This window comes from Pinus tabuliformis, chromosome 3_2, assembly GCF_031772625.1.
Source record: "Pinus tabuliformis cultivar Carrire ecotype Pingquan chromosome 3_2, CPIR1, whole genome shotgun sequence".
NCBI lineage: Eukaryota > Viridiplantae > Streptophyta > Pinopsida > Pinales > Pinaceae > Pinus > Pinus tabuliformis.
The window spans coordinates 651,821,821-651,893,909 of NC_142302.1; the positions used below are offsets into that span (position 1 = coordinate 651,821,821).

Genomic DNA, 72,089 nt, shown 5'->3' on the forward strand with positions numbered 1-72,089 from the left:
TCACATATCTTTTCCTCGAGTGTGTGGGCGCCAATCCGTGCAGGGAGTCGAGCAGCGTGGTCCATTCGGAGGTCAGGTTATCCGACACCTTTATACGTTTCCAGCTTGCCCATACCAAGTCATTCCAGCATGAGATATCCCACAGCGTTCGCAGTCCCTCTCTGTCCATCCAGCAGCGCGGCGAGCTAATGGAGACTCTGTCTTCTATTGGTTCCTTATTCATGATTTTGTCCGTCCAGATGTTGATTTTTTTCCTGTTGTCTGGGATCCAGTAAGAGTGAGTGGTAATGAGAGGGACAACTCTGGCATATATTTTGAGAAATGATGAGTTTGGCAGATGGATCACGTTTTCTAAACATCTGGATCTTGGTCCTCTGAAATATTTTTTCCAGAGCGCCTTTTGGGCCCAGCCAGGATTGGGCGCAATGATCCTCCAAATGATTTTTGCAGCCATTGCCACATTCTGTTGACAAAGATTTTTAAAATTTAGACCACCCTCCCACAGTGGCTTGGAGATGGTTTCCCAACTGATAAGGGGGATCCTTTTTCATTCTGTTTTCTTCCCTTCCAAAAGAACCTCCTTATGTACTCCATTTTTTTTAGAATGGACGTCAGAGAAAGAAGCCCAGCGAATTGAAATAGAGGCAAGTTGGTAAGAATTGATTTAATTAAGACCGTTTTTCCAGCAGTATTCAGCCAGGAGTATCCCCAGGCTTGAATCTTAGCCTTGAATTTTTCCAGCTGAGGGAGCCATTGTTTGCTTGCAAGTCTCTTGTGAGATACAGGGAGGCCCAAATATTTAAAAGAAGACCAAGAAGTGGAAGCTGCAAAGCCCAAACATCTAGAAATGGTAGATAGCAGTCTGGGCGTAATATTCCAGTTGAAAATGTGGCATTTGCTCTTATTAACAACGCTGCCTGAGGCCTCACTGAAATCATCCAGAACCACTTTGAATTTTGTGGCAGAGGAGATAGAGGCAGGACCCAAAAGCAAAGTGTCATCCGCAAACAAGGCATGATTAATATTTTTGATCCCTCTTGCAATACACAGTCCATAAATTTCTTGGTCTTGCATCTTTTTGTCTAGCAGGAAGCTAAGAACTGAGGCTTGGATGACAAAGAGCAAAGGGGATAGAGGACACCCCTACCTAAGTCCTCTCGAAGCTTTAAAAAAGTCTGTGGCTCTTCCATTAACAAGAGGAGCAATCCATGGCTCCGAGACGCATGCCCAGATCCATTTAATGAAATTTGCTCCAAAACCAAACTTGCTCATAACATTTAAAAGAAAGCTATGATTTACTCGATCAAAAGCATTTGCTAAATCAAGTTTAATCACCATACCTTGCTCTTTTTAGAGGAGACATGAATGAATTGCCTCTTGTACCAGGATGAAGTTGTCCACGATTTGCCTTCCTTGGGTGAAGCCTCCTTGATTCTCTGGAATTATTTTGGGAAGAATGAACTTCAGTCTATTTGCAATTACTTTGGTGATTAATTTGTACCTTGTGTTGCATAGGGAAATCGATCGGAATCTACTGAATTTATTGGCACCTTTTTCCTTGGGTATGAGGGCTAAAAATGCAGAATTAGTGCTGCCTCCTATTTTCTGTGTATTTTGAGATTTTTGAACCATTTTGAGGAGGTCCTTTTCAACAATCGGCCAGCAAGCTTGAAGGAATCTAGTAGAGAAACCGTCCGGCCCAGGGGCCTTATCCGGGTCCATATCAAAAAGATCCTTTTTCACTTCATCTTTAGTGACTTTGGCCTCAAGAGATTCATTCATTTGTTGAGTAATTACAGAGGGTATATTATCTAACAGATCTGGATAATGGCTTGGATCCTTGTCTTCACTATACAAGTTTTGGAAATGAGCAAAAGTTGCTTTCTTTATGTGATCAAAATCCTTATGGATATCGCTCTCTTCTTTAATCTCTGAGATGGTATTGAAGCATTTCCTTGCCTGGGCTTGTTTGTGGAAAAAAGCAGTGTTCCTATCCCCTGCTTTAAGCCAGAGGTTACGAGATTTTAATCTCCAATACTCTTCTTCAGCTAAGCAGGCTTTATGGTAGCGTTGTTGCAACTGGGCTTCTTGATCTAATAAATCCTTTGTGAGCATAGCGTTCTCCATACCATTTTGATGGGAAACAAGAGTGGCTTTAATGGTTTTCCTTTCTGTAGCCGGATTGGACAGCGTTTTGGCCCATCTTTTTAGAGCTCTTTTCACCCTTCTGAGCTTTTCCTCCCAAATATAGAATGGTGATCCTTTAACTCGCTGATTCCAACATTCCTTGACAGTTTGCATGAAGTCTGGCTCCTTTACCCAGAGAGGGCTGAATCTAAATGGAATAGGGCCCAGATCAAGGTGAGCTAGGAGTTCTAGCTTTATGGGCTTATGATCAGAGATGCTGCTAGCAAGAATATGCATTCTGGGCTCTAAACCTAGCAACAAATAGGAACTTTGAATAATAAATCTATCTAGCCTGGCAACAATGTGTCCAGGTCCCACTCTTTTATTAGACCAAGAGTACTTACCGGAAGAAGGTTTGATGTCCAGCAAGTCCCAGTCTTGCACTATGTCCTCCACCCATTCCCTTGCCGGGTCTCTAACTACGCTGCCTCCCCTTTTTTCTGATGGATGAAGAGTGAGGTTGAGGTCGCCAGCAATTATTATATTTTCCAGGTTTGTCAAATCTGCTTGGTGTCTTATAGAGTCCCAACAGTCTTTTTTTGCCCAACATTGACTGGAGAGTAAACATTGAATAGACAAAACGTTTCCTTAGTGTCCAAGTTCTGCGTTTTCAGCAACAACCAATGAGTATTCCTAGCCTCAAATAGGACTGTAAATTTATTGGCGTTCCAAAGAGTGCCTATCCCTCTTGAGGCACCCCAGGTAGAGATTGCTCTTGCTTCACTTTTATTCCAAATTTTCTTTCTTGCTTGAAGGAAGACTATGTCTTCCAACTTTGTGTCTTGGACGAGAAGTAAGTCTGGGGTTTCTGTCCTGATTAGGCTTCTGATGGCTTCTTCTTTAGCTTTGCTCCCCATACCTCTGCAATTCCAGGAAATGACCTTCATTATTTATGCTTCTGGTGGGCTCCCTTGGAGCCTTGGGGTAGGTTTTTCAGTATCTTAGTCTTTGAGGCGAGCATTTTTTCCAAAGTTGGTTGGCTGCCCTGAAGTTTCTCTTTGTAGGTCTCCTGCTCCCTTTTTTCCCTGTCAGTTTTCCGGCCTCCTGTTGATCTTCTTACCGAGGTATGGGACTCTCCTTCCTCTTTTGATTCTTCCGTTTCCTGCTCTTCTTCCTCATCTTCTATAATCATACCTTTTGGGTCTTCAACACTTGTTCCTTTGTGGGAGGCTGAGGGAGTACCTTTGCTTGTGGGAGCTGTTTTTTGAGCCTCGATCTCCTGAGTAGCTTCGGCCTCCTTTTGAAGCTCGCCCTCTTGTGTGTTCTCTGGTTGCGAACTCAGGGGATCGTACTCTCTGGTTGCGAACTCAGGGGATCATACTTATTTTCTGGAGTGGATTTGATGGGGATCTGCTAGACAGTGGCCTGATGGGTTCCTTTGCCATTAGGGCCTCCCTGCGTATAATTCTTGGGATAAGGTTTAGATCGCTTGACTTGATTCCTTCCATCCTCTTTCCCCTGCATAGCCTCATTGTTGGTCGGGAAGCCTCTGGCGAAATGACCATAAACATGGCATTTCTGGCATTTGAAGGGCAGCTGCTCATAGTCTAGTTTCTGCATATGCGTCCAGCTTCTGACCTTTATTGTGATGGCCTCTGGTAGTCCCACCTCCAGATCTACTTCTACACAGATCCTGGCACAGTCATACTGGTCCTTGTTGTTCGCACGATCTATAAATTTCCCCAGGGCATTTCCAATGTGCCTCAGAGAATCCCAGTTCCAGCAGTGCACTGGGAGATTTGGGAGCCTGACCCACACCGGGACTGCTTTGGGCACATCTACTGCCGGATCGAAGTCCGGGGTCCATTTATTCAAATACAGACCCTGAGGGCCCATGAAGTAGGGGCCATTTTGGAAGATCAGGTCTTTGTCTTCTTTTGATGTGAATTCGAAGAGGAAGTATCCTCTCCCCAGAAAGTAAGAGGTGACACTTTCTTTGATCAGTGGCGCCCAGTTTCTGTTGACCCAGCTTTCAGTGGTTTTTGGGGACGGCCATAGCCCAGTGAACTGACCGATGAGAGCCCGTTCAGCCAATGACAGGGCAACTTGGATCGGGGTTTCTGGAGGGAGGGAGATCACCGGAATATCGTCCAATCTTTTAACAAATTTCGCAGCTTCAGTATTTTTCTTCTTTGGCAGCCCAGCCAAGAGCCTATTGAAAGCCTCAGAAGGCGAGATCGGTGGAGGAGGCGGAAGAGACGCCTGGGGAGTGCCCAACCCCTCCATGGTCGCAATCCCTGGAATTGGGTCAACCGGCAACTCGATCCATGAAAGTCAAGCCACAGCAAGCTCAGGCGGACAGGTTCGCAGGAGCCAGGCCAGCAAAGGGCGGGGGCTCACTGTCTGCAACTTGCGAAAGGTGCGGATCTCGGTTTTTGCAGGGCCGAGGGTTGCAGAGCTCTTCCAACCAACTAATCCTCTTACACAATACTATTGTCCTTTAATACATTGAAATATTTTTTAGTTGCACAATGATTTATTATTTTGTCATGGTTTTGAGATAGTATGATCTTGTTCATGGGTGTGAGATTTGAGATTTTTCCTAGAACTTTGATATGAAAAAAATGGAAATGTTACATTGGGTTCACATGTTCAGGGATTATTGTTCATGATTGTTGTTGTCGTAATATTAGCCAAGGGAAGGTAGTTATGAGTATGGTTGATTCATCACTCTATATATTTATTCTTTAACCTCTTGTGGTTTATTTGTGATCTCAGATATAATATTACTTTGTGCAGTGAATGACTACAATTGTAGTGTCTGGGAGGGTTGAGTGGAGATAATATCTTAGGAAATGCGGAAATGTAGATGCAGCGCAGAGGATGGGTGAGTCATGTTTTTTTCCAACAAAATAGTGTTATTGATATTTGTGTGCTCAATATTTTCTCCTTCTAGCATGGTTCTCAGGTAGTACGACTCAGATGATATACATAAAATGGTATGTTTAAATTTTATTTTTTTTCCACATCACACGCACGCCCTCACATAACATTCCCCATAGAGGAGGATGTTAAGGTCGAGCAAGCAAGCATCTTGAGCTTTCGACCAATCAACCATTAGCACTGGCCTCATGTAAACTCTTATACATGTTTTGTTATGTTTTCTTAGGCTGCTCTTGTGAAAAACTCAACTGTATCAGTTAATTGTTGTATTTGGAACCCAGATGGGGCAGTCCTTGGTAACTTAATCTATACTCATATTCATTAATAAGATGCTTTGATATCATTTGCTTCTTTATACAACAATGTGAGTGATTTGTAATAATGCCACCAATAGAATGGTGTGCTACGCCCTCTATTCAGATACTGACATGCCTGCATTTCTGCATTTGTGTTATAGGAGTTGTGTTTTCACATATATTCTTATACTATGGCAGGTGATTTGAGACAACATCTAGAGGTTTGCTTACATGCTTAAAGCCAATCTGTACATTCTTGTAGGTCTGTAAAATTAAGTTTGTATTGAAAATATAATTTATTACTTATCTGACATGCCTGCATTTGTGTTATAGGAGTTGTTTTTCACATATATTCTTGTCATGTGTCAAGACTCATTCTAATAGTTGTCATTTACTTATCTGACATGCCTGCATTTGTGTTATAGGAGTTGTGTTTTCACATATATTCTTATCATGTGTCAAGACTCATTCTAATAGTTGTCATTTACTTATCTGACATGCCTGCATTTGTGTTATAGGAGTTGTGTTTTCACATATATTCTTATCATGTGTCAAGACTCATTCTAATAGTTGTCATTTACTTATCTGACATGCATGCATTTGTGTTATAGGAGTTGTGTTTTCACATATATTCTTATACTATGGCAGGTGATTTGAGACAACATCTAGAGGTTTGCTTACATTCTTAAAGGCCAATCTGTACATTCTTGTATGTCTGTAAAGCCCAATCTGTACATTCTTGTATGTCTGTAAAGGCCAATCTGTACAGTCTTGTAGGTCTGTAAAATTAAGTTTGTATTGAAAATATAATTTATTAACATTGATATAATTTAAACAGATTGACGCACATGCTAGTGGTGTGAATAATATTGCTTTTTCACACCCTAGATACTATTTCTTCATAATAATTACATGTGGGGATGATTAGACCATCAAGGTAATCTGCTTTATCATGTGTCAAGACTCATTCTAATAGTTTTCATTTACTTATCTGTATATGAAAAAGAAAAATAAATATTGTCTATGCTTGTAGGTGTGGGATGCAGTAACTTGTCAAAATCAGTACACATTTGAAGGTCATGAAGTAGCTGTATATTCTGTTTGTCCTTTCCAGTAAGAAAATATTCAGGTACTTTGTTCCTTGAGTCCTGAAGAATTTATGTGAATTGCAGTTAAGGACTAGTTTTGAAATACATTGCATATTCTATTTTTGTTTGATGTTTGGCTTTCTGTGAAATTTTGACCATATGGCAAATACTTTATTGCACTAAAGATAGATGGATTATGATTCTTTGTTTGTATGCAGTTTATTTTTTCTACAGCTATTGATGGAAAGATCAAATACTGGTTGTATGATCTTGCGGGATCTAGGGTGGATTATAATGCTCCAGGCTTTATAGTGCTGATGGAACAAGGTAAAATGTTAACTTGGAATGGTGTTTAGTTTGTAAAATGTCTTTATGAAGATCTGAGTTTTCCTTTCTCCAATTTTCTATATTTGTTGTGTCAAGTCGATGTCCTTTCTGAAGTATATAATCATTTGTGTTTTTTATTAGGCTCTTCTGTGGAACAAGTAAAGATGGTGATTCATACCTCATTGAGTGGAATGAAAGTGAGGGAACAATCAAGCGTACATATTCTACAATTTGAGACAACCATGAATAAGAAAGTGAGGGAACAATCAAGCGTACATATTCTGCAATTTGAGACAACCAGGAATAGGTTCTCAGCAGCTGGTGATGAATTTCAAATAAAGTTCTGGGACATGGATAACACCAACATCCAGACAACAATTGATGTTGACGGTAGTTTGGTAAGACGTTATTTTTGGAAATGATGATGGTTTGTTTTTAGAGTTTCAAAACATTATTTCAAGTTTTCTTGATCACATCTCAATGTATAATCCTCATGCTATTTCCAAAAAAATCCCAGGCTAGTCCTCGCCTTCGTTTCAGCGAAGATGGTTCCCTGTTGGCAGTCACAATGAATGACAATGGCATAAAGATCTTACCGAATGTAGAGGGATTTCGCTTAATTGGCATGCTGGAGAGTAGATCCTTTGAAGGAACGAAGGTGCCACCAGAGACAATGGCAACAAAGGTAAATTCTTCTTCCATGCAAATTTACTGCGTACATGTTTTTAGAGTTTCAAAGCATTATTTCAAGTTTTCTTGATCACATCTCAATGTATAATCCTCATGCTATTTCCAAAAATATCCTAGGCTAGTCCTCGCCTTCGTTTCAGCGAAGATGGTTCCCTATTGGCAGTCACAATGAATGACAATGGCATAAAGATCTTACCCAACACAGAGGGATTTCGCTTAATTCGCATGCTGGAGAGTAGATCTTTTGAAGGAACGAAGGTGCCACCGGAGACAATGGCAACAAAGGTACATTCTTCTTCCATGCACATTTACTGTGTACATGCACTAGTAATTAATGGTAAAGTTTAAACTCTAACTAGTTCATTTTTACTATGCAGACTTCAATTGTGAATGCCATGCCTCCTGCAGTCACTGCTCCTGGTTCCCTTCCCTTCGCAGTGCTGTAGAACGTTCGGACAGACTTCCACCTGCATTGTCAATGACCAATTTTGTAAGAGCATTCTGAATCTAGCATATTCAGTTTAGTTTGTTACATATATCTTATCATTTTCTAAACTTTCACTCATAATCCAGATATTGTTGCTTTCGAGTTTGCATAGGATTTTGTTCTTTTCCCCATTCACATGCTCTATTAGCCATTATTTATATTGTTGCTTTCGAGTTTCCATATAGCATAGGATTTTGTTCTTTTCCCCATTCACATGCTCTATTAGCCATTATTTTGGCATATCTTTTATAGGAATACGATGATATTATCAATGATGTCTAACAATGCTCTGATATTCGAGACAACATGTGTGCAGAGCAGTATAGAGTCTAGACAGACAGTCCGACCCCAGATGTTAAACGAAGGCTTCTAGATGAGGTCACAGACAAGAGCAAGAACAGGAAATTGGCTGAGATCACTGATTCGGGTCCCCAGATGTTAAACGAAGGCTTCTAGATGAGGTCACAGACAAGAGCAAGAACTGGAAATTGACTGAGATCACTGATTCGGGTCAGTGTAGGTCTCTCAAGTTGCCTGACAGAATGCATTGCGAGCAAGGTAGACAATCATCCGTCTATTACAGAAAACACTAAAGGTTGGCATACTTTACAATTTTATGTGCTACAAATTCTGTCGATATTGATTCAAACAAGTAATGTGCTATTTCTTGCAGGTGGTAAAACTGATATACACCAATTCCAATGTTGTTGTCTTAGAACTGACATCCGATGCTCTCCTTAAGCTATACCGCGGAGTGACCGAAATCCATCCGGAAAGGTGGGGGTTCTTTAGTAGTTGTTGACATGTTGTTTGCTTCCTTTCTATTTTAGCTTGTTTTATTTATTTATTATACTTTTGGATATATAATTTGCAGTTTTATGCAGTAATGATTGACGAGTAACTAAGAGTTAGCATTTTGTTCCACCGTCTGCAACGAGTATTCCAACACAGCGAGTATTCCGACACAGATGTGGCAGCCAGCTAGTGGGATTCTTATGAATAATGACGTTGGTGATACAAATCCAGAAGAAGTCGCTGCTTGTATAGCTTCGACTAAGAATGATTCCTATGTAATGGCCACTTCCATGGCAAGGTCTCCTTATTCAATATGATGACATTTAAGCTAAGAGAGCCTTCTACCTAAAGACCAGTTTCATTCCTATGTAATGTCTGCTTCCAGTGGCAAGGTCTCCTTATTCAATAAGATGACATTTAAGCTAAGAGAGCCTTTTACCTAAAGACGAGTTTCATTCCTATGTAATGTCTGCTTCCAGTGGCAAGGTCTCCTTATTCAATATGATGACAACATTTAAGCTAAGAGAGCCTTTTACCTAAAGACCAATTTCATTTTAATGTTTCTGATGAGTTATATAATTTCAGTTTTGGTACATTGGTCTACTTAGGATTTAGTCTCTAATGTCTCACCTTCAACTTTCAAATTATGTGGGTAATGAGGTTGAGTTACTCTAGAAGGTTCTTGTGTAATGTTCCTTACTGTAAGCTAAGAATTCAAAGGCTCCCAATTAATCTAAATCACTGGTTTCATGGGATGCTAATTGGTGATTGATTTATTGCGAGTCATGACAACTTTCATGCCACCTTCTCCGGCAGCCACTTTTCTGGCTTTCCGCCCTCAGGACAATAACATCATTGCAATTGGCATGGAGGGTTCATCAATTCAATATACAGTTGATGAGGTGTTGCCTGTGAATATATCTTTCAATCCTTGTCATTTTTCTTCATTGTGCCCTTTTACGAAAACAGACCTTTAAGTGGGGGATACAAGAGTACATTTTCATAATGATCAAATTCACTTGTTGGTTCTGCATGGTAGCAGCTTTGCTATATATGATGCTTCCAAGTTGGAGCGCTTGTTTCTATGTAAGTACTTGTAAGCACTGTTGAATTCAAACATAGACAATAACATAATGTACTTGTAAGCACTGTTGAATTCAAACATAGAAAATAACATAATGTCACCTTCTGTATATGATTGGATGACCTTGTTACATGGCTGCATTGCAGTGATCTCCTCATGATTCCCTATCTGCTCCTATTTCAAGTGCCATATATTCATGTGACAACGTCCTATTTTATGCGAGCTTCTGAGCTTCTGTTATAGTGCAGTTGGAGTGTTTGATGTAGAAAGATTGAGGCCTCAATGTCGCATTGCACCTTCTGCATACTTTTCATCGGGAATGAACAGGTAAATGGGCTCTTTCATTCTGTGATGGTTAATACATCAATTTTTTAGATTTGTATTTTAACCAGGCATATTATGATATAATTTTATTGTTTGGTTATTTATTCAGCAGCAATGCCTATTCTCTAGTCGTTGCATCACATCCATCCGAACCGAGTCAATTCCATCTTGGAAGGACAGATGGAATTCATGATTTTGAGCTTTCAGAGTAAGAAGGGAAATGGGGTGTTGGAGAACCCCCAAATAATGGAACTGTCGTTGCATCACATCCATCCGAACCGAGTCAATTCCATCTTGCAAGGACAGATGGAATTCACGATTTTGAGCCTTCAGAGTAAGAAGGGAAATGGGGTGTTGGAGAACCCCCAAATAATGGAACTGTCGGATCAAATCCGACATTAAATAACCAAGGTTGGGAACCACCCTCAACGTAGTTCAATGGAAACATAAGAACAGTTTGAAGTGCACTCTTTATTTACAAGAATACCATGAATAATGGTAGCGTCTTGTCAGTGAAAAGCCTCACTTGTGTTGGCATTCTATCAAGATTGTAAATGTAATTGACATGTAAATGAAAATGAGTAGCTAGGTGCAATCCTGGTCACTAATTTTTCTGGGTCATGTAAAAATTGAAAGTCTGTCATTGGAGCATAGGTCGTGTAAAAATTGAAAGTCTGTCACAGGAGCATAATTTATGAATGTTCATTACGAGGGTTTCTCAGTGTTTATTTTTGAAACCGTTCTTTTTACCACATGAGTTTTTTTCATATGTTCATGTGTATTCAGGCAAACCTGGTTTATGCGGAAGCTTTGTTAGACTCGAGAATATTATATTTATTAACTGAATCAACAGTTTTGTGTTGAATAGTATTGATATTGAAGTAATTCAATTGAGAAAACATTAATTATGCATGAGCTTTTACAATTGACTCAACGATGGCTTTTTTGGCATGTGTTTTAATTTTTGCAATTGAATCAACGAACTTTCTTGTTTGATGACACTTTTGTTTAAACATATTGATACAGAGTCGGAGTTTTTGGCATGTGTTTTAATTTTTGCAATTGACTCAACGAACTTTCTTGTTTGATGACACTATTGATATTTACAGAAAGCAAAAAAATTTCAGCGATAATGTTCATATTGCTGCAGCCTGTGTTTTGTTTTTGATGGCCTGCAGCCTTTGTGTTTTGTTTTTTTATAGCCTTTCTAAGAGGAGAGATGAGATCCGTACCTTGTGAACTTGTAATATTAATAATGCCATTTGTAGTTGCACAATGCAAAAGTTATATTTATACAGATATTTAAAAAAACAAAAAACTCCGCTTAATGCAAATATTTACAAGATCTCTGGGTCATCACAGCGTTTGTTCCCTATCTGGATCTCTGAATAGGGTCATCACAGCGTTTGTTCCCTATCTGGATCTCTGATCTCTGAATAGGGTAATCAACTTTTGGAAGGAAGAAAAAAAAGGGAAAAAAAGGAAAAAAAAAATCAAAAAAGGAAGATGCATCCTAAAAAAGGGGGTCGCTGCTTCATCCCAGGGGTAATCAGGGGTAATCAACTTTGGGAAGGAAGTTAAAAAAAAAAAAAATCGAAGATCGAAGATGCATCCTAAGGAAAAAAGAAAAGAAAAAAAAGCCAACTTTCATCCTTCATCCGCCCTGGTTTTGCCTCAACTCCACGTAATGTAAAGCAAGCCAACTTTCATCCTTCATCCGCCCTGGTTTTGCCTCAACTCCGCGTAATGCAAAGCAATAGGGTCGTGATGCAAAGCAATAGGATCGTGGAAGCTTTTACTGCCTTCTAAGAGGGAGATTGATTTCTCATCCGCCCTGGTTTTGCCTCAACTCCGCGTAATGCAAAGCAATAGGGTCGTGATGCAAAGCAATAGGATCGTGGAAGCTTTTACTGCCTTCTAAGAGCTAGATTGATTTTTTTCCTTTAGTAAAGGTCTTAAGGTAAGGTAAGAGGGAGATTGATTTTTTTCCCTTAAAGGTCTTAAGGTAAGGTACGAGGGAGATTGATTTTTTGCCATGGAGAAAAAGAAAATGTTTAAAATATATATAATATATGAATCTAAAATATTATAATAAATTGCACATTTTTTTACATAATTTAAATCTTAAAAAAATATCATATTTATTTATAAATCAATTTAAAATAAAATAAAGTAATATTAACTTATTTTTATAGTAAAAATGTTGATATTAATTTGAAATAGTATATAAAATATTTGAAAAAAAATCATATTAATATAATTATAATTATAATTAGATTAATAAATATAATCACTATTTGAGTTTATCCAAGTTGAGTGAGCAATTAATAAATATCATTACTATTTGGGTTTATCCAAGTTGAGTGAGCAATGAGTAATGTCCAAAAAAAAAAAAAAAAAAAGGAAAAAAAAAATTATCACATGAATATTATTCTAAATTTTTATTTTTTAAATATATTTTAAATTCTTATTTTTTAAATAATTACTAATTGATCGCATTTTAAAAAATCTAGCAATAAAATTGTAATTGAGACATAATATTAGTTCCTTTATCTTCTTTTATTACTTGGAATCACATGATCTGTGTATTGTAAAATTAAACATTTAATTACCATAAAATTGTAATTGTGACATAATATTAGTTCCTTTATCTTCTTTTATTATTTGGAATCACATGATTTGTGTATTGTAAAATTAAACATTTAATTATCATGTTTTTCTCTGTTGTAATATTTGGTATATAATGAAAAACCTCTTATTAAATTAAACATTTAATTGTCATTAATATTTGGTATATAATGAATAACCTCTTATTAAATTAAATATTTAATTGCCATGTTTTTATCTGTTGTAATATTTGGTATATAATGAAGAACCTCTTATGTGAATTAAAATATGATTTAAGATGAATGATTAAGTGAATATTAGTCATTAAATTGTAGTAATTAATTGTCATGTTTTTATCTGTTGTAATATTTGGTATATAATGAATAACTTCTTATGTGAATTTAAATATGATTTAAGATGAATCATTAAGAGAACATTAGTCATCAAATTGTAGCAATTTTATATTAGATTTTTACAATTGGTTTGGGTTGCATAGTTCATAATAATATTGTATCTTGCAATGGATTAGAATGTTTTTTGAATTGAGCTATCAAGTCAACATTGTACATTATTATTATTATTATTATTATGTGTTGAATAGACTAATACCAAAATTATGATGTTTTGAGTATTATATAATTTTATTGGTTTTTTATTTATCAAAATATTGATTAAATTTATAAATGGGTTTCAAAAAAGTCATTTCAACTTCAATCAAAATGACATTATTGAAAATAATTGTGTCAAGTAGATAAATATCAAAATTATGATGCTTTGAATAGATGAATACCAAAATTATGATACAATGAATACCAAAATTGTGATGTTTTGAGTATTATATGATTTTATTGGTTTTTTATTTATCAAAATATTGATTAAATTTATAAATGGGTTTCAAAAATTTCATTTCAACTTCAATCATAAATGGAAAAACTAAAATTTATCACCTGGAAAATGTTGATATAACCAATGAAAATAATTTATTAATAACACAATAAAATGACATTATTGAAAATAATTCTGTCAAGTAGATAAATATCAAAATTATGATGTATGGTTTTATTGGTTTTTTATTTATCAAAATATTGAAATTGCAAATGTCCATTTTTTTATTTTATTTTTATTTTAAATAAGTTTAGTCTTTAATACCATTACCACAACGCCTCGTGTCAGCCTCCATGACATTGACAGTTGGTTCATGACTGAACTGGCTCATTCACTTGTTCATCATCATCACCACATAAGTGCCCTTCATAAAAAGGACATTATACCTTCATTTAGGGAATTTTTCTAAAATTATTACTTCATTCACCATGCTTGGTCACATTATTTCATTGTATATTATTTTCAAAATTATTGTGTTTAGCTAACCACAACCTATTAATTTGTTTGTTGGGTCACTATTGTAATGCCTTACCATATTGCAATTGATAACATGCATATATTTTGGTCTAACAACAATCACGATTCTCAACATCATGTATGTTTTGGCTTTGCCAAGTTGCAACTTAAGGAGCTTAGAATATTAATTTTTCTACTTCATTTTGCTTTTATAATTGACAAACAAATTGCAACTTGTGGTAAAATGAAAACGAAGAGCCATAGTTTATAACTTCATTATGAGTAATTGTAATTGTTTCTCTAAATTTTATCTTATGTTATAACAAAAACAAAGAACATGAAATGAATGTTGTTATTAATAATGATTAAATGGTTGAATTGGCATGACATTTTCCTATCCTTCTCTTTTATAGTCTTATGAAAAAAAGGAGAGAAGAGAGAAACATTTTCTTAATATTGCCCATAAAGAAAGTAATAATTTTAATAATATTTTCTTAATATTATGTGAAAGCAATTTAACACAATAAGATGAGAAATACTAGCAAGATATCCTATATTAAAACCACTCAATACAAAAATTACTATTTTTTTCCATTTTAATTCTATTCTTGTACAATGAAACTCATTTAAATATGTGATTCCAAACCTCTAATTGAAATGTACCAATGACCCATGAAAATATCATGATATATAACTCCATATGATAACTGATTTAGAGAATAGTCTATATTTCGGCAATAAAGAGAGCCCTATAGCCATCCATTTATCATTAGGTCAATTCCAATTTATTTTTTAATAAAACTTAAAAAAATTGCACATTTTAATCTTATTTCTACAAATAGGAGAAAGCTTCACAAGAACAAGCTAGACAAAAGCTAGAACCAAGGTTTTGTGGTAAATATTTTTTAGAGGCTATTAGACAAAATGGACAGCATAAAAATGTCCCATGATAGAAGAGGAGAATGTGTAGTATACTCTATAATAAAAAGCACAACATAAAAATGTCCCATGATAGAAGAGGAGAATGTGTAGTATACTCTATAATAAAAAGCAAAAAAACCGCAGAAGCGAAAAATTAAAAAAAATAAAAATAAAAAGAGACAGCATAAAAACATCACATGATAGAAGAGGAGAATGTGTAATATACTCTATAATAAAAAGAAGCGAAAGATCTAAAAATAAAAAATAAAAATAAAAAGATTTATTCCAACTATGATTATATAGAAGTCGATTTAGGTTATGGTAACCATACTAACAATGGTATATTTATGACTTACAATACACATTCATATCATACATAGGGAAATTTCACTAAATTGATCTGAGAATTCTCTTGCTTTGATCAACTTTTTCCTCCGTCCTCAGTAACTTTTAACTTTTAACCGAAAAGAAAAGTGACTATAGATTTTGTAATTGTTTTATGATTTTATAAACTATATGTTTCCTAATAATAAAAATGATTGTTTCCTCAATTCACTTTTAGGGTGCCATAAATTTGTACTTTCCTTAGGAAAATGGAAATAACTGTAATCAAACACAGTATGATTAAAAAGCTATCGTTTTCAGATAATTGTTTCCTCAATTCACTTTTAGGGTGCCATAAATTTGTACTTTCCTTAGGAAAATGGAAATAACCGTAATCAAACACAGTATAATTAAAAAGCCATCGTTTTCAGATACCTTATCCCGTTCTGCTTCATTTCCATGGTGAGGGTTTTGTATAGGAAATGCAGATCTGAGATGTTTTAACGTATTTCTTTCTCGGCTTGTCAAGCAGTGCAGGGTGTTGTGCGTCTCAGTAAATTACAGGCTGGCTCCCGAACACCACCTTCCTGCAGCATGCGAGGACGCCATGAAATCTGTTGAATGGCTTCACCGTCTGGAACGCGGGGACTGAAGATCCGTGGCTGAGTCGCTATGTAGATTTCGCGCGCTGTATTTTGGTGGGAGAAAGTGCAGGAGGGAACCTAGTGCACAAGGTAGCCATTCGTACAGTAGCTATGCAACAATTACATCCACTCGCGCTCTGCGGCGGTATCATGATAAATCCAGGATTTGTGAGAGAGCAGAGGAGCAGATCAGAGATGGAAACTCCTCCAGACATAGCTCTGCTCAGCGCCGAAGCGGCGGACAAATTTTACAGTCTTGCATTGCCAATCCAATGGGGCCGTTTGCTCCAAATCTGCAACAGCTGAATGTTCCTCCATTTCTGGTGACGACAGCAGAGCACGATCTGAGACGTGACACGTAGTTTGAGTATTGCGAGGCCAGCCTGTAATTTACTGAGACGCACAACATCTATGATCTGCCTTTCCTATACAAAACCCTCCACCATGGAAATGAACCAGAACGGGATAAGGTATCCGTAAAAAGCTTTCGTTACGATACCTTATCCTATACAAAACCCTACAGGTTATCGCAATAAGCTATCAGTTTCTAGATAGGCTATTGTTTTTTGATACGCAATTGTAATAAGCTATCAGTTTTTGATAGGTTATCTTTTTAGATACGCTACCCAATAAGCTATCAGTTTTTTGATACGCTATTACAATAACCTCTCAGGTTTTAGATAGGCTATCGTTTTTAGATAAGCTATTAGTTTTTAGATACGCTATTGAAATAAGCTATCAGTTTTAGATACGCTATCGAAATAAGCTATCAGTTTTTAAGATACGCTATCGCAATAAGCTCTCAGTTTTTAAAATAAGCTATCGCAATAAGCTATCAGTTCTTAAGATACGCTATCGAAATAAGCTATCAGTTCTTAAGATACGCTATTAGATTTTAGATACGCTATGTCATAAGCTATCAGAATTTGAATACGCTATCAGATTTTAGATACAATAAGCTATCATATTTTAGATACGCTCTCTGCAATAAGCTCTTGGTTTTGGGATAAGTTATCAACGATAGTCCTTATGCAATCAACGAGAGTCTATCATTTGATAGGTTATCATTTTCAGATGTCTATCATATTTAGATAGGCTATCTCCAATAGCTTCTCGTTTTTTAGATAAGCTACCATTTTATAGGCTGTCAATTTTCAGCGGTTATCATTTTGAGATAGGCGATCTGTGAGAAATGGGGTATCAGCGATATGTTACACTCCAACAAGTTGGAGATAGATATTAGCCGACAGAACGACGACGACATTATTAGCGGATTCGCATCGATATATGGAAACCCTAGCTCTGAGCAAACCCTAGCTCCAACTTTTCCCCACCTCTGCGAAACCATTGCTCTTTGCTGACAATCCCTAACTCAGTCACGAAACCCTAGATCCGAGCAACCTTAGCTCCGAGTTTTCTCTGCCTCTACGAAACCATTGCTCTATGATGACGACCCCTAGCTCAGCGATGGTGATCCCTACTTCTGTTGGTGACAGAACTTTTTGGATTTTGGCGTCTAGGTTTTTGGCCGATGCAGATTTGTGAAAATCCTACCTCAAATCAGCTGTCGGTTTGTGAGAACCCTATTTCAGTCTTTTGCTATGGAGAGATTCATCGAAAACCAAGCTGATGGCCATTGACAAACCCTTGCTCAGGGGTCGTGAATCACTTGATCAGAGCCGGTGAACCCTAGCTCTGTTGGTGCCAGGAATTTTTGGATTTTGGCGCTTGCACTCCTGCGTTATCTCTAGTGGTCGTGTTTTTACCTATATTGCACCGAAACCCATCTAAAAAAACCCACATACCCTTCATGTTTTCCCAACCGTTTGGGAATTTCATCGGGGACATGCTGACGATCCAGAGAAATTTCAGGGAAGTTCTAGACAGAGTTCAGAAAAATTTCAGGGAAGTTCCAGACAGAGTTCAGAGCGGTGTTTTTGACAAATTTAAAAGATTTTCTAAGCAGATTTCAAGGATAACCCAAGCTTATAATTTCTGTTTTTACCATCATGAATATTGATGATCCATCCATTATTTTTATAATACATTTGGCAAACATATAATATCTGTTTTGACAATTATGAATATTGATGATCCATTCATTATTTTAATAACACATTTGCAAGCATATAATTTCTGTTTTCTGTCCATCCATTATTTTTATAATAATGGATTTTCAAGCATATAATTTATGTTTTGAAAATTATGAATATTGATGATCTATCTATTGTTTTTATATACCTTTGAATTTATTTATTTATTTTTGTATAAGTCAAAACAATTTTCTTTTGTATAATTCAAAACTCAAGGGGATTTTGGATAATGAGTTTTAATTTGGATTTTTTGTGATTTAGATATTGTATATTCAATGGTAAAATTACAAGGTGCAGGGAACTTGTTTATTGCTCTTTCTCTTGTTCTTTCTCGTTTTCTAGGTCATCTCAACATTTATATATTATATGTGGGTTTTAAGGAGTCATTCAAGTTGTGTTTCCACCATCCCAACGTGTGAGAGAGTAATGATTGGATTGGGCACTAAATGTTTAAAATAATTTCTTATTCAATCCCCTTCTTAATTTAATACATTTAAAAAACCAAGTATTTTATAGTGATTTTCAACATAGTTGTAAATGTTTGCAAAACATATTGAGAAGGGGATCCCTATTATGTTTAACATAGTAAGAAATATATGGGGAAAAAATTGTGATAAGTCCTTCATGGACCTTGTTACAAATTGAAAGTAGTTACGACTAAGTTTCTTAAAGCTAAAGCTCATGTCTGTTGGCTCATAATGGACTCTCACTCAACCCTTTTTCAAATTGTTCGAGATTTTAATTGGAGTGTAAGGGTTGTGCATAAGGCTATAAACTATAGTATTTTATGCTTAAAAGTTTGAAACAACTGCAAATGTTAATATATATTTGTCTTCCCCAATTCGTCATCCCCTGAAAAATTTGTGGGAAGGGCTCTAGCCCTTCCATAGGCATTTCCCCCCATCCCCTTGTCATTCCCCCGTCCCCAAAACCAATGAAACATATCTTTTAGCAGTCTGTCAAAACCCTTTCCGGACACTGATCAAAAATTTGTTCAAGAGCTTAAGGCTCCTGCGACATTCTCTAGTCATGTGGTTCCACACCAGTCGAGGGACTTGATTCTACATTCTTCGGGGATGGTCATCTCTTTCAGGAATAATTCCAAGATTCAAGGGGTTGCAGTGAGAGTGAAGAGACAAGACAAAACCATTGACAACTTGCATCAAGAAAACTACTCTTACATTGCGGGCCGATGTGGATTTGGATCATGTGGATGATCTCTCCAAAAAGGCCTTAGTTGGTATGTTTAACTCCTTAGGTAAGGACACGCCCATGCGTTGGATTACATAGTTCTAGAAACCCTTACTTTACACCCTATGTGTGCGTCTCCTTGTCAACAATTAAAGACACTTCCACTTTATAGCAGAGAATCACCTAGCACTGATTTTACACAACAAACATTGGGTGATTGAAAGTGGGAACTTGTGGTTTAAGAGATGGCATGTGAATTTAGACCCCCTTACTAAGAACCCTAAAACCCAAAACATGTGGGTTAAACTTGTGGCTTTTCCTTTGCAGTTGGCAAATTTGTTTTCTTTGTCGACTTGGCCTTGGTAGGGTTTGACAAGCATATTCTCCAAGTTTTGGTGGAGTATGATGTCACATTCGATCTACCAGGGGAGATTGAAATCACACATGGGAAGAATACCTTTCATCAACTCTAGAGAGTCTCGTTTAGACGTATTGTATGTCATCAGCCAAGCCATCTTAAGGCAACTTGCCCTAATTTCCAAAGTGAAAATCAGGTGTTGGGCTCTGTGGTGGACCTTCATTCATGGTTCTTCTAGTCTCAGGGACAAATTTTTATCTTGTCGGGTTTCAATATGGAGATGTTCTAACAAAGTCAAAGGAGGGAGTACTAGGATAGATTGAAGGGGATATTACTTTTGAAGATCTTGCTAACACAAAGGAGTTAGCTCATAGGTCTCATCCTATTTTTGGTGTGGATGATATTCAGGATCCCCTTGTGAGTAGTGCAACTTCCCTATAGTATCAATGCTCTAATGTTAGATATCATTTTTGGGATTCAACTGCGTTAAGTAAGTCATTCACATATGACCATTTCCATGAGAGGTAGTCGTTACTGACTAATTTCTCATGATTTTTGAATAGTTCACTTAGCACTCATTGCATCGCATCGGGTGATTGTTGTTTCAGTAATTTTCAGTGTTTTTTCCAGATTTTTTTTTTTCTTAATTCTCATTTCTATTTTTAGATTTCTACCATTTGCTGGAAATTTCTTGCTTCTATTTAGTTTCCATGTCTTTTTTGTAGCCCACATGTACCATTCATGCAAGAGATGACATAATCTACAACATATCTGCTGAGCGGAATAGTCGGGAACAAAGCGCACATTTTCATTGGAAACATACAATCCATAATGCACTTTTAATGCATCTTTTTGCATCTGGGTGCACTTAACATGTCAAAACCTGCGCCCTATCTTTTTTCCCAAAAAATTCAAATCCTTCAGATTTTATGGAGAATTTTGCTGGTGTGTCGGGAAGTGTTTCCGTACTTTTCTTAGTCACCCCTAGGCATAGAGTCTCTTAACAATTTTTTTCTCATTTTTAAGGAAGGAAAAATCACCTTAGGGTTTGGAGTACACCTCTGCCATTAGGAGAAATTTTTATCAGTTGAGAAGTCTAGTTTGCAGAGCTTTCAACCACTTTTTTCGAGCATTTTTTCGATCGTTTACAGTCATTTTTAGGCCATTTTTTCAGCACTTTGTTTCCCTTTGAGACTTTTTGTGTTTCTTCTTTAGGATTCCCATGAGCATCCTTCATTTTGCAGCTTGCTATCTGCAATTTTCCAGCAATTTTCTTTCTATTTTTTGTTGGTTTTTCTACATCATTTCAACCGATTTTTTCCTTAACATCCTAGAAATTTTATACATTATATATTTTGGTCATTTTTTTTCTTTGAGCTTCTATTTTGGCCATCATTTTTCTTGATGCTTCATAGCCTTTTTTTGTAGGGAATTTTTGTTTGAGCTTGTTGTTTATTTTACCGTTCATTTTCAATATTATTTTCATGTTATGCACTTTATTTTCAACATCATTTACATCATAAAACATGCACAATGAGCTCATACACTCACACCTTAAGAGAAAGTGAGCTTGGTTACCACTTCCAAGCCAAAACTTGAAACACTCCACATTAATAATAACTTCACTCACATAGATTAATCCCACTTAGTGAATAGGGAAAACAATATTTGTAGTTAGTTTTAGGATCAGTGGGATATGATTCCAAAAACACCCATCGATCGCTTGCACTGAGACATAGAAAGTTGACATTCTAGGGAATTCAAAATCCTTCACAATCCAATGGTCCAATTTTGGTGCACACTAGAGACCCATTTGAGAGGGAGGTGGGAATATGTTTCAATGTGCACGACCCTCGATGAAGATAACCTGACTCATTGGTCCAAGGTTCCACATTGTTGACTGATTACCAAGAAGCCCAAGACTCGACCGCCCCTGAGGGACAAAGGTAACCTTAGTGGCCAATCTTAGGAAAACATCCTATAGGAAGTGGTTGTCGGAAAAGTAATCGCTCCTCTACCTTTCCTTCCCCTAGACAGCTCTGCTTGTAGAGATCAGAACCCGTCAAGTAATAACTCTTTTGGAAGGAAATTTGAAACAATAGAACTAGGACTTGTTTTAGGATTTATACTACCTTTAGGCTATAGGTCATCTTCATTTAGATATGATATATTTTCTTGGATTAGAGTAACATATCATTATAGTTAGTTTACACTTGGCACCACTGCAATAAGTTTTTCCTTGTTGTTTTTTACTCTTGTCCTTTGTCATTACCTTTTATCCTTTAGTGTCATCATTTTGTCCTAACACCATTGCACCCGCTAAGCATATACCAAAGATATTTCATGGCCTTGACCCCCATATACCTTTAGGACATCCTCTTACCTCTGCTTGTCGAGTTAGGATCCATCCTCCTAGCCCTCCATTATCTCCACATATAGACTCTAGTTCTTCTGATTCTTCTAACTCTTCCTTTGATTCTGTACCTTCCCAACCCTACACCATTAAAATGTCACGAGCTAATGCTGGTGGTGGAACCCAAGGTGGTAATGCTGGTCCTAACTTGGATAAACCTCAAGGAGCTAATATCAGAACCTATTTAGATATGTACGCTAATCAACCTATCCTTCCCTACATGGCTAGTTTGATCCTCCCTGACTTAAGCTAACTCATCAACGACCCCCTTCTTAATCACCAGAATTGGCCTCCCATGCCCAAAAACTTCCTTAGATGTCCCCAAGTTTGAAGGTAATCCTAGAGAAGACCCTACCAATAATGTTCACTCTTTCTAGATGTGATGTTCATTAAATTCCATCACTGAGGACCCCATTGATATTCGTCTTTTCCAACAAAATCTATCTGGAGCTATTGCCAAGTGGTATGTTGAGCAACGATATGCCTCTTATTCCACCTTTGCAACTCTTTCCACTGCATTTAATTTATATTTCTAATTACCCTTTCGATATGACACTGATACCAAACCATTGAATCATTTTCGTCAAGCTTCTTCCACTCACCTTTCTGACCATGTACAAGAATTGGATAGAAAGAGGAGCCTCTATAAAGATCTTTAGTTTAAGGATAATTTTTATATTGATTGGTTTTTGAGAAATGTTTTCACCCCCATAGGTCAAGATGTCACCTCAAACTTCCCTCATACTAAGGAAGAGGCTCTCTAGATAACATTGAAATATGATATGATCTATGAATAGTCAGGTTATGTTTATGTTTTCCTTCTCGATCTTTCTAAGCTTGGTGTTGTTTCTATGCCGGGGGAATCTCATGTCGCTGATAGTATCATTGGATCCCTTTCCCACCCTCATTCATTACCATATTCTCAACCTCCTATGAGCTATATTCAACCCTAGGGGGGGCCAATTCTAGGGACAATTTTTGCTCAAATTGTTTACCAAAATGTTGTCGCGAACCCTTTATGTAGAAATTTCTCTATAGATCAGCTAGCTCTAATACCATGTAGAAATTCTGCAAGTTCTCTACAAATCTACCTCTGAGATCTCTGTAGAAAATCTGACTATAGATTAACCTAATAATGAAATATACCAAAGCAAAATACTATAATGTACTTCTACTAGCAATTTGCGGAAGCTTAAAGATCAAGCTGAATCAGAGCTAAACAATATATAACATGAAGAAGAAGAATCAATCATTCAAGACACATGAAAATAATTTGGGGAAAGCCTCGGCTAAAAACTCCACTATCTGTATTATCATACAAGGTGGAAATACATCATAATTACACAAAGCCTGAGCTCTCACAGCTAGCCAACTCTCAGTACAATCCTCCTAGATGCTCACAGCAATCAAAGCTTCTCACAAGCCTTCTCCTCTGCCCTCCAAGCTCCTATTTCCTTGCGCAATTTCTCTTGGGTGATCCTCCTGTTACCAAGTGTAACACTGATCTCACACTAATCTAACACACTGTTAGAACTGCGCATTCCTCAAGGAATGAATGCCTTGACTGCATGCATGAATTTTCTTTATAAGAGAACACATGCAATTGATAGTACATTGTCCTTGTCTTTAATCTCAACTGGGTCTTTCTCAGAATAGACATGCATGAGTTAATGATGAGAGAATCTTCAGTTATCTGGAGTACACTAGTTTAGTGCATGCATGCACCAACTGACTGATAACTCACAGTTAGTTCCTCAAACAGTTTGGAACTAATTTAATTGGACTTAACTCAATAAACTGAGCTAACTAATTACAACTCAAATATAACTCAATCTTATCTCCTTAATTAAGGGATAATATCCTTAATTTAAGTGATAATTGTTGCATGAATTCAGAAAGACTTCTAACTTGAATTTCTCCAGCCAATTAACTCAAGATGAATTAATTAATTATTTTTCAAGCAGCTGGTGAGACTAAATTCGAATTTTAATTCAAGGACAAACTAAAATTGGAATACTCTTGTTGCCACATTTCAACACTCCCTCTCAACAAGAAAGGGATTATCTGCCACCCCGATCTTGTCTCTATGGAACTCTAATTTACACTTTGACAATGCCTTTGTCAAAATGTTAACATCTTTCTCCTCTATCGAACTATACTGCAGCAACATGATCCTCTTCACTACACAGTCTTTGAGATGATGGTACCAGATATCAATGTGCTTGGACCTATCATGAAATACTGGATTCTCAGAGAGTTTGATAAAAATCTGATTATCACAATAGATCACAATTGGATCCATCCTATGATCAAACAAACCAACTAGGATTTTCCGCATCCAGATGGCCTCACATGCTGCCTGACTTGCAGCCATGTATTCAACCTTTGCCAAGCTAGTGCAACCGACCTCTGTTTCCTGCTGTACCAAGAAACTGCAGTTGACCCAAGGTTGAAATTCCCTCGTGATGTGCTCTTCTGATCTGATGGACTCCTTGCCTAATCTGCATCAGTGAAGCCCTATAGCTTCACTCCCTCTGTCCATTTGTACCATAATCCATACTGATATGTGCCTCTGAGGTATCTCAATACATGATTTTCCGCCTTCCAAAACATCTTGGTAGGCTGAACCATCACTTGACTCAACTGGTTCACTGTATAGCACAAATTTGGTCGTGTGTTCACTAAGTACATCAGTGAACCCACAAGCTGCCTGTACACAGTAGCCTCTACTACTTCTCCTGAAGTAGCATCCTCCTTCCTCCAGTTACCTACTAGAGTAGTCTGCATGGGCTTACACTTCTCCATGTGGAATCTGCTGAGTATCTCATTGGCATACTTACCCTGGGACACAAACAACTGCCCATCCTTCTGCCACACTTCCATTCCAAGGAAGTAATGCATGAGACCCATGTCTTTCATCTCGAATTCTCTTGCAAGGTCCTTGCAAGACAAGATCAATTGATCATCACTTGTCAATATGAGATCATCAACATAAAGTACAATGACCAACGACTTACCTTTCACCATGATGTGGTATAGGTTCACATCCTCTTTACTCTTTGTGAACCCCAACCTGGTGAAGTAGTTGTCTATCCTGGTGTACCAAGCACGAGGTGCTTGCTTCAGCCCGTACAAAGCTTTCTTGAGTCGGCACACATGCGACTCACAATCGAAGGTCTCAAAACCTTCTGGCTGCTCTATGTACACCTCTTCCTCAATCTTACCATTGAGGAATTCAGTCTTCACATCCATCTGATGGATCTTCCAACCCATCTATGCTGATAGTGTCAACATCGATATGATAGATGAGTACCTTGCGACAGGAGCAAAAGTCTCATCATAGTTAATCCCCTCGACCTGTGAAAAACCACGGGAAACAAATCTTGCCTTATGATTCTCAACACTACCATCAATAGCTTGATTTACCTTGTAAATCATCCAACGAGAACTCACAACTGACTTGTTCTCCGATCTCGGAACCACGTCCCAAACACTGTTACAAACTATGGAGTCATACTCCTCCACCATAGCATCAACCCAAGTCGGCTGCTGCACTACTTCCTCAAAGGAAGATGGCTTGTTCTCAACACATTCCCCAACAAGGGCCATGTATCCAGTGTACCTCTCAGGTGACCTCCTCTGTCTGCGCTAAGAAGATGGTTCTCCCACATTCTCTCTCATATCCATCAACAATTTGTCAGCTTCTCTTGTGCGCTTCTGTCCATCTCTGGAAGACTCTGCTTGAGTGGATGTCTCCATTCCTGGAACCTCTGCATGCAGCTGCTCCACATCAGTCTGAGGCTCCTCCTCCTTAGGAACCAACAGTTCCTCCATAGCCTGTAGTTGGAGCTCCCTCTCAAGGGAAACTCGCATGGTCTTTTGCTCATCAAACTTGAGATCTCTATGAACCACTGTCCTCTGATTGGTGGGCAGATACACCTGATAGTTGTGGGGTGTATCAGTGTACCCCACAAGTATCCCCAACTTTGTTGTCAGCTCAAGCTTCTTCCGTGCATCTTTTGTCACATGGAAATATACCGATGAGCCAAAGATCCTAAAGTGACCCACATCTGGTCTCTTACTGGATAAAGCTTCCTCGAGTGTCTTCATCCCAAGTATGTGATGCAGGCTTCTATTATACAAATAGACTGCTGTGTTGCATGCCTCAGCCCACAAGTGAAGTGCTAGGCCTTGGTCATGAAACATCGCCTGTGCTGCCCCTACAATAGTTTTGTTCTTCCTCTATGCCACCCCATTCTGCTGTGGGTTATGAGGTGCCATCAACTCTTGTTTAATTCCTTCCGCTACACAGAAGTCCTTAAACTCTTGAGAGACATATTCTCCACCATTGTCGCTTCTCAAGGCCTTGATCTTCTTCCCTGACTCTTTCTCAACCAAAGCTTTGAACTCACAAAACTTTTTGAAGGTTTGGTCCTTCTTCTGCATGAAATAAATCCAACATTTACGAGAAAAATCATCAATGAAAATCACATAATACCTTTGCTTCACTGTGGATGCCATTGAGAATGGTCCACACAAATTAGTATGAACTCGCTCTAAGATAGCCTCTGCTCGACTTTCTCGATCATAAAAGGAAGACTTTGTGTACTTTCCCAAGGTACAACCTTTGCATGTGTCAACTTGCTCAAGTTTACCTTTGGGAAGTCCTATAGATATATGCTGCATTATCTTCAAAGCCCCATGTTGACACCTAATCTTCATGATTGGGTGAATTTTATGTAAATAATTAAATTAGGTATGTGAACAGTCATCAGGAGATGAACTGAACAGTCACTCCCTATTGTATATAACAATGACCTACCTATGGAATAATGTACGAATCAGTTATCAGTTTTTGTTTTGTGGAGTTACTGCCTGGCCTGACATGGTATCAGAGCCAACTCCTTTTTTTAGCTCTTATGCTCCTGTAACTCCTCTGTCTGCCATATCCCCTCTGTCCTGACATGGTACAGTCCTGAGTTACCTACGCTCTCTGCTCTGTCCATAATGCGCTGCTCTGTCCATAACGTGCTGCCTCTGCCATATTCCCTTCTAGCGCTGCTCTGTCCATAGAAGCTGCTTTGGGACACCACACAGCGGACAAGGGGTTTTGATTACTGTTACTGCATTTTTTTTGTGAGAACGATGGAACGCTGGAACGTTGAACGCTGAATGTTCTAATGTCTGAACGCTGACTGTTGAAATAATTAAACGCTGTCCATATGAAATTGTTGTGTGTTTGAACGCTGTCCATATGAAATTGCTGTGTGTTTGAACGCTGTCCATATGAACGCTGTCCAGTAAGCATTTTGTATTTTTTATTAAAAAATGGAAGTCTGGTATCAAAGTGGCGCAGCGGAAGTCGCTCATAAATCGTGGGCTGATTACTACATTGCAAGGTTGGAATGTTTGTAATATTTGAACACACATCCTTGTGCGCTGGTGCTTGGTAAGGCTGAGAGCTGATATATCACTGGTCATGGTATATCTTTGTCACTGTGTGTTTGGTGCGTTGATGTTGTTCTTGAATAAAGCGAGTCCGTGCATGCTTTGAGAAAATGCAGAACTTCGTTGAACAGTTAAGTTTTGCATTGCGCTATATTGGATTCCAGAACACCATGCTATGACAGCCAGCGTTGAGTTCTGGAGCGTTTATTTTTTTGTTGAAAGGGTCGTATTTTTATTGCATTGGAGGTATATAATGCACTTTGTATATGAATAGCGTTTGGAGGTATATAATGCACTTTGTATATAATAGCGTTTGGAGGTATTTTAATATACTTTGTATATAATGTTTGGTGTATATACCACGCTGTTGGGCTACCTCTAGAGTCCGAATTGAATAACAGTCATGATAATAAGTAGCACTTCCTTCGGTCGACTACATGCACCGGTCGGTGGCAAATGCCATTGTGCAAAAAAAAAAAAAACGAATCCTTTGAAGAGAACACATCAAATTTTTCTTCAAGATTATTGTGAATCTGAAGCTTGGCTACCATAGTATTGTTTTCATAAATCTGTTTTCAAAGTGACTAACATAGTTAACGCTCTTGAGTTTGACTGTGTTTAATATATTGTTTGAGGCCAGAATACATTTTGATATCATAATCAATTTTCTTTTAGCAACAGAAGTTTTTTTTTTCTCTCCACAAAAGCACATTTTTGCCACCAAAAGTATTTTTACAGCTCTCGGACTTTACAATGCATTCAATCATATCTATGGTGGGAATAGTTCTCACTGGCAAGGAGAACTATCCTGAATGGTCCCAGATGATAAAACACACCCTCATTTTCAATGAGTTGTGGAAAGGAGTGTGTGTCGGAGAAGGAGACAATGACCCAGTACAACCTACCTCAGACAAAGAGCTCGTCATTTTGGAAAACAAGAACAACAAAGCCTATGCATTAATCGCATCATCTGTAAATGAAGAGGTGAGTCGCCATATTTCGTCATATTCAACTGCCTTTGAAGCTTTACAAAAGCTGAAAGAACTCTATGACTCACATTCTGCACTTGAAGTTGTTCAACTCATGATTAAACTCTTCACTCTTGAACTGCAAAATAATGATCCTCTTGCTCTTGCATCTGAAGTAAAGTCTATAATGCATGATATCAATTCCACTAAGATTGAGCTGGATATTCCTCGTATTGCTTTTCTCAAGGCACTTTATCCTACTTATTCCAATTATCTTGAGTCATTGCAAGCAAATGGAAATCTAAAAAATATAACCTTTGACTCTCTTGTGAAAAAGTTTGCTGAAAGAGAGAAAGCTTTTGGAAAGAAGACAACCCCTGAATCTTCTGAAGAGATTGTGTGCCTTGCTCATAAAGAAAAGCATCCTGCTCAAGATTCTACAAGAGGAAGAGGTGGACGAAGAGGAAGATGAAGATATTTCAGAGGCAGGGGGGGCAGACATTCTCAAGGATAAAAGGCAGATTTGCACTGCATTCGTTGCAAAAGAAATGGATCACATGATGCCTCTACATGCAAGCTACCATGGGACAAAATTGAGCAGAAAAGAAACCAACAGAAAGGTAAAACTGATGATACAGACAAAGGTAAAGCACCTGAATCTGCTCACTATGTTGAGGCACAATGTAACATTGGAGTAAAAGAAGATTTGTTTAATGCTTCACTTGCTTCATGGAAAAATGATTGGTTGCTTGATTCAGGAGCAACCTGTCACATGACTCATAGAAAATATTTTTTTGAAGATTTTACTGATAATGTTGATGGAACAATATACTTTGCAGATCAATCAAAAATCAAGCCATCAGGGCTTGGCACAATCAGGCTTAAACTGCCTGGTCTTCTAGACTTTCTTCTAGATCATGTTCTATATCTCCCACAGCTCAAGAGAAACTTGTCGTCCTTGGTCCACATCTGCAAGCAACGTCACTCCATTCATATGTTTGATGGCAAGCTTGAGGTAAGAAAAGCATCTGACCACTCACTTGTCATGAGGGGAATAGAAGAAGAAAGGCTTCTCAAACTGCGAGGAACATTTGCTCATGCACAACATTTCTCATACAATTCTCATCATGAAGAAGGTACACTTCCATCAAGTTTATTATAGCATGCTAGATTCGAACATTTGAACTATGACAGTCTTCACTTATTGAAGAAAAATGGTGTTGCTGGTTTGCCTACAATTCCTAGAAAACTTAAGCAATGTGATGCTTGCATTCTAGGAAAGCATAGCAAACAGTCTTTTCATGATTCACATTCAAGAGCACATAGGAAACTTGAACTCATTCGTTCAGATTTATGTGGTCCAATGCCTGTTCCTTCTGCAAATGGAAATAAATATATCATGACATTTATTGATGACTACACCAGAATGTGTTGGGTTTATTTATTGAAGAACAAATCTGATGCTTTTCAAACATTCAAGAATTTTCATAAATGGATTGAAAATGTTGCACAATCTCATATTGGGTCTATTCGCACTGATAATGGAAAAGAATACACATCAAATGAATTTGAAAACTATATTCGCCAACATGGGATCAAACATCAAACAACTGTGCCTTATAATCCCCAACAGAATGGTGTAGCTGAAAGAATGAATAGAACAATCTTGAATATGGTACGATCCATGCTTTTCTTCAAAAATGTAAAGATAATGTTTTGGGCTGATGCTGTTCTATGTGCTGCATATATAAAGAATAGATGTCCATCTAATGCTATAAGAAACAAGACTCCTTATGAATTATGGTATGGACATGTTCCTTCGGTAAAACATCTCAGGGTCTTTGGTTCCACCTGTTATGCTTTGATACCAAAGGTACATAGAAACAAACTTGGTGCTAGAAGTCGTAAGATTATCTTCCTGGGGTATTCAAACACCTCCAAAGCATACCGCCTCTATGATAAAGTAAATAAAAAGTTTGTTGTATCTAGAGATGTAATTTTTCTTGAATCATCCAAATCTGACAATGTTGTTGAGCGGTAACTTGATCGCTTGGATAGATTCGCAAAAACAAAATCATTTCAAGAATTTGATAATCAGATTCCACATCTTGAAGGGGGCATTCCTATTCTAGATCAACATGTGGAATCTTCTTCTAAAGAACACTCTCCCCCGAATGAAACTCCAACAATGGATGATGCTTTAAGTGATGTAATTGATAGAATTAGGAGACTCAATCTTGATTCAGTGCCAAATCAATCAACAGAGCAGCCTGGACCATCTCAGAAAGGTCCCCTAAAGTGGCTAATGAAGACACTTGAAAGTGTTCATCCTGATGAAATTGGAAAAACAGGAACCAGAAATTCAAACTGACAAAATGGAGGTGATGTAGATGACTCTAATTCACCTGTTGATATGGATGTTTCTTATGATTGTGAATTGAACTTGTCTACAGATTTTGAACCAACTTCCTTCAAAGAAGCTGCTTCTCATGATGAATGGAAAGAAGCAATGCAAAAGGAGTATGATGCCCTCATAAAGAACGACACTTGGAAGCTGGTTGATTCTCCATTTGGAACCAAACCAATTGGCTGCAAGTGGGTCTACAAGAACAAGTATAAAGCTGATGGCTCACTTGACAAGCACAAATCTAGGCTTGTGGAAAAAGGTTTTGCACAGAAGGAAGGGGTTGATTATGAGGAGACTTTTGCCCCCACAACAAAATGGGCTACCATTCGGACACTCTTTGCACTAGCAGGTTAGAACGGTTGGAAAGTCCATCAAATGGATGTAAAAACTGCTTTCTTGAATGGAGATCTAAAAGAGAATGTTTTTATGTCCCAGCCTGAAGGATTTGCTGTGAAAGGACATGAACATAAAGTATGCAAAATTGTGAAGTCCTTGTATGGCCTCAAACAAGCACCACGAGGCTGGTATGAAAAACTAACTGAGCATCTTCTAAAACTCAATTTCAAACATTTTGATCTTGATGATGCAACTTTATTTGTCAAGAAAGTTGGCAAAATAGTTGTATATCTTGTGGTATATGTAGATGATCTTTTGATGACAAGGAACAATGAAAGCTACATTGCATCCATAAAGAAGGAATTGGGGAAAAGTTTTGAAATGACTGATTTGGGCTATGTTCATTACTATCTTGGCATTGAAGTAACCCAACATCCAAAGTCCATATTTCTTTCTCAAAAGAAATACATTGGAGATCTGTTGAATAGGTTTGACATGACAGAGTGCAATCCTCTCACTACTCCAATGGAACAAAACTTAAAGCTCACATCTATTGAAGGAAAATAATTTGAGGATGCAACAAAGTATAGACAACTTGTAGGAAGTCTCAACTACCTAACTACAACCAGACCAAACATTTCGTTTGTTGTTGGAATCCTCTCTAGGTTTATGCAAAAGCCTTGTGAGGGACATTGGTCTGCTGTTAAAAGAGTTCTAAGGTACTTGAAGGGAACTCAAGACTTTGGAATCAAGTATACACAGGTGGATGACTTCAGTTTTATTGGATACTCTAATTCAGACTTCGATGGAGACAAAGAAACTGGGGTATCAACTTCAGGATATGCTATGAGTCTTGGATCAGGAGATGTCTCCTGGAGATCACGCAAACAATCAGTTCTAGCAGATTCCACAATAGAAGCAGAATACGTGGCAGCAGCTGAAGCAACAAAATAAATTGTGTGGCTTAGGAAAATTCTTGAAGATTTGCAGGTAAAACAAGTACAATCAACTCCACTCATGATTGAAAACACCTCTGCAATAAAGTTGGCCAAGAACCAAAAGTTCCATGATCGAACAAAGCATATCAATACTAAATATCATCTGATTCGACATCATGTTGAGGCCAAAACAATCCATCTCCGTCATTGTTCCACAAATGAGCAAATTGCAGACATCTTCACCAAAGCACTTGGAAGGGAAAAGCTTGAACGATTCATAATGATGCTTGGACTCACCAACATCCCTTCAGATTAAGGGGGGGAATGTTGACACCTAATCTTCATGATTGGGTGAATTTTATGTAAATAATTAAATTAGGAATGTGAACGTCATTGGGAGATGAACTGAACAATCACTCCCTATTGTATATAACAATGACCTACCTATGGAATAATATATGAATCAGTTATCAGTTTTTGTTTTGTGGAGTTACTACCTGTCCTGACACCCCATGATTAAAATGGCCCAACCGCCTGTGCCACAACTCGCCAATATCTTGGCTTTGCACCAATTCTGCTTTCATACTCAATGCTGCACAATCATCTACCTCTAGTTTAGATAGATTCTTCACCTGAATCCCTATCCTCTTGGTCTGACCCATGGCTATGTGTCTTAGGAACGCCTTTCCTTTACTGAAGACAACATTGTAGCCTTTGTCCTCCAATATCGCGACCGATACCATGTTCTTCTTTAGTCCAGGCACATACTTCACATCTGTCAAGGTGAGAGGAGCTCCATGCTCCCTCTGAAAAGCAACCATGCCCACTCCTGAAACACTGTACTTTTCGTCATCACCCATCTCTATGCACATCTTGAGGTCTTTCTCCTCCAAGGTACTGAATAACTTTTATCACTGGTCATGTGGAATGAAGCTCCACTGTCAAGATACCAAACACAACCCACCATCGATGACACCATGCATGCGATGAGGGTAAAGTCTATTTCGAACTGAGAGGCTAATGCCTCACCTTCCAATCCTTTTGCGGATCCCTTCTTGGACTTCTTCGATGGGAAATTAGTCGCATAATGTCCCATCTCATGACAATTAAAGCATCTCACTTTAGCTTCCTGAGAAGAATTCGATTTGGAATGGGAATCCTTCCCCTTCCCTTTCCTTGCCTTACTCGCTGAGGCCAGATTTTCTTCATCATCATCCTTGGATGAAGAACAATCTCGAGTGCTCTTCCTGATCTCCTCCTGCATGAGATCCAACCACAATCGTTCCCAATTCGGTAGTTTCTCCCTTCCATTCACAGAGTCCTGGTAGCTATTCTAGCTCTTTGGAAGGCCAAGGAGAGTGAGGATCACCATATCATCATTAGCAGTAGTTATTCCCACGCTGCTAAGCTCATCTCTATAGGTGGTGAGCTTGTTCAGATATGTGGAAATAGTATAGCCCTTCTCCATCTTGATTCTTCGAAGCTTATCCTTGAGCGCCAATTTCCTCTGGTTGCTATTGTACTGGTAGAGGTCCTTCAATGTCTTCCACATTGAAAATGGAGTATCCTTCCCATGGAGACTCAAGACAATATGGTCTCAAACTCCCTCAAGGATGATCTGTCTCACCTTCGCCACACACTTCTTCCACTCAGCCAACTCTTGTGCATTAGTTCAAGCTCGCTTTTGGATCTATTGATCAATGCATTCCTTCAAGTCGTTGTCTTCTAATACAGCCTCCATGAGATCTTTCCATGCTATGTAATTCGAGCTACCATCCAAGGCATACTTGAGTCTCAAGCCATTGAACGCCATTGGCCAACCATGAAGTATGATAAGAATTTGATTTTGCACCTGCAACCTCGAACTTCAAACTTCAAATTCTCTTCTCAGTATACTGTTCACAACTCCGATAAACTTTTCTCTTAATCCATGTAGAAATTTCTCTATAGATCAACTAGATCTGGTACCATGTAGAAATTTTGTAAATTCTCTACAAATATACCTCTGAGATCTCTATAGAAAATCTGACTGTAGATTAACCTAATAATGCAATATACCAAAGCAAAAAACTATAATCTACTTCTACTATCAAATTGTAGAAGCTTAAAGATTGAGTTGAATCAAAGCTGAATAATATATAACCAGAAAAAGAAGAATCAATCATTCAAGGCACATGAAAATACTTTGGGGAAAGCCTCAGCTAAAAACCCCACTATCTGCATTACCATACAAGGTGGAAATACATTAGAATTACACAAAGCTTGAGCTCTCACAGCTAGCCAGCTCTTAGTACAATCCTCCTGGATGCTCACAGGCAATTAAAGCTTCTCACAAGCCTTCTCATCTACCCTCAAAGCTCCTATTTCCCTGCACAGTTTCTCCTGTTACCAAGTGTAACACTGATCTCACACACTGCTTTAACACACTGTCAGAACTGCGCATTCCTCAAGGAATGAATGCCTTGACTGCATGCATGATTTTTCTTTATAAGAGAACACCTGCAACTGATAGTACACTGTCTCTGTCTTTAATCTCAACTAGGTCTTTCTCAGAATAGACATGCATGAGTTAATGATGTGAGAATCTTCAGTTATCTGGAGTACACTAGTGGAGTGCATGCATGCACCAACTGACTGATAACTCACAATTATTTCCTCAAACAGTTTGGAACTAATTTAACTGGACTTAACTCAGTAAACTAAGCTAAATAATTACAACTCAAATATAACTCAATATTATCTCCTTAATTAAGGATAATCTCCTTAATTTAAGGGATAACTGTTGCATGACTTCAGAAAGACTTTTAACTTGAGTTTCTCCAACTAATTAACTCAAGATGAATTAATAGTTATTTTTCAAGCAACTGGTAAGACTAAATTCGTATTTTAATTCACAGTTTTAATTCAAGGAAAAACTAAAATTGGAATATTCTTGTTGCCACATTTCAACATATTATCGCTTTGCACCACCTAACACTCTAGCCCCAATGGCACCAAAACCTCAACCTTGGATTAGCATCTCTATCTCAGTAACCATTACCTCCTTAGAGTCAACTATGTGCTCATCATAGTGCTACCATTCCCCTTAAGCCCAAGAGATGGAACGACAGGGAGGGTACCTAGAACCAGCAACCTCATGGTAATCAAGGCAACCAAGGTAGACAACCTAATGCCAATAATGATGACCAGTCCAATCTCGCAACCTAGCAACAGGGTGGACATCGCAAGCAGAACAAGGCTCTTAGAACTAATAAATATGGTGCTTGTTGTGAGACTTATGGCCATTATACTCATGAATGTCCCCTTCTCCCTCAGATCCATTAGGCATGGGAAGCTCAAACAACTACTTCTAGAGGACTGCAACCCATTTATCAATCCCCTCCTTCTTCTTTGTAGCCCCTGCTTCTTCTAAAGCCTTCCATACAAATAGTATAAGAGATGACTTAGTTTAGTCTTGTGTCACCATGTTAATGCTGGAAGCCCTCCTCAAGTTCCCATCCCAACAAAAATATCTATTATCTGCTCTAGGCATTGTGGATCATTTTGACGATCATTTGATTTTCTTTGATGTTGATAAAGAGGAAGATCCTCCTCTCCCTTCATCTATTGCCTTTCAGATACCAGCCTCAATAAAAAATGCCACTGTGTAATGGTGTATAATCAATGAAGGTGCCTCCACTTGTGTGATGGTTTCTCATGTCTAGAAACAACTTGGTTCCCCTAACTTGTCACCATCCACTATCACTCTACATGATTGGGATGATCACCCCTTGTAGCCCCTCCATTTATATTGGAATAGCCCCATCATCGTTGTTGGTAAGTCGATCTTGAATGATATCGAAGTCACTGTTTCCCCTTTAGATTATAACATCTTTCTTGGCCGTAGTTACACATATGCCATGTCAGTTGTCACATCCTCTATCTTTCGCAAGATGTGATTTCCTCATAACGAAAGAATCATCACTATCGATCTGCTGACTTACTATGATCCTTAGTCTCATACATCTGCTCAGACAATTATTCCATCAATGACAGATAGTAAGATGATGGCCTACCTTTAGAGATGTTTCCCCTGGAGTCTCTAAATATTTCGCGCTACTTGGGGCTTATTATGTCCCACTTCCCGTTTCATCAAAGGCCAACTCTTCAAGTGTTTGCATGCTTCAAGCATCACAGGCCGCCAACAAGAAGTATGGTATGTCTTCCCAACAACCAACTCATTAGCAATCTACTACCCAAGAATCAACTCCTCCTTCAGGGACAATTCCTTCAGTCCATTTCCCTTCAAGAGCCATTCCTCTGAACCATCCTCCAATAGGGGGTGTTCCTCCAGGCCATTATCCAATTCATCAGATACCTTTCTTATTTCTATCATCGAGAATCGTTTCTACTCCTATAATGGCCATGTTGAGTCTTCCTAACATGACTTTGGGAATCCCAATTTGGTACATCCATCCTCCTGCAAACACTCCTCCCGACCCACTGAAACCTTACATGGCTTTGACTTCAGCTCAACCCATTCCTACCTCCCCTAGGGTTAATAATATTAATCCTACGATTTATAATATTAACCCCGAGGTTTATAATATTAGGTTTTATAATGTTAGGGTTTATAATATTTGGTTTAATATTGTGACATTGGAATGGTACAAAAATCTATCCAACATCACATTGTAACAAACATGATCTTAATGCAACAATCAATCTAACAATCGGTGTTACAATGTTACATTACATTACAAATTATTCAACATCGCATTATAAAATTACAACATTGGGGTCCAATATAAAGGTATAGACAAAGAAGATGCATTTATATTATTTAATAATTGTATTTAAATCTATGATTGCAAAATTTTACATTGAAGTTATCACAATTTTGACATATTTCCATTTGATAGAAAAGAATCATCCTTACACAGTGACAATGACATTTTAAAAATGTTTATTAAAAAAAATATAATATAATAAACTTAAATAATAACAATAATATTGTGATTACCAAATGGTATAGGAATCTATGCAATGTTACAGTATACTAGTTTTTATAAGAATGTTATATTAGATTGTAATTTATCCAATTTAATCATTTGGGCTTATAATATTAATAATCCCAAGGGTTTATATTGTTAATCCTTGGGTTTTCGATATTAATGCCCTGGGATTATAATATGATCCTTTGGGTATATTAATCACAAGGGTTTATAATATTAATCCCTTGTGTTTATAATATTAATTTCTTAGGTTTATTAATCCCTTAAACTTATAATATTGACAATCCCTTGGTCTTATAATATTAATCCAAAATGTTTATAATACTAATATTAGGGTCTATAACATTTTTCTTTGTGGTGTTAGGGTTTATAATATTCACTTTACTATTAGGGTTTTATGTCGTGTTGTTGGAATGGTACATAAATGTGTCTAATGTCGCACTATGATAAACATTGTCTCAATGCAACAATCAATCTGACAATGATTATTGTAATTTGCATTAAATTGCAATTTATAGAATGTGACAATGTGACATTACAAAATCGGGGTTTAACATTAGGATTTATAATATTGTGGTTTCTAATATTAGGTTTATAATATTGGCGTCCATAATATTGTGTTTAATATTTTGTTTCTAATATTAGGGTTTAATAGTGGGTTTATAATATTGGAGTTTGAAATATTGGGGTTTATAATATTGGATTTTATAATATTAATATTAATAAGATTAATCCTTGAGTTTTATAATATTAATCAAGGGTTTAATAGTATTCTCTTGGGTTTGTTGTCACTTAGGTTTATAATATAATATTAGGTCTGATGTATTAATCTTAGCGTTTATGATATTAATCCTAAGTTTTATAATCCTTTGGGCTTATAATATTGATCCCAGGGTTTAATATTAATCCTTTAGGTTTATAATATTAATATTCCCTTGTTTTTTAATATTAATCAATTGTCATTTTAATATTAATCCCTTGGGTTTATGATATTAACAATACCTTGCATTTATTTATCTCTTGAGTTTATAATATTAATTCCACAAATTTATTATATTAATCCCTTGGGTTTATAATGTTAATCCCTTAGGTTTATTAATCTCTTATGTTTATAATGATTACTCTTCTGAGTTTATAATATTAATCCCTTAAGGTATATTAGTACCTTGGATTTATAATATTAATCCCTTGTGCTTATGTTATTCCCTTGAGTCTATAGCGAGATGGGTTTACAATATTAATCGTTTAGGTTTATAATATCAATAATCTCTTGAGTTTATCATATCATTGGTAATATCGATAATGTTATCATATTATTATAATATGATAATCATAATTATAAATTATTATTTGATTTATTATAATTATTCCCCCATTGGGGTGCGAGCTGACAGTAATAAGACCTACATACGAATGAGGTTGATAATCCCAAGGTGCCTCCTTGCCACCCTCCACATGCACGAAGCACATGGAGTGGTGGCTCTTTGCATGCGAGGAGTTAATGTCATCCTCGAAGGTGGCAGGGGCATAAGTGTGGATGGGATAACTAGTGTTTTCCGCGGTAAGTTTGGTAAGTTTCTTGATAGTGAACTTTGTTTCCCTCGGCTCTAGTCCGCGCAAAAAGGTGGCTTAGAGAAGGCTTGACCGGTGGGTTTTTCTTGGGCGTGGGTTCAGTTGCGCCTGTTTGATGGTTATGTTTACAGTTCCTCTATTCGTGCCCCTATGATTCATTATATATGTCTATTGGCCTTTGGGTTGAAAGGTTTTGATGCAACTTGGTCACTGCAGAAGGTGGCATATGTGGATTTCTATGTGGAGGATACATAAGTGGAAGCGGTTTCTTTTGTTTCTTGTCTTCCTGTGTCTGTGGTGTTTGGTATTATACTGTCTCGTATGGGATTATACTGGTTGTGGTTCTCTCGCCGCTTCTGGGTATTTGTTTTTCTCTATCCCCACCTCAGGGGCCTCTTTTCTTATATGTATGTCAATAGTTTTGAGTCGAAACCTCCAGGGCTTTGGTATGAGGATGGTTTAGCTTATAATTTCGTCTTTTGGTTCCTTGAAAGGAAGTGGCTGCATGTTGGGTTCAAGGGGTTTCTTTCTTGCCGGTTGTCTATTTGTGTCAAGCAATTGAATTGGGGTTTGGTTCAGTTTCTAGCCTCTCATTTGTTTCCTCTGGTAGGTCCCCAACTCTATGGCGACCCCTAGAAGCTTTGTGTTTCTGGGTTAAATATCCATTCGAGTGGTTTATAGGGTCTCTATTTGTTAGTCAAAGTAATTGCAGGTACCGAATTCTCATGGCTCGTTCTGCCTCCAGAAAGGGCAAGGCTGCCCAGAGCTCATGTGGCCGAAGGAAAAGCTCCAAGGAATCCCCTGGGGGTAACCAACCAAGCTCCTCTGGGGGAAAAGCTCGGGGCCAAAAGTCAGTTTCAAGCATCATCAATGAAGCGACAACAATGTATCATGAGGGCACCTCGACCCAGGTTCATCAGCTGATCGAGGAATGGGAAGAAGAGCTTAATAAAAAATAGGGATTATGGACATCGATTTGGATGACTAGCAAACATTAGTGCTTGATCTTGGTCATACCAAAGGTAGGGCAACTCAGTTCAAGCAAACACTGCACTTGTATTGGTTGATGAAGAGCCTCCTGGCCAAAGCATTAGATCAGATTTCGTCTGGTGGGGCTGCAACCACTCATGGGTTTCCATATTATAACAAGGAATTTTAGAAAATTCAGTTTCAGTTACAGAAGCAGAATGGGCACCTTAGTTGTATTGAGCAGCACATACCATGCATCCCTCAAACAAAGCTCCTTGGCTCTAGCGCGAAGGACCCTACTCCTGTCGAGTCTATGGAAGATGATTAGCTTGGTGTTTGTCCCTCTGTCTTTCTTTTTATTGTATGCAATAGTCTTATAATGTCCAATATGTTTATAATTATGTTTACAGTTATTTAGATTCTAGGCAGTTGTAGAGTCCCTACTTTACACCTTATCATCCACCATTACCTACTGTTTTCATCACTTTCCTCTCTCTTTTGCCTCATTTTCCACCCAGATCATTACATTAGTTGTCATTAAACATGATCAAGTGAGCTTTGCTAATGGGTGATTGTTTTGTTTAGTTTTTGACATACTTGCAGGTATTCCGCAGCTTTCTGCTGATTCCGCAGCCATCTGCTGATTCCGCAGCCATCTGATGATCCCGCAGCCATTTTGTTGATTTCAAGGTTCCACGTGCTATTTTGCAGAATGAGCCACGTGGGCATGTTGGAATATACGTGCTCGAGGTTCCTATGCCATCAGTTCAGCCGGCCACGTCATTTGTACCTCCGGTCAAAGGGGGTCAAGTTTCGGTCAAATAAAGGCAGCTCAACGTGGATACGTAAGCTGTTTGATCACGTCGGTGGAAAAGGTGACTTGTCCATGTTTTGGAAGCCGTGGGGGACATGATCTAATGTTAGATTCATTGACCATATCGACCAGGACCTCCAGCTTGACCACGAAGCCTATGACGTGTTAACTGCGCCTTCAATACGCATGCTTTTCAGTTATTTTCTGTTTTATGCTTTACGTATCAGGCTATCTTGCAGATGCCTATATATATTTGCGTCTGCATACGCTTATGTTACCCTTTAGATGCTCTAGTGTATGTATTTGTGAGAATTTTGGCACGTTTTCAAACTCTGTTTTTATAAGAGCTGTTCCAGCACTTTTGGATTATGTATCTCTGCATATAAAGTAATGGAAACGCTGTTTTGAAGTCTTAAGAGCATCTGAGTTTTCTGTGGATAATATGAATGGAGGGCCCCTGTTCGTATTAGCCTTGTAAAGTATTTTCATGTTTATATTTCTGCAATTTCTTTATTTTACAAACAGAATTTCCTTTCTTGAGTTATGTACAACTTGATTTCTCTTTATTGCTGTAGCCTTTATTTTCACTGATCAGATTTACTTCTTTGCAGGTTTTCACCCGGGATTAAGTGTGTTGTGTTTGCTTTAATATCTAATGGTAGTTGCAGTTGTCTTGTTCATAATGCTGCCCTTTTTACTCTGTTTTCTAGACTAGTTTTAGCTTAGTTTTACAAGTTGGATGCTAACTAATTTATGCTCTCTTTATCATGAATGGCTTATATTTCAAGAGAACAGAACACTAATTAATTGCAGCTTGTATTTGAGTAGTCTTGGCTTGTGATACTAATACTTTTTCCACTTGTTACACATAATCACATATGTAGGAAGCAGTATGTTGGAAAAGGCTTAGTAGTGTTACAATTTGTCAATTAGAGTAGATTAGAGTTTTTATCAATTCTTGGATTTGTCTTCAGCTACCTCCTAATCGTGTTTTACACAGTACTATGTGGTAGAAGCAGGGAGTTAGGAGGAGATAATCATTAACATCAATCCTTGAAGTGATTTTCTTGTTTCTTTTATTTGCAGCAATATGGATAGAGACTAATGCCATTAGAACGTGGTCATTTACTTTCAAGTCATTTTAATTTATTCATTTCTTTCAAGTTCTTTTCCTTTACAAATTCAGCAAGTAATTAGAAATCACCTTCACACACACTTTCACTCATATAGAACTCACTTTTCACACACTTGCACTCATCTGTCTATAACCATCACTCCATCTTAGGAAGATAAGTTAACCATAAACAACACCCCAAAACGACAAAAGCTCTAAGAAAAGTTGCTTCAGTACATATAGTACACCCTCACTTCATCAGCTTACGAGCCCCGGGTTGACAATTAATGACATCAATTTAGGAACACTAAATTGACTAAACATTTTGGCGCCGTTGCCGGGGAAGTGAAATTAAGTAGCCATACTTAGAGAAAAAAAACATAAAAAATTTTCAAGGAAAGAAGTTAATAACCTATCCAAGTATGCTCTCCTCTTGCACTTTAAAGTGATCTGGAGGATCAGAAAGGAGAAAGTTATTGATTTAGTAGTTTCTTGAGTATGCTCTCTTCTTGCACCTAGAGTGAACTGGAAGATCAGAAAAAGAACTATTAACTTGACTTGAAGAAAAAATAAAAAAAATGACATGCATAGAGCTAGAGATTCTAGAGGACGGTTTTTAGCTAGAGCTCGAAGTTCAATTTTTGCAAGTCCATCTGCTTCAAGGGATAGACAAGAGACACCCCCCTTATCTCCAACCGAAACTCCTAGTCTTAGAATTCCTGGAATTCAAGAGCCAAGAGTTGACTCTCCTACACCTTCTATTGAGTTTGAACCAGGAAGAGACTCTTCTCTTTCTCCTACAGGAAGACCAATTGTAATTGAGGAATTGGAATCATCTGAAGAAGAAGGAGAAATCTCTTCTCATTCACCTTTTGTAGAGGAACCAGAAGATTTTGAAATCCCTAGGAGAATCATCATGGCAGAGGAAGAAGGAGGAGGTAGAGGTAGAGGTAGAGGAGGAGGAGGAAATAACAATAACAATAATGGAGGTAGAGGTCCCATAGGAGGAGGAAATAGAAATGGGGATAATTCATTTGGGTTTCCCATTGTTAATGAGGATTCCCGAGCCACTATGAAAAACATATCACCATCTGTTCTCCCTAATTTCCATGGGTTAAGGACTGAGGACCCTGAAACATTCTTATTTGAGTTTGAAGTGGTGTGTCGAACTTATGACTACCTGGATGACTCTCAGAAACTCAAGTTGTTCCCTTCAACACTGAAGGATCAAGCCTTGAAATGGTTCATGGGGTTACTCACTCAATCCATTAGGACTTGGGATGAGATGAAACAGACATTTTTGGATAGGTATTTAGACTATTGCATGCCTACTAATCACAAGGACGAGGTTTTCAAAATGATGCAAAAAGAAGATGAGAGTCTAGAAGATTTACTTGAAAGATTTCAATATAACTTGAAAAGAGCAAAAATGAACACCTTGGATGAAGAGACCTTAAAAGCCCTCTTATTAAAGGCCATCAGGGATGAATGGATAGACATCTTAAACATGATGGGGAAAGGGGATATTTCTCAACTTTCTCTCAATGACATAGCAGAACTTTGTATCCATCTCTCAAGGGGCAAATCAAAAACTCAAAAAGGGCCTAGAGATCCTTCTCTCCTTAGGGCGAATAAATCTGCAACAGGATCAGTGAGTAGGGCTGAAATCGGCAATATGCTTGATGAATTTAAAACTGACATCTTAGGGAGTCTTAGTGAACAACTTGATACCCTTAAGATTCACAATAAACAAAAAGCAGAAGCTGAAGCTTTGGCTATCTTTTGCCCGAAATGTAGAAAGAAACATGCTTTAAGGGAATGTCCCTTAGACGCACACGTTGTAGAAACATGTGTAATTTGCTCAGAAACTCATGAGACCAAGGATTGTCCTTCAATCCCTGGCCTCAAAGCAGTCTTTCAAGAGGATCCAGATACACTCGAATCTCTCTGTTTTATTGCAAGGAGACCCTGGCAAGGACAACAGAATCAAGTGTTTAACAACTCTATGAATTCTCAATCCCAACCAAGTTGGAATCCTTGGCAACAACCTTGGCCTCAACCTCAAAATGCTTTCCAAGCATGGATGCAAAGCATGCAAAATCCTTATGGGAGATTTGAACAATTCTATCAATATCCTCCATCATTTCAGAATCAGCAAGCTCCCCAACTTCCAAACCAAGGTCAACAACTATCATTACCATACCCTCAACAACAACAACCTCCTCCACAAAATCAAAATTCTCAATTAGCACTTCAATCCCAGCAGAAATCTAACCAACTTCCCTCTCAGCCATTACCAAATCCAAATAATAGGAACCCTCAAAATGCTTACATGATGGAAGGTCAACCATTCCCTACCTATATGGCTGTTCCTCTTAATGAAGTACAACTTAGATCAGGTAGAATCCTAGATCAACCTTCCACAAGTGTTCAACAACCAAGCATTTCTGAGGAGGAATCTCTCAAAGTCAATAAAGGTTCTGAAGTATCACTTCAAACCCAAAATATCCAAAAAGAAAAAGAAAAAGAATCAATCTCTACAACTCCCCTAGTTGAGCAACCTACACCTACAGCTACACCTCCCTTTCCTGAAAGATTGCAAATTGATAAAGGGGTGGAAAAGCAGATATGGGTGCCTGACTATAACTTCCTAGATGAATTGAAGAATGTATGTATCAAGATCCCCTTGTTACAAGCCATTAAGGAAATTCCCATTCTAGCGAAGACAATAAAGGAGTTGAGTTTGAAGAAAATAGTAAAAAGAACCAGAGATACTAAAAGGATACATCTAGTTGGAAAAATTGTAGACATAATGATGGGTAAGATTACCATGCAAAAGTATGTAGATCTCGGTAGTCCTATTGTCAAAACTCATATTAATGGGGTTGAAATCCCAAATACTTTGATTGACTTAGGAGCCGCGATCAACATCATGAGTAGACAGACCATGGATCAGTTAAAGCTTCCTAACCTTCTCTTTACACCTACTTTGCTGCAGCTTGCAGATAGATCAATCATTAAACCTGATGGTGTATTGGAAGATATTCCAGTCTCTCTAGATTCTTGGGAATATCCTGTTGATTTTATGATTTTAACTCCCAAGAACAATCTAGGAGGACATCCTCTTATTTTAGGAAGACCTTGGCTGGCCACAGCTGATGCTTTTATAAGCTGTAGGTCTGGAGACATGTATATATCAGATGGTAATTCCACCAAGAAGTTCAACTTGTATCCCCCAGCAAAAGCTATAACAGAAATAGGAGAAGATGAATGGGTAGAGGATGAAGATACTATACAACCAGTTCTAACCATCTCTGAGATCAGTGAGGATAGTCAAATTCTAAATACATTAGAAAATTTTGAAGTATCTTTAGAATATGACTCTGAACATTTTCAGATAGATGCAGACATTGAATATCTCTCCTCTAGACAAATGTCTCTCTTCTCAATGGAAGAGTTTGGTAGTTCTACAGTTGAAATCCTCCCAGGAAAAACATTAAACATTAACAAAAACTTGGGAAGACCACAACAAGAAGAATTAACTAAACTGTTGCAAAAACATTCCATTGCCTTTGCATGGGAATACACTGACATGAAAGGAATCGATCCTAAGATTTGTATTCATCACATCTACATTGAAGAGAATAGCAGACCTATTAGGCAACCACAAAGAAGGATGAATCCAAACCTTAGGGAAATTGTGAAAGAAGAACTGCAGAAATTGCTCAAGGTAAACTTCATTTACCCCATCTCAGATAGCCAATGGGTTTCTCCCTTGGTTATAGTGCCCAAAAAGAATGGTAAATGGAGAGTTTGCATTGATTATCGAGAATTGAACAAAGCAACATTAAAGGATCATTTTCCTTTACCTTTTATTGATCAGGTACTAGACACCTTAGCAGGTAAAAAGTATTTCTCTTTCTTGGATGGTTTTAGTGGGTACAATCAAATTCAGGTAGCACCTGAAGATCAAGACAAAACCACATTTACTTGTCCTTGGGGAACTTTGGCCTACCGAGTACTCCCTTTCGGATTGTGCAATGCACCTGCTACATTTCAAAGGGTTGTATTAGGAATCTTTTCAGATCTGATTCATGATTGTGTAGAGGTATACATGGACGATTTCACAGTTTATGGTAATACATTTGAAGAAGCTTTGGAAAATTTGGAAAAAGTACTGGTAAGATGTAAGGAAACAAATCTTTCTTTAAGTCATGAAAAGTGTTTTATGATGTTTACTGAAGGGATTGTTTTAGGACATCATATTTCAGGAGATGGGATCAAGGTTGATAAATCCAAAGTTGAAGTCATCTCTAAGTTACCTGTTCCAAATTGCCAAAAGGATGTTAGAAGTTTTCTTGGGTTTACTGGGTATTACAGAAGATTTATTGAAAAATTCACTAGGATAGCATCTCCTCTTTTCAAATTGCTTACCAAGGACTGTGAGTTTAAATGGGATCCTGAGTGTCAATCTGCCTTTGAAGCTTTAAAGTCTAGAATATCTGAAGCACCCATCTTAAGGGGGCCAAATCGGAAACTCCCTTTCCACATCTCTACTGATGCTTCAGATACAGCTCTAGGAGCTGTTTTGGGACAAAAGGATTTGATCCCTTATGCCATTTATTACACAAGTAAGAATTTGACTCCTGCTGAGTTAAATTATACTGTTACAGAAAAAGAGTTCTTAGCTGTGGTACATGCAATCAACAAGTTTAGACACTACATAACCGGCTATGAAACCTTTGTCCATACTGATCACTCTGCCATAAGATACTTAATGAACAAACCTGTCACTAATGGTAGAGTTACAAGATGGCTTTTACTCTTGCAAGAATTCAACATTACTGTGTTAGATAGACCTGGAAGGCAAAACACAGTAGCTGATTTCTTGTCTAGAATCCAAAACACTAATGAGGATTCTCCAGTAGAAGATAAGTTTCCAGATGAATACTTGTTTGCAGTAACTACCAAGACTCCTTGGTATGCAGATATGGCTAATTATCTTGTTACAGGGAAACTTCCTCTACACTTATTTCCTAATGAGAAAAAGAAAATCATTCGGGAGAGTTCACATTATTCTTGGATTTCTAATGAATTGTTCAAAACAGGGCCAGATTGTATAATCAGAAGGTGTGTTCGGGAAGATGAAATGCCTGACATCCTTAAGGCATGTCATGATGAACCATGCGGCGGGCACTTTGCGGACAAGAGGACAGCCTATAAAATCCTTTCTCTAGGATATTATTGGCCTTCTCTCTTTAAAGATGCAAAGCAGTATGTTAAAAGGTGTGACAGCTGCCAAAGAGTTGGGAAACCAACTCCTTCAAATGAAATGCCTCTACAGCCTCAGGTATGCATCGAACCCTTTGAGAAATGGGCTCTAGATTTCGTTGGACCAATTAATCCACCATCAAAACAAAAGAAGTATATACTGGTTTGTACTGATTATGTTACTAAGTGGGTAGAAGCAAAAGCATTGCCTTCTGCCACTGAAAATTCAGTTGTTCAATTTCTTTTTGAGGATATCTTCACTCGTTTTGGTGTCCCAAGGGAAATTGTGACAGATCAAGGCAGCCAGTTTACATCTAATTTGATGGAGAAGCTGATGGAGGAATATAAGATCAAGCACAGAACATCTACTCCCTACCATCCGCAATCCAATGGTCAAGTGGAATCTACAAATAAAGTTCTTGAAGGCATTATCACCAAGACTGTTCATCTTCATAGAAGAGATTGGGCGGAAAGGCTCCCTGAAGCCTTATGGGCCTATAGGATCACATGGAAGAACACAACAGGACATTCTCCCTATGAACTTGTTTATGGGAAGGAAGTCCTGCTTCCTATTGAGTTCCAAATCAAGACCTTCAAGATGGCAGTCCAATTGGGAATGAGCCTCTCAGAAGCTCAAAGACACAGAATGGACCAGCTAAATGAGCTAGATGAAATGAGACAAGATGCAATTCTAAGGACCGATCTAGTTCAGCACCAAAGATCTAAATGGCATGATCGTCATATCAAAGAAAGAAAGTTTCAGAAAGGAGATTGGGCTCTATTGTTTGATTCAAAATTCAAAGACTTCAAAGGAAAGTTTCAAACTCATTGGCTTGGGCCATATGAGATCGATGAAGTCTTTAGCAATGGAGCAGTTCGAGTAAAAACTATCGATGAATTTCATACTCCTCTTATTGTGAATGGCCACCGCTTGAAAATCTACCAGAAGCCATTCTCAAAAGAAGAGTTTGTCAAATTGTTCAAAGAAGATTCTGCAATCAGGCTGGTGGAGAAGGATTCTTCTCCTCCATCAGCCTAAAGCTTTGGTTTTTGAAAAAAAAAAAAAAAAAAAAAAAAAAAAAAAAAGAAAAAAGAATAAATGTATGAGCCTGAAAACCAATCTCTGATTGGCAGTCTCATACAGAAAACCTGAGGTGAAAATCAGGGTCACCTGACACCTCATGTTTTCTAAAGAAAAAAAAAATCTCTTTCTTCCCTTATTTCATTTCATTTCATCATCACCACCATTTCATTCATTTTCCACTCCACCTCATTTGTTTTCATTCATCCATCCACCCACTACACTCCATCTCATCAATAAAGTCATTTTTTTTTACAACTAAAGTTGCTTTTGTGCAGTCGGAGGCTACTACTGCAGATTCCGCAGCCATCTGAAGATTCTGCAGCCATCTAATGTTTCCGCAGCTCTCTGTACCTGCATAAAAAAAAAAAAACACACAGTTTGTTTGAAGTTTCTTTACAGCTCAATAATCATCAATAATAAATGGAAAATAATCATGCAACAGTCATAAGTCAGTGAAGGGTTAAGTGGCAAGTCATCAAAGGCAAATCTAAGCGGGAATCTGAGGTATGTTTCAAATCCTAAGCTTACAGTTATTCCATTATGCAAAGTTTTCTAAGTTGTGTTTCTTGCCACTAAGTGTAATGATTACCAGCCATGAGACCATATACCCACGTATCATCCACGACTATCAGTCCTTGATTACCACGATTTTAAATCTCACTTCCGGCTGCTTCTTCCATTAAGATCTCGTACTTAGGTGACGTAACCTAATGTACTACGTCTCTACGACATTAACTCATGCAGCCAAGTGTAATTCCGAAGCCGAGATCTAAGGACATAGCCGTTGTTCATTCATTAACCCTTCTACCCTCTTACGCTCATATCATTTCACTCCCATTTCCACTCATATGTTTCATTCCATCTACGCTGCCATTCACCACACTCTGTTATGCTGTGCTCACTACGCTGCCATTCACCATACTCTGTTTTTTCCTCTCCGCTAATTCTAAACACCAGTGGGGGTCTGTTACGGCCATTTTCAAAGTTGAACCCATAATCCACTGTGTTGAGGCTGTAAATTCACTGTGTAAGGCCATTTTAAATCCGAGTTCCAAAACAGAGCCGTGAATTCACTGTGTAATACCCTTGTTGAAGCTGTGTTCCAGAACAGAGCCGTGAATTTACTGTGTAAAACCCTTGTTGAAGCCGTGTTCTGAAACCAAAGCCGTGAATTGACTGTGTGAAGCCGTTTTGAAGCTGTGTTTCAAATAGAACAGAGCCGTAAAAACCAATGGGGAAGCTCTTGAGGGCAGAACCGGAAGGTTCAAAGTTTTTGGAGGGTTATCCTCAGGTCAAGGAGGCATTACAAAAGGCAAATTGGTTACAATGCGTACAGAAGTTCAAAGGCTACCATAAGGAGGTGACAAAGGCCTTTGCAAGGTCCTTCAGAGAAAAAGATGGTCACGTGGAGATAGGAGACTTACAATTCACAGTCAATGAAAGCAGCATAGCTCAAGCTACCTCACTTCCACAGACCGGAGAAAGGTGGTTTAAGAACCGGGCAGTTCAAGATCAGCAGTGGAAACGAATTTTGAAAAACCCAGGTATGGACACAAGTATCTTTACCAAAGGGATTCCGGTTTCTTATGTTAAAGAAGAGTGGACCACTTTACTCTTGTTAGTGCAGAAATTTTTCACTTGTGAAGGAAGATTTGGGGTCTTATATGTTTATCATGCAAAGGTGATGATGCATTTTCTAGGAGATGATATTAACCTCCCTTACTTTCTATTTTCAAGTCTTAAGAAAATGTGTGCAATGGTCCAAAAGAACCCTAGAAATGTTGAAGCACATTTATGTCATCACGGTCTTGTGAAATTGCTGGTAGAGGAACAATTAAAATCAAAAAGAGACTCATGGGAGAGGTTTATCATAAGAAACCATTTTCAAGAATTAGGAGAAACTTCTGGAGGGTCCCCTCAAGTGCCAAAAAGAAGTAGAAGAAAAAGAGGAGAGGGGGTTAACCAAGAAACCACTGCCCAAACAGAAACCATTGTTCCTGATACTACTATGCCTGAGACAACTGCCCAAGAAGAAACAATTCAAGACCAGTTTGATGAGGAAACTGATATACAGCATCCTGAACAGGATATTGATCCTGGATTTAATGAAGATAATAACCAAGCAGCCCAAGGAATTATCACTGAAACTCTTTCAGAACTTGCTCAGAAAAGGAAAGAAGGGAAGAAGAAACGTAAGCAAGATAAAGGTAAATCTGTAGTCTAAGAAACTCCCCTCACTCCTGAGAATACCGGTGAGGAAGATACTCAGCCCTTAGCTCAAAGAATGGCTAAACTTCATAAAACTGCCCTCTTTAAAAAGGTGGAAAAACAGAAGCAAAAAGTACCAAAGGAAAAACAACAGAAAATACCAAAAGAAAAACAGAGTACCACCTCTGTAAGAAGGAGCAGCAGATTACAAAATAGAAAAGTAGGGGCCACAAAGGGTAAACAGTCATTCTTCATTGACTTAAGCTCACCCCAAAAAGGTGCTGCAAGTCCTGACTTGGAGGAAAGTCCTTCACACGCTGAGCACATTGAGACTACTCCTCCACATGAGGAAAGTCCGTTTGAACATGAACTTGAGCATGAACATGGATCTGAATGTGATTATGAACCAAGTCCCAAAAAGTCACCTGAAGTGGACCCGGAGCAGCAAAAAGTATATAATTATCTGGAAACATTGGAGCAAGCAGCCGCTGGCCCAAGTAATGTTCAGCCTTTAGAACAACAAGTCCACTCCTTGAAACAGGAAATTTTTTAGATTGAGGTTCTAAATCGACATATCACGCAAGAAAATGAGAAGTTGAAAGAGCAAGCCAAATTGGATAAGATGATTCATGATAACACCATGTTACATTTGGGCCTGTGGAAAAGAAATAACAAAAAGTTAAGGAAGAGATGCAAAAAGCTAAACAGAGCCTTGATCAACCTAAAGTTCAGATGCTTAGTAAAGAAGCCAAGGGTGAATGTGTCTACACAGAGAAAGAAGAGGAGATTGGATGTCTTGGCAGAGGCATCACAGCAGGTTGATTGATCAGTGTTTTTTCATGAGGACATGCAATGCCCTCGTAGTGGGGGTATGTAGAGTCCCTACTTTACACCTTATCATCCACCATTACCTACTGTTTTCATCACTTTCCTCTCTCTTTTGCCTCATTTTCCACCCAGATCATTACATTAGTTGTCATTAAACATGATCAAGTGAGCTTTGCTAATGGGTGATTGTTTTGTTTAGTTTTTGACATACTTGCAGGTATTCCGCAGCTTTCTACTGATTCCGCAGCCATCTGCTGATTCCGCAGCCATCTGATGATCCCGCAGCCATTTTGTTGATTTCAAGGTTCCACGTGCTATTTTACAGAATGAGCCACGTGGGCATGTTGGAATATACGTGCTCGAGGTTCCTATGCCATCAGTTCAGCCGGCCACGTCATTTGTACCTCCGGTCAAAGGGGGTCAAGTTTCGGTCAAATAAAGGAAGCTCAACGTGGATACGTAAGCTGTTTGATCACGTCGGTGGAAAAGGTGACTTGTCCATGTTTTGGAAGCCGTGGGGGACATGATCTAATGTTAGATTCATTGCCCATATCGACCAGGACCTCCAGCTTGACCACGAAGCCTATGACGTGTTAACTGCACCTTCAATACGCATGCTTTTCAGTTATTTTCTGTTTTATGCTTTACGTATCAGGCTATCTTGTAGATGCCTATATATATTTGCGTCTGCATACGCTTATGTTACCCTTTAGATGCTGTAGTGTATGTATTTGTGAGAATTTTGGCACGTTTTCAAACTCTGTTTTTATAAGAGCTGTTCCAGCACTTTTGGATTATGTATCTCTGCATATAAAGTAATGGAAACGCTGTTTTGAAGTCTTAAGAGCATCTGAGTTTTCTGTGGATAATATGAATGGAGGGCCCCTGTTCGTATTAGCCTTGTAAAGTATTTTCATGTTTATATTTCTGCAATTTCTTTATTTTACAAACATAATTTCCTTTCTTGAGTTATGTACAACTTGATTTCTCTTTATTGCTGCAGCCTTTATTTTCACTGATCAGATTTACTTCTTTGCAGGTTTTCACCCGGGATTAAGTGTGTTGTGTTTGCTTTAATATCTAATGGTAGTTGCAGTTGTCTTGTTCATAATGCTGCCCTTTTTACTCTGTTTTCTAGACTAGTTTTAGCTTAGTTTTACAAGTTGGATGCTAACTAATTTATGCTCTCTTTATCATGAATGGCTTATATTTCAAGAGAACAGAACACTAATTAATTGCAGCTTGTATTTGAGTAGTCTTGGCTTGTGATACTAATACTTTTTCCACTTGTTACACATAATCACATATGTAGGAAGCAGTATGTTGGAAAAGGCTTAGTAGTGTTACAATTTGTCAATTAGAGTAGATTAGAGTTTTTATCAATTCTTGGATTTGTCTTCAGCTACCTCCTAATCGTGTTTTACGCAGTACTATGTGGTAGAAGTAGGGAGTTAGGAGGAGATAATCATTAACATCAATCCTTGAAGTGATTTTCTTGTTTCTTTTATTTGCAGCAATATGGATAGAGACTAATGCCATTAGAACGTGGTCATTTACTTTCAAGTCATTTTAATTTATTCATTTCTTTCAAGTTCTTTTCCTTTACAAATTCAGCAAGTAATTAGAAATCACCTTCACACACACTTTCACTCATATAGAACTCACTTTTCACACACTTGCACTCATCTGTCTATAACCATCACTCCATCTTAGGAAGATAAGTTAACCATAAAACAACACCCCAAAACGACAAAAGCTCTAAGAAAAGTTGCTTCAGTACATATAATACACCCTCACTTCATCAGCTTACGAGCCCCGGGTTGACAATTAATGACATCAATTTAGGAACACTAAATTGACTAAACAGCAGTACGAAGACAATCATACTTACTTGGCATGGATGATTAGACTTATCACATTTTGTTACGTGATGGCTTATCATGTTGTTAGGTAGCCAACAAATCTAGTTTCCTTCTAGGCAGGTTTAGACCACCTAACCATATGTATACGGATGTAACTTACCCTATTTTTATGTTAACGAAAAATAAAAGTTTTATTAAACTTACAATAAAAAAAAATATATTATCATAATTATAATATTATAATAATAATATTTTATACTACAATAATAATTATTATAATTATATATTTATTAATATCAATATTTAATTAATTTTTTGAGTTTATAATATTAATAATCCTTTGGTTTTATTATATTATAATATTAATAATATTATCATATTATTATAATAAATAATTATAAATTAGAAATTATTTTAATTATTATTTAATTATATATCTATTAATATTAATATTAACCATATATATCCATCACATTTACTAATTTATTTGTACATGTGATTTTTATATATCTAACGACTTATATCAGCCATATATTAATGTAATTGGGCTAGTTTAAATGTAATTTTCACAGAATCATATAACCATTTATTAAAAGCTAATCTTCCGCATATTATAAAAACAAAATATAATTGTAAATCCGTAATATTCCTGAGGAGTTGTTTACCCTTGAAGGTCGACAGCCAAATTAATATATTTCCCCAACAACTAACATCTTTTATTAAAGGTTTCATACTTCCGTAAAGCTCCTACTGCTCGTATTTAAAGCATCTTTGATGACTGTTACTTGTGATGATACCACCTGTATTATGATGGAGTTATCATAATGGTAACATGCTTTTAGGATATATAAGGCGTAAATTAGTTAGTGTGGGTTATGTTTAATTTTTATTAAATTTTAAATTAAAATTTTATATTTAGAATTTAAAGGGTAAGAGTTAAGGGTAGAGATAGTTAGTTTAGATCTATCTTAATTCTGGATCTACTAAGCAATGAGAGAGATCAAATTTCTTTTCATTTTATAAGAGGTTTGCATCTCAAGAGATTTGATCCGGTGGATCTGAAGTTAAGATGGATCTCGGTTGTTTTTATGGAGAAATATTTAAGTGAGACTTTATGGAGTTTGTCGCAGATTTCTAGCCAGAACCCAATGAAAGAAATTATGGCCAATTCTTGATTTGCATTGCTTAAACTAGCTTTTTGATTGCATATATGGATTCAACACCCTAAAGAACCCCAGGGCACTTCGATTGCGAAGAGTTCACCTCTCAAACTTGTGATTTCAATTAATCACTACTAGATTCTAGACAAATTAAATTAGAAAATAAAGCAGGAAACTTAAAGACTATGCGGTTTTTATTATTAATTATAATTATAATAGTAATGTTTTTTTTTGTTTGTTAGTTTTATGTAATTTGACCAAGTTAAAATGTTTTATTGATAATTATTATTGTTATTTTTTTGTCTGAGTCAAAATGTTTATTGTTTATTCTAGATTTAATTTAAAAAATGTTCTAGAATAAAATAAAATTAAAATATTTTGATTTTGAAATGAGTCATGGGTTTTGGGAAAGTGGTATTGATAAGTCATGAGCATGACCTATGGTATTGTAAAAAATCCTATTTACAAGTCAATAATATGCATGGTAAAATGGGGGAGGAAAACTATGGTTAAGAAGATTGTTATATTCTAAGTTTATTGAAAGTATTAAGTTTTAATTTAAAAAATGTTATATAATTAAATTATAATAAAATGTTTATAAATATTTTTATTTTTAAAATGAGTTATATTTTTTGGCCATTTAGTATTGATAAGTTAGAAGTCAATAATATCCATGGTAAAATGGGAGTGAATATTCAAGGTTAAGAATCTTGCTATATTATACGTATTAAATTTTCATATGTTTATTAATTAAATTTTAACATACTTAGAAAATCAATATTTTAATTTATATGGTAACATCAATCTTAATTTATGACTACTATTAGTATGTTAGTAATTTTATTAATAAAAACACATTTACAATAAAAAAAATGAATTTAAAAAATATATACATATAATGTCTCACATCTAACTCTTATACATCTTCTAACTCCTATATATCTACATATAATGTCTCACTTTCTTTTGCAAAACTTTTTTAAACATAAATTTTCACCTTTTTAGACTATCATGAATAAAAATTATAAAAACATTTTAATTTCAATTTAGAAATTTTAATTTAAATTTTTTTTTAACAGAAATAGTTGAATTTTATTAAAAGATATGGTTGGGCCTGAGCCAAACAACCTCTACTACAGCCAATTGTAAGATTTATGACGTTTTAGGATCCACATAATCTAGCTTTGGTATTGGGCTTTTGTTGTTGCATTTGATTCTTTTGAGATATCTTAGAGTTCATTGCTTTGCACTTAGAGTCTAAAAAGCCTGACTTTTTCTTTCCAGTTTCCTTTGGTGGGATAAGACAGCCCTGACTTACCCAGAATCGCTTCCAGCAACTCGGAAACTGCAGCCTCTGACATTGCTATTCAAACACATTAGCTATGGCAAGCCAGTTGCGTGGTTCGATTTGTATTGCTAGAGCAGCAATAACTTGCAAGACTGCGATGATTGACTTTCCAACTGCGTTGTATACCTGTGTCAAAGCTGAGCTTTATCTTTCCGCTTTCCTTTGGTGGGATAAGACGGAACTGACTTACCCAGGATCGCTTCCAGTAGTTCAAAAATTGAAGCCTCTGACATTGCTATTTGAATGCATTACCTGTGGCAAGCCAGTTGCGTGGTTCGATTTGTACTGTTGGAGCAGCAATGAGTCAATACCTGCAAGACTGTGATGATTGACTTTCCAACAACGTTGTATACTTGTGTCAAAGCCGTGGATCAACGTCGTTCTTCTGCATTTAGCTACGATTTGGGTGAATATTGTGTTTGCCAAGGTTTTCTCTTTCATGAAATAGAACTGTTGCGTAGGGAGAAACAAAGACATTGTCTTGGCTGCCCTATCCATGCTCAACTATCCTTCTCTATTAAGGGATTAGGTGTCTTTCAGTTTTTTCATCATTCTTTGACATAAAACCTTGTGCTAATAGACATCCTTTATTTCCCATAATGTCAGCTTCCGTGTTCGGAGTTCGGAGGATATGGTAGAATGAGTAGGAAGAGAAGTTTTGCAACATCTTTCTTATTCTTTCAAGGGTCTTGTTCGGCATAGAACTATTGAGATGTTTGCCAGTGTTGAGGATTTTAATCAGGATTTTGGAATCCTCGAAGACTTGTAGGTTTTCCCCTCTGTTCCTCTGCGCATGCTGACATGCTTTGAGCAATCCAAGGATCTCGGCCTGGTTGTTAGTGCTATGTCCTAGGCCCCAACTGAAGCTGTCCTTTTTGTGCCCATCTGAGGAGTAGATTGTTCCTCCTGCGCCTGATTTCCCCAGGTTTCCTTTGGAGGCTCCATCGAAGAATATCGTGACTTTGCCTTGTTTTTTCCACCACTTTTGAAAGTCTGCCTCAAAGATCCGAAGCCACCACTCTGGATTGTGACAAGGTTGGGAGAGGTTCTTTTTGTTGCTGACCTGTCTCAGGGATTCTCCTAGCCATCTGTGCTCTTCGGGGAGTAGAGAATTGTCTGGCTTGTCGGGTCTATTTTCATAAGTTTCCAGTAGCAAATATTTGGCCTTGGCAGTCACTATATTGGTGGATTTTATTCTATTTTTGAAGATGGCTTCATTCCTTGCCAACCAGATTCCCCAACAGATGTATTTTGGAATTGCATTCCAGATTTTAGCCCATGTTGATTTGCTCTTCAGAGTGTGAGGGTAGCGCTCTTTCCATGAGGCGAAGAGACTAACTATTGAAATCTACTCTGGAATTTGGGCGTTATGCCCCAACATTACTTGTAACTAGGCTTCTTGAGAGAAGGGGTAGTCAATGAACAGGTGTTCAATCATTTCCCGAGCCTTGCAGCAGAGAGGGCATCTATGGGGTCCAATAATTCCATGTTTCTCTAAATTATCTCCAGTGAGGACTCTTCTGTGCATGAGAATCTAGCAGAAGAAATTGATTTTTGGGAGGCCAAATGGGTTCCAAACTTGCTACCAAAGCTTTGTAGAGTGGATTTGATGCAGTTGTTCTTGAATATCTGCAAAGCCCTGCCGTGTTGTGTATGCTCTGGTCGTCCCCCAGCCCCACTTGTCCCTCGAATGGAGATGCACTAGAGCCAAACTAGAGAGCTTAGCTAGAAGGAGATGGAGTTGAGGGAGCATCCAGTCAGGGGGGCGATGGAGAGCCCAATTATTCTAGTTCCCCATGGAATCGCAAGTGCATATGTCAGCAAGTTTGTGGATACCTTTTTAGATGAGCCAGTTGTGCAAGTCTACAATTTTCGATGTAAGATTTAGGGGTTGGAGGCTCATGATATTGTCTTCCCACAATCCAATTCTTTTCCCGTTTCTTGGGATTCTATAGAGTTTTTCTTTAAAGAACTCCCAACCTTGGTTGCACAACTTCCATAGCGTGGTTCCTTTGTTGGAAGCTCCTTCTTCCATATTCTTGATTGAGAGTCTGTGCAGATATTTTTTAATTAGAATTTGACTTACAGGATGTCTTTGATTTGAGAAGATTTTCTAGAGAATCTTACCTCCCAAAGCCAGATTGGCCAACCTGGGATCTCTTCCCTGTAGTCCACCTTCAAATATTGGCCTTTTCACTGTGTCTTAGCTTACAAGATGCATTTTTTTGGTTCCCCTTTCCTCCTTGCCATATGAAATTTCGAATAAGCTTAACTAGCTATTCGATGATCATTTTTGGGGCTAAAAGGAACAAAGCCTAGTAGATAGGAAGGGATGAGAGAACTGACTTAACAAGAGTGAGCTTCCCGGCTGTGGTAAGCCACTGCCCACCCCATGAAGTCATTTTTGCCTTGATTTTGCTAATGATTTCCATCCAATGAGGGGCCTTGCTAGTTCCCAATGTTAAAGGTAGGCCTAAATACTTGAATTTTTCCCAAGAGACATAGCCAGTGAAGCCCAGGGCTTGAGAAATCCCGAGAATAGTTCGCTGATCTACCGCCCAGCCATACACTGCAATTTTCCTCTTATTGACCATAGCTCCAGAGACTCTGTAGAAGCTTTGTATTACTCCATTGAAGGCCCTTGCTATTTTAATGGAGGCTCCTCCCATAAGGATAGAGTCATCGGCAAACAAGGCATGATTGATTAGGGTTGTTCCATTTATCGCCATGATGCCGGAAGAGTCCCATTGAGATTCTCTGCTGAGAGCTTACGGCTCAGGGAGTCTGCCATCAGAATGTACATGAAGGGGGACAGAGGGCAGCCTTGCCTAATGCCCCTCGAAGCTTTGAAGTATTTTGCTGGCATGCCATTTACTAGAGGGGCTATCCAAGGTTCTCTAATACATGCTTTAATCAATTTTATAAATTCAAGGCTGAAACCAAATGTAGAAAGAACTTGGAGGAGGAAAGAGTTCCTTACTTGGCCAAAGGCATTCACCATGTCCAGCTTGATGATCATACCTTTCTCTTTGCATTGATTGCTAGAGTGGATGATTTCCTGCACCAGTATCACGTTTTCCAGGATATGCATGCCTTTGACAAAGCCTCATTGGTTGGGCGAGATGATTTTTTCCAGCAACGACTTTATTCTATTTGAAAGTAGCTTGGTGAGAATTTTGTAGGACACATTACATAGCGAGATTGGCCTGAAGCAATCAAACACCACCGGGTTGGCTTCTTTGGGGATTAGAGTTATGAAAGTGGAGTTTGTGCTTCCTCCCACTTTGGTTTTTTGGAGGAAGCCTTTGATCATTCGATACAAATCAGCCTTGATGATGTCCCAACAGATTCTATAAAAGTGTATGGAGAACCCATCCGGTCCTGGAACTTTTTCTGGTTCCATCTTCCATATGACATTGCTGATTTCATCTTTAGAGATGGGCTTCAAGAGAGTTGAGTTATCCTCCTCGTTAACCAGCCTTGGAACGTGCTTGAGGAAGTCTTGAGCTCCCTTATCATTCTCCACACCTTCTTCTTTGTACAACTGCTGAAAATGAGAGGTTGCAACCTCTTTTATCAGAGTTGTTCCTTTGAGAACAACCCCATCCGGCAAGGTGATTTCAGTAATGTGATTTCTAGAAAGACAAGTTCAAATTTGCTTGTGAAAGAAGGCTATATTTTTGTCTCCAGAAACAAGCCAGAGATTGTGTGATTTGAGCCTCAAGGATTCTTCCTCCTCTCTGAATGGCCTAAGGGTGTTGATTTGGAGTTCTTGTTCGCTATGTATTTCTAAGCAGGTAATGTCTTGCATCTCCAGGCCCATTCGCAGATCCAACAATTGCTTTGTGTTTTGTTTTCTATGACTAGTGGGGGAGTATGTGGGATTTTTTATCCATTCCTTCAAGGCTGATTTGGTGGCTTTTATCTTTTTATCCCAGACATAGCTGGGTGATCCAAGAACATGGATGGACTAGGCCTTCTTGATTGTATCCATAAACCCTTCACTGTTTACCGAGAGAGGGCTGAACTGGAAAGGGATTGGCCCCAAATTTTCTTCTTCTTCTAGAAAAAGGAGGATGGGTTTATGATCTGAAGTCCACTTTGGCATAATTTTTGTGGAAATGATATTCTTCTTGGAGAGGAGGTGCTCTGAAGTAGGAATCTGTCCAACCGAGCTGAAATATGCTCCTCCCCAACTCTGTTATTTGACCATGTGTAAAGCCCTTTTTTGGTTTAAAATATAGTAAATCCCATTGTTGAATCAGGTCTTCCACCATGGGTAGGAAGTGGTCCCTGCTGCTGGTTCTTCCTCTTTTTTCCTTTGGGTCGAGGATTAGATTGAAGTCTCTTGTAAGAATTATATTCTTGAGGGAGTAGGCTTCAAGGAAATCGGTCAGGGTTTGCCAAAATTCTTTCTTTTCTGCATAGAGTATAGGTACATAATGATTAAAGAGGGAAAAGTTAATCTTACTTGGAAGGTGTTAGAGTTGGGTGTAAATCCAATGCTGCGTCTGAAAGGAGCTCTCAAGTTGAAACTTGGCATCCTCCCAGAGAATGGCTAGGCCACCACATGTACCTCTAGCACTTACAACTTTTCTAGCTTTTGTTTTCCATTTTACTTTGCTAAGTTCCAGAAGGACTTCGCCTTCTATTTTAGTCTCTTGGAGCATGAGGATCTCAGGAAATTCCTATTTCAATAGATTCTTGACTGCTTCAGCTTTTGAGGGATTCCCCAGTCCTCTGCAATTCCAAGAGACTAATCACATTATTTACTGGTAGAGAGTGGGGCAGTTCCTCCCTTGGGATGCTTGTTTCTAGTATTTCTGCTGATAGACATCTCAATCGTGGGCTAGCTGCCTTGCATTTTTTTGTCTCTCTGCCTCTTCTTCTCTAGCCTCTCTGTGCTATTTCCTCCCCACTCTTTTCGAGGGCCTCTCAGTTGTATCAGTTGTCTCATCTTCTGAGGATCCCGAGATCTCTAGGGTATTTTTCCTAATCATATATGCATAGGTTGGGGAACTAGAGAAACCTTTTGGAGTTCCGATTTGGAGAGGGCCTGTTTCCTCTTGCCTTTTGTTTTCTTCCATGATGACAGTCTGCTGTTCAGCCTCTTTATCTGTTGGATCTTGGAGCTTTTATGGTGTGATGAGTATTTCAAAGGGATTTGTGGGTATGTCTGCTTTTGATGGGACTGAGCTTCCCTCTGCTTGGGCTTTGGGAGGAGCAACCCTCCCTGTGAGCACTGCTTTCCCTTTGTTCCTATTTCTCTGCTTAGCTATTCCTAGTTTCTGGACCTGAGTCCATTGATATCCTTTCGCATTCTCAGCCCCATCCTCTGTTTTCCTTTTACAATGTCTGGCAAAGTGCCCATAGCCATGGCAATGCCGACATTTAAATGGGAGTTTCTCATATTCTAACACTTGTATGTGAGTCCAATCAGCCACCGTGAGTTTAATAGCTTCAGGGCGACCTTCCTCCTGGCCTACTTCTACACAAATTCTTGCACAGAAGTACTGGTCCCTTCTTTCTGCTCGATCGGTGTATTTCCCAAGTTTATTACCTATGGTTTCTAAGGATTTGGGGTTCCAGCAATGTAGAGGTATATGGGGCAAGCACACCCAGATAGGGACAACCGAGGGCACATCCTGTGTCAGATCGAAGTCTGGAGTCCATTGATTCAGGTACAAACCCTAAGGCCCCATGAAATACGGGCCATTTCTGAATATGAGGTTCTTGTCTCCTGTCGCTTCAAATACGAATATAAAGAATCCTTTGCCAACGAAGTGACTTTTGATACCTTCCTTGACCAGAGATCGCCAGTTCCTTTTCACCTAGGCATCTATAGATTTAGGCGAGGGCCATAGCGCAATGATCTGTCCAATAAGCCCTCTTTCTACTAGGTTCAATGCTGCTTTGTAGGGTTCTTCAGTTAGCAGATCAACTGTGGGGATGGAATACATTCTTTTGACAAATTCTGTTGGTTTTCGATTGCCGGCCGTTTATTGCTCGCTGCAACAAGATCCCAAAACGCAGCTAGTTCAGGTGGAAGGGGAGGATCTAGTTCGCAGCCCCCTCCTGGGGCCATGGTGCTGGAGTTGCATGCAGTCTCCTGGTGTGGCTGTGGCTCCTCGCGTGCACCCAGAACTCCCGATCGCTCCTGCTGACCTCAGATGCACCCGTCTGCAGCTGTCTGTAGCTCCTCGCATGTAGAGCAAACATATATCTAATTTAATATTATATATATATATATAATTATAATTATATAATCACTAATAAATATTACACATGCTCCTTCTGGGGATGAAAGCCTCCCTGTGAGGTTTCAAGAACTGCAGACTATTGCCTATCTAGTAACAACCAAAACAAACTTATCTCGTAGTGTTCCATTGGGCATGGATTTTGTTTGCATAGAAAACAAAAACTGAAAAAACATATTACAATATTAAGGCCTTAAAGCCTCATATGAAGTAAAGTTTCAAAAACCGCCCATTGATTGGGCCATCAAAAGAACCTTCCCCCTCCAAATTGTGCAGAATGAAAGTATTGTTCATCTGAACCTGAGCAATGAAAAATGGTCCCGTCCATAAGGCATCAAATTTACCATGGTTGCCCTTCTTTTCCTTCAATGCATCCCATTTGAGAACCCAGTCACCAAGTTGAAAACTGTCCATTTTTGCCTTTCTATCAAAGGTTTCTTTGATCTTATTCTAATGAATTCTTGACTTCTCAACCAGTTGTTCTCTGATATGTTGTAATTCAACCAAGTTACTCATTCTCCTCGCCATGTCATTCTCTTCATCATGTTCTTCTTGCAAGAATTTAGCCACAGGGAGAATCAGCTGGATAGGAAAAACAACATCAGCGCCATAAACCAGCTTAAATGGAGAATTTCCTATGGACTTCTTGTTGGTAACTCTGTCAGCCCACAGTGAAAACTTCAACTTGGAATGCCAACTCTTTTTGTTGTCCTCTAATAGTTTTTTGATTATCCTTACAAGACTCTTGTTAGATGATTCTGCCAGGCCATTGCCTTGAGGATAATATGAGGTAGAATGCACCAATTGAATGCCCATGGATTCACACATGTCCACCAATTCTTCTGCCCTGAAAGCTGCTACATTATTAGTGACTAGTTTGGTTGGGCAACCAAATATAGTGAAAATATTATCATTCAAGAACTTTATGATAACCTGATGATTAACATTTTTAGTGGGTATAGCCTCAATCCATTTGGTGAAATAATCAGTGGCTACCAAGATCCATTTGTGTTGGCCACTAGAATTTGGATTGATCTCACCTATGAAGTCCAAGCCCCATTACTGGAAGGGACCATTGGCATGCACTGGCTTCAAGGGCAGAGATTTTAGCTGCTATCTTCCTGTGAACCTCTGACATTTGTCACAAGACTTCACAAAAGAAAACACATCAAAGAACAGAGTAGGCCAATAATACCCATCTCTCAGGATCTTGTGGGCTGTGGTTTTCCAATAATGATGCCCTCCACAGATGCTAGAATGGAAGTGTTGCATGACTTCCACAAATTTTCCTTTTTCTAGACATCTCAAGAGGATCCCTGATGGGTCTCTCCAATAAAGCAGGTTTTTATAAATGAAAAATTTGGCTGATCTGAGCTTAATGGCCTGGGCTTGACTTGAGCTAAGCCCTGGAGGGACTTCTAGATTCTGCAAAAAATGAACTATACTGGAATACCATTCACAGGTGGCTAGATTTTTAGCCAAAGACTGATTCTTCTCTTACTCTTCTGCTGCTTCCTCTGTCCGCTCACCACCTAAATTTGAACCCATGCAATTGATGTCTAACAAACTACAATTTTCCTCATCCATAAGCTTATCTAAGCCCTAGCCTTTGACAAGCTTGGTGGGCTTCACCTCTATGTTGAACTCTATGAATTATCCATTTAGCTCTCTTTCCATCAATATCTGGTTGAGTTAGGACATCTTTTACTAAGGCCGAAGGTACATACTCAACCACTTTAGAATGCAGAATATAAATTCTAAATTCCTTTAAAGATTTTATGAGAGCATAAGCTTGTTTTTCAATAAGGTCATACCTTAGTTCAGCATCCCTCAGAGTTTTGCTGAAAAAGGCCACAGGGTGCTCTACACCTTCATCATTTTTCTGTAATAGAACTCCTGTAAGTGTATCATAAGAGGCAAAAGAGAAGATATAAAATTCCCTGGTATAATCTGGACTGATTAAAGTGGGAGCTTCCATGATAGCTTGTTTGATGGCTTCAAAAGAGCTTCTTGCACCATCTGTCCATTTTATTTCTGATCCTTTCTTCAACATGGAAGTGATGTGCTTCACTAGCTCTACAAAGTTTGGAATGAACCTCCTGACAAAGTTAATCTTACCCAGGAAAGATTGAATGTCCCTTTTTGACCTTGGGATGGACAATGTCTGAATTGCTTGAACTCTTGCTGGATCGATCTTCACACCTTCAGAAGAAACAATATGTCCCAGAAGTTTACCTTCTTCTAGAGAAAACTGTGACTCCTTCGGGTTCATAGAAATTCCAAACCGTCTGCACTTTAGAAAAACCTTCTTCAAATGCTGCAATGGTCCTTGTGACTACTGGAAAATACTGTTATGTCATCAAGGTAAATAAGGACAAACTTGTCCTTCTCTCCCACAAAGGCTATGTCCATGGCCCTCTGAAAAGTAGCCCCAACATTCATCAGTCCAAAAGGCATCTTGGAGTACATGAAAATGCCCCAAGGAGTAGTGAAGGTGGTATTTTCCTGATCTTCTGGATGTACAACAATCTGATTGTAACCTGAAAATCCATCTAAGAAAGACATGACTCTAGCCCCTGAAACTTTTTGCAGCAAGTGTTCCATCTTAGGCATGGGGTAGTTGTCTTTTTTAGAGCATTTGTTCAGATTCCTGAAGTCAACACAAAGCCTGATTTCTCCATTCTTCTTTCTTACTACCACAAGGCTAGCTATCCACTTTGAATACATTAGGGGAACTATGATCTTGACATCCAACAACTTCTTGATTTCCTTTTCAATCAAATGCAATAAGAGAGGGCTAATAGGTCTTAATTTCTCCTTAAAAGGGATGGTGTTCTTCTCCAGTGGAATCTTATGCTGAATGATGTTGGTATCATAGGTCCTAAGATCATTGTACTCCCAAGCAAAAATATCAGCAAATTGTTTCATCATGGTGCAATACTTGGAACTTTGGGCAGAAGACAAGTGAGTGGACAGATTTATGTACTTTGGATGGGTTGGACTCCCTACATTATGTCTATGAACTGCAGACTCATTTTATTTTTTGGCAAGCTTGTAAGGTACATCATTATGATCAAATAGCTTCTCTAGGGGCACCAATCCTTTGGGTATATGGTTACTAGGCAGCTGAAGAATGCTCTCCTGACCAATCTCATCCTTTAGCTTAGACTGGTTGCATTCTTCAATGGTTTCATTTTCTTGGTCAATGTGCATTTCAGAAAATTCATCAATGACTTGTAAAAACCTATTAATTTCATCACCATCTTCAAAAAATTTCTAGTATTTGACATTGTCAGGCAGAGATGGTCTATATTTCACCTGAACTTCATAAGTCAATTTAGGAGGCAAAGGAGGAATAAATGTGCTAGCAGACACAACAAGGGAATCAACAAGCTGGTTCTTCATTCTAGGGATGTAAGAAATGTTGAAACTATTAAAAGAACCTGTGAGCTTCCATATCTCATCTCTGTATGCTTTCAGCCTTGGATTCTTTGCTTGGAAAGTTTTGTTCACCTGCTGAATGATAAGGTCTGCATCTCCAAACACCTTTAGACCTTTGATGCCCATTTCTTTAGCAGCGTTTAAGCCCAATATCAAGGCTTCGTACTCTACTATGTTATTTGTGACCTGAAAAGTTAACTTGAAAGATAAATGAATGCATTCTTGTGTGGGGGACACAAGGACTACACCTGCCCCTGCAGCTTCCTTAGAGAAAGCTCCATTAAAGAACATGTCCCAAATTTGTGGGCCTTCTTCCTCTGTGATCTGGCAAACTTGTTTCCCAAGCTGCATGGAGTCCAACTGGGATTCTTCAATCTGAAGAATACGGGCTCCAAAGTCATTGTTGATAGCATATATAGGATGATTAGTGGGATTCCTTTCATCACTGATGATATAATCCAACTGAGCTTCTCTGTATAATCTCCTACTCTCACCTCCAAAAACTGGGACAGTAGCATAGGATAGATCATTCTGCAATGTTCCACCTAATCCCTTGATCCAACCTCTGGAAAGAAACATGCCAAACTTGGGGGGTACATCTGCTACCACAATATCCATCATCATGCTCTTCATGGGCAACTGAGACAAGGTGATGGCTAGGACTTTGATTAATCCCAAACATTTCACTTTTCTAGAGTTAAAAGAAAACAGGTCATGATAAGACTTGGTAATGTCAAGACCCAACTCATCCATGACAGCCTTGGGCATTAGATTATGGCTGGCTCCTATGTCCAGAAGGCAGTTGTGAAGGATTTTGTCATGAATAGTCAAAGAGAAATAGAATTATGGGGAGCTGTCATCACAATTTTCAATTGGGTTGAGAACAACAGCTGGTTTGTCGTCTTGCAAATTTACATAGTCAATGGAGGCTTGTATGGCTTTAGGCTCAAGGGCCTCGAGGATAGATCTCTTAAAGGACTCATTCTTCACTAGTTCAATCAGAGGTATAGGTATGCGTAGCTTCTGAATTTCTGATTCAAAACTGAAAGGAGAAGGAGACTTGTCAAGGCCTCTTACGTCATGAGTTGGAGCTTTGGGGATAATGGTATCAACTGCCGGTCGTTTCTTCTTATTAGCTTTCTGTATTGCAGGGACAACAACTCTCTGAACATGAGTTTCCTTGGCATTATTCATCTTCGACTCCAGATCATATCTGTGTTGATCATCAGTTTGCAGAACAGCTCCACCATCCCACTCTTGGCTGATCTGGTCATTGAATAATGACTTTTCATAGGTAGCTAAGGTAAAAAAGGAGGCACTACCTTTGTCTTCCAGACAATGGATCTCATCATCTTCTTCAAACTGTTCTTCTTCCATGACTACATTCTGGAAAGGGGTCTTCACCCTTTGGTCTTCATTGGCATCTTTGCTTCTTTGCAGAATCTGCAACTGCTCATTAGCTCTTCTATATGGATTTGGATTTCTAGGAGCAAAGGTATTAGGAACTCTTCCTTTCCTAGGGTGCTGCTCAACCTTTAATTTGGAGATTTCAGAGGCTAATGAATCTATCATCTTGGTCATTTTATCTATCTTGGGATCTGAAGATGATGAAGATTCACCCCTCTGTCTCCTTCTATCAACATTCCCCTTGAGCTTCTCTATATCCATGATGTTTGATTCTACTTCCAAGGCTGCATCTTGCATATCAGCCAAGGTAGCACATCATATCTCCCTCAACAGTAGACAGAAGTCAGAATCAAAGGCATTGGCATAGGTGAGTTTAGCAGAGGTAGTGGTGGGTTTTACTTCGGCTGGTATCTTGCTGTACATGCGGTTAAACCTCTTATTAAAATTAGACAACAACTCACTGTTTTCCCTCTTTAAGTTCCCAAACTCGGTGTGGTAGTAGAGTAGATCCTTCTTATCCCCCCAATTCTTTAGGAATGCATCATCTAAAGCCTCAATATCTGCTATAGACCTTGGGGTCAGTTCTCTGAACCATTTTCTAGCCTCTCCATCTAGACTTTGGACAAAGACTCTCATCCATACATTAGCTTCACTAATGTCCAGGTTATCAGCATAGCTATAGAATGATTCAAGGTGTTCCTCAGCTATAACACCTTCAGTCCCAGTGAACTTAGGCATATACTTCTGATATTCTCCAGTAGGCATGGCATTCAAAGGAGTGGGCAGTACTAGAGGTCCATACCTAGCAGCTATGATTCTTTCCATTTTGGTAGGTGCTTGTGGTGCTGCCATAGCTGTGGTGGCTATAAGGGTACTGGAAGTCTGAATGATAGAGGGTTAAGGAGTGATTGATAGGACTAAAGGAGTAAGATGGATAGGAGGAGAGGCTTCCTTTGGGCTTACAACGAAAGAAGAACCTAAAGAATAAGGAGCTCTATGAATCTCTAAGATTTTTTCTTCACTGCTAGTATTAGATGCTATACTCTCAACATGTATTTGTTCTATTATAGGATTTTCTTGAAGAGATATAAAATATTGTTTAGAGCTACCTGAACCTAATGCTCCTTTCTGCAACACGTTTCTTTCTTTAATGATTTTTTCAGGATCAGGTATTGGGTCAGCTCGTGGCTTTTGAGGATTTTTCCGAGTATGCCTCACAAACTAAGCCAGAACTATGGAGTGGAGTCGCCAAGAGGTTCGTCCTCCAGTAGAGTCACCAGATAGATGACTACAACCCCAATAGTGTCCAGACATTGTCTATCATCAAAGCTGGATCTGTGTCATCCCCTAGGGAAGCTGACCTTTAGTCTCCTCTCCCCGGCAACGACGCCAATTATGTTAGCACTCCAGGAAACTCTCCTATGTTGTAGCTCGGAGATGCCTGGTAACATATAAATCTTCAATATTGTTCTCTGAACTATTGGAATGGATTGGGGTTTGGATCAAGTCAAATGACTGTTTCAACTCTGTTTTCACTCAAGACATGCATGAACACCCTCAGCTTGACAAGGTTTTCGACCACTAATGCTCAATAGTTTATAGATTCAATGAATAAATGGAGAATATTGAATGTACCAGCAGATGCATACATAAACACATATGAATGGCTAGCTACAAAAAGTAAATGAAGCTTGCAAATCTAATTTATCAACACAGAGATAAGATGACAATTATCTGGCATTAGACACAAAAGAAAAAATGAATAACCTATTCAAGTGCAATATTAAAACAGAGGAGAAGATGACAATTGAACATATAAAAACAAAAGAAGCTTGTGTTACTGGAATGAAGATGACACACTGGGAGGAACAGAGTATCCACATTCTCCAAAAGTTGAACCTCTATTACCTCAAACTTTCAGCCATTTATAGGCTTTTTAAAATACTCTCGAACTCTCTGAGGCTTGAGATGTCTTAATCTATCCCCTCTGTCTTCTAGCTACTTGATGCCATAACTAGACAAACATGAGCTCAGAGAGCTCTGTTTCTAACAAACATGGTAATCAAATTCTGGTAATTTCGCCGCGCTGTCAGGTGGTTCGCTCGTGCCAGTGATGTTCTATGATCATTTCTGTTGGTTCGGCTGCATCGTGCTGTTGCTTTTCCCCTTTCAACCATGCATTTTTTTATTTCAGTTCAACTCTCTGACTGTCAAAAACACTGAAAAAGCCAACAAATTTCCTCCCCGGGTGACTGGTGGGAAGTGGGGTACGGGGGCCGTTGGATCGGGAGGAATGGGTAGAGGAGATCAATCATTGGAGGCTTGAAGTAGTGGCAGGAGCAGAATAAGTCTGAGCTGTCAGATCTTAGATGGGTAGATCGAATGGCTATTAGGCAGAGGAGGTGCTCGAAGGATAACGCCCAGGAGAATTTACTCAAGTGGAAATGGTTTATTTCAGGCGGTCATCGGGTGGTAAGTGGTAAAGGTCGGAGCTCGCCTGATTCCATTCATCGAGCGCCACGTAGTAGTGGAGGAGAGAGAGGAAACCACTTTATCGGGCGGGTATCCCTCTCTCTTGTTTTCTCGAGCGATATGCATGATAGCCATTAGATCTGGTGGAAATGATCTAACAGTGGTGATTGGTCGAAGTGGGTGAGCGTATAACGTTGGTCGGATGAAGTGTGGACCGTCAGATTAGTGGGAAGATTGACGACGGGGGACACGAAGGTATGGGACGACCTCGAGAAATGTGCAAAGGGGCGCATATGGACGGAAAGGTAAGGTTTTTGGGGGCTTTTTCACATTAGTGCATGTTTTCATGCACTCTGAAAATAGACCATTTCCCTCCTTTAGTCTTCAAAATAGCAGCACTACACCTCAGGGCTAACAGGACGCAAAATTTTGTGGAAGTGCTTTAAGCTCTATATAATGAGAATTGATCCACAATATCGATTCATAGAGGAAATCAAATTGGGATCCTAATAATTATGGGCGAGGTGGATGTGGTCAACATCAATGAGTAATTAATATAGCTTACCATGATTGAAGAATTATTTCCTAAATATATATAAGACATCCTACAAATAATAAAAATGCAGTAACCACATAATTTAGGAAGTTCAATGCAACTATATATATATATATATATATATATATATATATATATATATATATATATATATATATATATATATATATATATAGTTGCATTGAACTTCCTAAATTATGTGGTTACTGCATTTTTATTATTTGTAGGATGTCTTATATATATTTAGGAAATAATTAATAGTTCAGGAAATAGAAAAACTTGTTAACTGTGAATATGTAACAGTTCAGGAATTCTTTCATCAATCATATAGAACTAATTATCATTCAATAACATAATTGGCATAACCACCATCCATTATTAGACTATGCATAAATTATTATTATTATCTACCATCCAAGAATAGGCAAACTACACTGTAATATTTCCTGTAGTTGACCACCACCAAGTGAGATCCAAACTATGATGAGGTGCTTGATGATAAAAAACACACCAATGTTTGACCATACACTAAGGAAGTGGATTCCACTATCCAAGTGACTTATCTACTACTCTCTCGAAGTAAGTACCACAACAACTCCCTCACTCCTATGAGATTAATTGCAGGGCCTCAAAGCAAGGTCCAACATAGTTCATTCTATCAGTTTGGCTCAAGGACCTCGTTGCTCTATCTTTACCCAAATTTTTACCACCTCACTTATTTGTTCCTCTATGCCCACTTTTAATATCCATATGCTACCTGAGAGAGTGTCTCTACCCTTCTCTTCCCTTTGATGTGGAACTTCTTCTTCCTTTTTTCTTCTAGTTTCCAACACCCATCTTCTCTCTTTTCCTCTATTCCAAACTATTTTTTTTTGTGTGTTCTCTGCTCTCTTCCATCCAATCACATATTTTCATCTATTAGGTATTGGTTATATATATTAAGGCACCTCCTCCCTCTTTTTTTGAGGGCATCTTCTCCACTTCTCCATGTTGGGCGTGAGATCCCCCAAGGGTAGTTTTGGGGCTAAAAGCCCATATTTTCGTCCAATTTTGTAATCCAAATGTAAAGACTCTGCATTTTGTGGTCGTGGAGCGCGTAGATGTTAAAGAGTCATAGGGTTGTCCACCCTTATTTTGGAAATGTAATTTCGGCTGTAGAAGATCTACCCATGGTGCGTGGACCATGAGATTGTATAAATAGAGCTAAGCTCTAAGTAGTTAGGGGCATGAGATAATTGAATTATGGAATAAGATATTATGTATGGGAGATAGCTTTGAGTAGAAGTCTAAGTTTTGGGTCATAGTGTAGGTAGATGCTCTACCGTTGAGTGCGCAAAGGCCTAGAAGTCTGTAGCTAAGTGCGCAGGGCGGGTCGAGTCTGTAATTGTTCGAAATTATCAATAAAGAGAAGTATTCTACAATTTCTACATCTTTATTTCCTGTTTATGCATATGTTATATTGGGTATAAATTTCACTTATAATGCTTATATGATGCACGAATGTATGTAATTGTGTTGGATAAGTGACCGCAAGTAGGAACATCTATTTACGTGAAGCTAACTAAGATCTGATAATAAAACACTTAGCCTAGTTAGAAAGAAATCGCAGTTCACTGCGCTAGCAACGCGAAAGGACTTTAGCCCCTGGTTAGGGCTGTGTGGAAGACAATTGTACCCTTTCGCGAAGGTACTGTAGGGTGGAATAGAGGGTTAAGCAACCTGCGCGAAGGCAGGTATAGCTGGAATAAAATGAAATCACATTAATCTCAAGGGTGTGGAAACTTAGTTTCAGCATCCCCCCATACTGCTTCGGATGAGACTTTAGTCCGTACTCCGCGGGTTGATGACAAAAGGGCCAGCAATGTAGGGATTTGTTTGGCTAACTAACACTGAACTTAGGTCAGGCCCCCACAAGCCAACAAATGGATCCGTTGATGGGACTAGAATCTACATAAAGATGTGTGATGTCGTATCATTGTAATCCAAATAAGAAAGAAATTGAAGGCTGGTTAGATAGAAGGATTCACGAGTTCGTGGCGCAGGAGAACAAAAACCCGCGACTATCAAAAGAACAGTGGTTGGACCAATACCTGTATATGGAGATCCACGAAATATTTTTCGCATCCTTTCCTACTAAGCTATACGAGTGGATCACAAAGCTAGCAGATAGCCAAGGAAGGTGGAAACTTGATGGTCCTATTGTGTGGACCCCGGAGCTAGTGTGAAGGTTGGAAGCATCAGGGGATAAGATTGCACGCACTGTCAATTATTAGCTCGATCGCATCATAGGAGGATTTCTTACTGAATTCGTGGTCGACACCTTAGTCAGCTATAATGAGGTGGAGCGATGATTTTTCAAAGGACCGCGAGGTAAGTACGTAAAATATTTGAATACTTGGATTAAAATGTTGTTGTGCGAAAAATGGGTTATGCAGCTACCTTGATGTTTGGGACTACGCGAAGTGGAAAAAGTTATAGAAATGAAGGAAATAAGGGTCCGGAGTATAGCCCCTTGATTTCACCTCCGCGAGGGGACGAAGAAGGGATAGTGAAGGTCTCTTCGCAAAGTGCTATTAAGTTGA

General features: G+C 38.3%; 1 protein-coding gene, 1 long non-coding RNA gene and 1 pseudogene across 2 annotated transcripts; 2 read left to right on the forward strand and 1 right to left on the reverse strand.

Moving 5' to 3' along the window:
- Positions 1-692: 692 nt before the first annotated feature.
- Positions 693-2,424, reverse strand: LOC149182339 (uncharacterized). The gene is made up of 2 exons (XM_089414528.1): positions 1,551-2,424; positions 693-928 (listed from the first exon to the last, which is right to left on the reverse strand). Exons 1-2 carry the CDS (start codon positions 2,422-2,424, stop codon positions 693-695), a joined length of 1,110 nt encoding a protein of 369 aa, XP_089270654.1.
- A 5,856-nt stretch (positions 2,425-8,280) lies between these two features.
- On the forward strand, positions 8,281-9,103 carry LOC149182340 (uncharacterized). The gene is made up of 3 exons (XR_016257602.1): positions 8,281-8,516; positions 8,632-8,735; positions 8,843-9,103. It is a non-coding gene; the product is annotated as an uncharacterized LOC149182340 (long non-coding RNA).
- Positions 9,104-15,623: 6,520 nt separating this feature from the next.
- LOC149182341 (strigolactones hydrolase CXE15-like) lies at positions 15,624-16,387 on the forward strand (annotated as a pseudogene).
- The last annotated feature ends 55,702 nt before the right edge of the window (positions 16,388-72,089 follow it).

What these genes read in the sequence shown, in the direction of transcription:
- LOC149182339 (XM_089414528.1), bottom strand. Translation starts at nt 2,424, where the DNA reads ATGCATATTCTTGCTAGCAGCATCTCTGATCATAAGCCCATAAAGCTA. An exon ending in CCTCATACCCAAGGAAAAAG is followed by an intron (nt 929 to 1,550) that starts GTGCCAATAAAT and finishes GGATGATTTCAG; the next exon opens with TGAGGCCTCAGGCAGCGTTG.